General features: G+C 39.4%; 1 protein-coding gene across 1 annotated transcript; it reads right to left on the minus strand.

Moving 5' to 3' along the window:
• Positions 1–27156: 27156 nt before the first annotated feature.
• LOC129373865 (neurexophilin-1-like) lies at positions 27157–52005 on the minus strand. The gene is made up of 2 exons (XM_055051970.1): positions 51060–52005; positions 27157–32863 (listed from the first exon to the last, which is right to left on the minus strand). The coding sequence occupies exons 1-2, from the start codon at positions 51114–51116 to the stop codon at positions 32090–32092; spliced, it is 831 nt and encodes a 276-aa protein (XP_054907945.1). The 5' UTR covers positions 51117–52005; the 3' UTR covers positions 27157–32089.
• Positions 52006–72089: the final 20084 nt, after the last annotated feature.

A 72089-nucleotide genomic window follows, 5' to 3' on the forward strand; every position in this document is an offset into this window, starting at 1 on the left:
GTGAACTTAAAGCAAGTCCATTGCGGCGCCCTTTGCCCCCTGTCTGTGTGTGTGTGTGTGTTGAGCCAAGGTGTGATTGATTGGACCTCTGAGTGATTGTGCCACCGAGAGGCAGAGTAACGAACCGAAGTGCGGGCTTTTGCTGAGATTGAAGCATGCGAGGGGAGTGGGTGTGCAGCGTGACACGCTCCTTTAGATTTAATTTGATTAAATGAGAGTGCTGCCACTGTAACCAATGAGAAAAATAATCATACGCATATTTCTGCAACATTAGGCTGATAAAAAGACAGCATCACAGAGAATGCATGCTGAAAGTAACATAAAATAAAATTAAAAACTAGCTCCAGATTTCAATTTATTTAGTAGAAGCTAAAACATGCACTACTAAGCCAACATTCTGGGTTACTGGTATAGAAACATTCGCCTTTTAAAGTGACATGCTAGAAACAAAACATATTTATAATTTTTTTTTTGCACAAAATTATTATTTTGAGCTCCTTTCAGAATGAGCTGTTTTAGAGTGTCTTGTCACTTTAAATCCGAATAACCTGCAGCTGGCCACGCCCTGAACTCAACACTCTCGCACAAGAAAATGGCTGCAAACAGATGCGCAGTTATAAAAATGGACACTATTGAAAAGCATTAGTAGAGCTTCCTGCACACCCAGCAACAATGTAGCAAGTGGTTTCTGGACAAGAAGTCAACAACAAAACGGTTGTCTTTTCCAGCAGTGGTAAAACCAGCTGACCAAATGTGCTGGAATCTTGATTTGGTTGATATTCAGTGTTTTACTGGTGATCCACTTCAAACCAACCAAGACAAGTGAGGAAAAATGAACTAAAACAGATAAATGAAAAGCAACACGGAGTGTGTAGAAAGTAGATTTAGGCAGTTTGTCCTTTTAAATTTCACCAAAAACCGTTTGCATATGACTATTTGTATAGCATATTATCAGTGTTGGCTGAGAGATGCAGAAATCTGTGCTGGATCTGTTGATATTTGCTGTGGGTTTTGGTATTGTTCCAGTTGGAAAGCCACTCCACACGATTCCGGAGCGGTGTCATTAGCTTCCTGCTGCTGTAAATCTTCCTCCTTATTAGGAACGCAGAAGCTCAATACGTGGAAATACAGCCACTCACCAACACTCTATCAAACCGCCGGCTCATCGATCGGCTGCTCTGCTCTCGTTCACCTGGGCTCAGATGGATTGACCCCAGAGTGTCAGTCAGTTGCGTGAGTCAGACTCTTCGGTTTCCTCCTTCTTACAGTCACTTCCTGCGGCGAAGCCTCTGCTCAAATGTCAAAGTAAATGAGCTGGCCAGGATGTGCTGGCCACTTTCTTCCATGCGTTGCGTTTCTGCAGTTTCCAACACACAGACACGCATTTACACACACCTCCTCCATCATCTTCCCTCCCAGGGGGCTTGGAGGTCATTTGCTCGCTTTAAGGTGTAATTAAAGGCCTGTTAATTATTTAGTTTTCCCCAGGGGGTGAAGCCATTCTCGGCCTTCAGTTTGAACAGCTTCTGCCCAGAGTTGAGAGCCAAAGAAAGTTTGACGCAAATCTCCACAGACTCCACATGAAAGCAACGCTGTATGTCTGAAATTCTGTGTTCTTGGCTGTTTAGTTTTAATTACTTTCCAGTGTCATTAAGTATGGTTTTTGTAAAGTTTTCATTCCTTTGTTGAAACATCGCAGACACAAACATGTGGCGGAGAGTAAGGTCACACACAGCTTGGTGCAGCAGACAAAGTTAGTCAGTTTACTAAAACAGCTTCTGGTGGAGACTTTTTCTAAAGTAGCGATTATATTTTGATGAGATCAAGTTTGGTTGCACATTCAGCATTTTAAAGAGGCAGTGTTAAGTAAAATTGAGCTTTACATCATGTCACAATGTTTTCTGATCAAAACAGACATGGAGAGTTTCCTTTAGTGTTTAAAGTATGTTTAAGAAGTTATTTAATGTCCATGGCAACCATTCAGCTGTCCAAAACGCGTGGCTGAACCTAGCTCCGCCTGTGAGTTCCTCCTTAGAGTTCCTCCTCTCAGCTCCTTCAGACTAGCCAGAAGCAATTAGCAAACACCTGGTGTAACTGCGGTTCAGTAAAGCTCGTTATATGAGTTAACTCTGTGAAATGTTTTAGGGGAGTGGTGCCCGAAGTCGGCCCTCGAGGGCCGGCATTCTGCATGTTTTAGTTCTCTCCCAAGTGGTAGTAACAACCTTCTCAGCATGTCAATATTCTCCTTAAGCCTTCTAATGAACCATCATTGGATCCAGGAAGAGAACTAAAACATGCTGGATGCCGGCCCTCAAGAACCGACTTTGGGCACCACTGCTTAAAGGTTTAAGGCTGTAATGATTCCTCAATTGATTCAAGGATCTTGATTATTAAAATTCCTCGAGGGAACCTGCTTCGAAGCTTCATTAAATTGTGTTTTATTATTTAGCGCACCATGTTTCCCGTCCGCCTCTGAATTGCTAAGTGTTCACAGCATAACATCTGTTTCATATTTTTATATGATATTTGTCCAGATTAATTTAAAAATTCAGCCATTATTCTTAGAGAAGTAATTGCTAGGAATGCACAAATGTGAAAATTTGAGCCGATGTTGAAATCTGATAGTAACTCTGCTGTTACAGTCGAATTTACCAATATTTAATGAAATTTTTCATCTGATTACTCAATTAATCATAAGAATAATTGATGTGATACTTGATTATTAAAATAATAATTAACAACAGCCCTGAAAGGGTTAATAGAGGAGCCATGATGACTTCCTGAAAGAGCAGGAGCTTCTTAAAGAGGCAGATGCCCAATTTTATAGCGCTACATTACAAAACCAAATTTCTTTTAGGTCATATTCAACATGTTGGTCAATTGTGCTACTATTGCTGCTCCTCTAACTGAATAAATGGATATTAAATAAAACGTTTTGGCACTGGAGCAAGATAACTGGCCAAAGTTTAAGCCATGCATGCTGGAACAACATGCAGCAGGTGAGTTTGTGTGCTGCTGATCCCCAGAGATCCTAACAGAGCGACAGAAGGTCTGATGAGACTCTTGGAAGCCATTTGGTGTAAAATTCGTATCCTGTTCTATTGCACTCAGCCCCATGATCTCACCTACGTCCCCAGAGGGGACGATGACACTGATACCTGTAGAAGGTGCTCTGCTTTGCAGCCTACCTGGGCAGAGAGGCAGCAGACAACAGGCCATTTAAACCAATTCCAAGCCTGTCAATTAGGCAGGTGATTTGTGTTGGACAGAAATGTCTTTGGCACCGTTCCCTCCTTCGCTGTGCGCGCACACACACACACACACACACACACACACACACACACACACACACACACACACACACACACACACACACACACACACACACTCCACCTCTATCCTGCTATCCCTGGGTGACTCCAGGAGCCATTGATGGGTTGAGCTGTTCACCCCTCAGACAGATCGATAATCGCTGTGTTCCTGGAGCGAGCGGATGGCCAGTCGCTCGTTTACCGGTTCCCATGGGAACTGCTCTGCATCCCAGGGGACGCTGACCACCTTAAAGGCTTCGCTGGTTGTTTTACTTATTTTGTTTTTAATGGTTCGACTTTAAAAGTTAGGCTGAATGAACCTCTGGGGGCGATTCATTTGTTCTGACTGATAGAAATGGCGAAATGGTAAAACCCAAAACTCTGAGGGAGAGTTTTAGAGGTTCTTGTAATTTTTCCTCCTCATTTTTTCAGAAGAGATGAGGTGTGTGCGTGTAACAGCAGTGTAATGAATTTCTCTTGATTAAAAAATTCTCACCGACAGCCACTGCTGAAACTCTATTGATTTCCATTAAAAGTAATCAAACTTTTCATAGTGTTAGATGGGTGTGGACTTTTTTTTAGGTGAAATACTTTTGATTTCAGCTTTTAAAATGACCACCAATCTACACAGAAATATTTGTCGTCTCATTCATCAATCACAGAAAAAACTCAAAATCTTACACTAGACCACATTTACTTGGTGTTTTAATACACTTAAAATAAGACAAAACTAACTTATAATGTCATTTTCAGCCCTTTTTGGACATCAAGAGACAAATATTTTTTTTGTCTTTTTGGGAGCTTGATGTTGCTGTCAATGTGCAAAAATTAAAACAATAACTTATAAGCAGAGGATGGAAAAATACACAAAAATTGTATTAGAGTAAAAGTAGCAATACTCTTAACATATCTTTATTCAAGTAAAAGTTAAAGGTCGCCGTCCAAGAAATTGTTCAAGTAAGAGTAAAAAAGTACAATTATCAGTCATTTAATATTTAAAAATTACACAATCAGACCGAACAAAATATCAAGTTAAGTGGAAATTTTGGTATTTATGAGCCAAAATGACAATAATTTACAAAAAATAAAATCAGGCAAAAAATTTTTTTTCCAAATTAGTTTCTTTCAATATAAATCTTATGAACCTCTGTTTTTGTTAAAGTTTTTAAAAATAACTTTGTTTTGGGGATTTTTGGTTAAAACATGTTTGTTTTTCATTCAGTGCAAAATCCAGAAATATTACTCAAGTAAGAGTAGAAATACTTTGTAATACAATTACTCAAGTAAAAGTACAAGGTAGTGTAAATACTCCTGAAAGAAAGTTATTCACGTAAATGCAACCAGTTAGTACCCAACTCTGCTTATAAGTAACGTTTCAGAAATATAGAAGAGCTTGTTTCAATCAGTTTCTTAATATTGATGAAAAAGCAAAAAGTACTTTATTTCACTCATGGGAAAATATCCTTTTTTTCCCCATCAATATTAAGGAATTGTTGAAATAAAACAAGCTCCCATATCTTTCCAAAAAGTTACGTTTAAGTTAGTTTTGTCTTATTTTAAGGTATTTGCAGTGTAAACTACCCAACATTCCTTGGTGAGATTTGGTGTTTTTTGAAGCGTCTCTGATTCTTACTTTATGTGACAGTTTTTCTAATCTGAACTCTGAAACCATTGGCAGGTTATTTGTGGGAGCCCCCTGAAAAAAAAATAGAAAAAAGCCTAAAATTTAGAGCGCTGTCTACAGATTCATAAGCCACCAAACCAATAGCTTTGAGTTATCTGGAGCATGAATTTCACACTCCTACCAGCCTTGAATCGCTTGAAGCATCAATCTCCTTTCTATTAGACCTGCACTGTCTGCTTCATGGCCGTGTTTTCTCGTTGGAGTCGGGCGAATATTGGACTGCAGATGGATGGCACAGACATGCGGAGTAAGAGCGCGAGCAGAGGTTAGATGGGGCTGAAATATGCACGATGTTTAAGCTGTGATACATGATGAAGAATGGCAACCTTCCCCTCTATCTGCGCGGCCCTGTCCGTTGGTGCCGGCGCTTCGTATAAAGTCCTGTGTGGCCTAATGTTCGGGCCGTAAAGCCGAATTAAAATATTAAATCTGTCAGGGCCTGTCCTCGTAAATAAAGCCATATATCAGCCCCGCATCCATAAAAGTGAAAAAGGGTAGAGGCGTTTTATGAGGCAGATCGGAGCGGACCCATTTCAGGGTGGATCGCAAAGAGCCACTGCATCGCCGCTCACACCTGTGGAGAGAGCTAATTACCGAATATGTAGCGATCGGAAGGAGAGAGGATGAAAAGTCAAACTTACAAAGCAACCTAACAAATAGGAAAAGCTCGCAGAACCTAAAACTATTTCAGTTTTTGAATGTTCTAATCAGAGGTGTCAAACTCAGTTTTAATTTGGGCCAAATCAAAACCAAATGCTCTTAAAGGGCCGGTTGTGCCAGGATACACTGATAAAAACCTGTTCATGAACCTTTAATAATATCAATTACTAAAATAATATATTATTGCACATCTTTTCAGTCTTTCCAGGATTTTGTGATACTTTTTGTGATCATTTCAAAGTGTTTGTGGTTCTGATTTGGAAATATTTTCACCTATTTATGACGGAAAATGCAACGTCTCCTATAGATTATTGACTATACTCTGACATCAGTGAAGGCAGAGACAGCTGTTTGTGAGCAAGAAAGGTTTTGAAAATTTTTGAAAAAAATCTTCAATGAACTCCCAATTTTGAATTAGTGCAAAACAACTGCAGGGATTTGTTGATTTTATTTATTTATTTTTTTTGTGAATGTCCACAATAATTGTCAAGAAACTACAGGGACTGATTGATATAATTTGGCAGTAAACAGATAAAAGCTGCTTTGATTTGAATGATAACATAATATTTAAGCACACTCAGACTAGAATCTAGAGGGCCACATAAATAGAATAGAATAGAATAGCATTTATTGTCATTGAACAGGATTCAACAAAATTTCTATTGCAACTCCCGTGCAAAAAGTCAAAATATACAATATTAAATAAACAAACACACAATAATAATAATATACAACTAAAATTAACTAAAGGCACTCAACCACACCAAAGAAGAAGCAGCAGGTCCAATTATGGTAAAGTGCAGATGATGTGACAGTGCAAGTGCAGAACAATATGGCTGTGTGGGGGAGGGGGGTGTATGTGAGGTTATGATATGTGTGGGAGGGGGCGGCAGGGAGTAATGGCTCTGACAGTGGGGAAGAAACTGTTTCTCAGTCTGTTTGTTGTAGTCCGTATATTCCTGAACCGCTTGCCTGATGGCAGCGGCACAAACAGTCTGTGGCCCGGGTGGCTGGAATCCATGGCTATGGATCCAGCTCTCTTCTTGACCCGGCCTATGTAAATAGAGTCCAGGTCCGGGAGGGGGCATCCCACAATGCCTTGTGCTGTTCTCACCACCCGTGTCAGTTGTTTCCTCTCCAGTGCTGTGCAGCCACCATACCACACAGTCACGTTGAGGCAGAGGACGCTCTCGATCGTCGCCCTGTAAAGTTCACGAGAGCAGCCGTGAGGAAAGTCCAGCCCGTCTCAGTTTCCTGAGGAAGAAGAGCCTTTGTTGTGCTTTCTTCACCAGGTGGGAGGTGTTGGTATTCCAGGAGAGGTTAGACGTGATGTGGAGGCCCAGGAACTTGATGTTGTCCACACGCTCCACCTCTTCTCCATCTATGAGAAGGGGAGTGTGACCCGTCCTCCTGGACCTTCTGTAGTCCACAATGACCTCCTTGGTCTTCCCTGTGTTCAGCACCAAGTTATTGGCTGAACACCACTGAGTGAGCTGCTGAATTTCCTCTCTGTAGTGGGTCTCGTTGTCTGAAATGAGACCCACTACTGTTGTGTCGTCCGCGAACTTGACGACTGTGTTGGGGGGGTGGATGGCAACGCAGTCGTGTAAACAGGGTGAAGAGAGCTGGGCTGAGCACACAGCCCTGCGGTGTGCCTGTGTTGAGGACCAGTGGGGACGATGTTGAGCCACCTATTCTCACCACCTGAGGCCTGTTGGTGAGGAAGTCTCTGATCCAGTGGCACAGTGAAGCAGGCAGCCCCACCTTGAGTAGCTTCAGCACCAGCTTGTCTGGGATGACGGTGTTAAATGCTGAGCTGAAGTCTACAAATAGCATCCTGACGTAGGTGTTGGGATGCTGCAGATGGGTCAGGGCTGTGTGCAGAGTGATGGAGACAGCATCCTCTGTTGACCGGTTCGCTCTGTAGGCGAACTGAAGGCTGTCCAGGTCTGCAGGGATGAAGTGTCTGATGTACCTCAGAAGAATCCTCTCAAAGCACTTCATGATCACCGGGGTCAGAGCGACGGGCCGGTAATCGTTCAGGCTGGTGATGGTCGTCTTCTTCGGTACAGGGATGATGGTGGAAGACTTGAGACACTCAGGAACCATGGTGAACTGCAGGGACAGATTGAAAATGTCCAGAAACACTCCTGCCAGCTGGTCGGCGCACGTTTCAGCGTCTGGCCTGACACCTTGTCCGGTCCTGTAGCTTTGTGGGTGTTGATCCTCCTCAGGGTGGACGTCACCTGGTGCTGCTGCAGGACGAGAGGCTGGTACTGCTCTTCCAGTCGGGGTAGATGTACAGCTTCTCTGCTGCCCACCGTGTCAAAGCGGGCAAAGAAGCTGTTTAAGGTGTCAGGCAGGGTGGGGTCGCGGCTGGTCAGCTGAGTGCTGTGTTTGTAGTCCGTCATGGTCCTGATGCCTCTCCACATGCTACTGGGGTTGTTGTTGATGAAGTGTTCCTCAATCCGCTGTTTGTACTGGAGCTTGGCCTGCTTAATTCCTTTTTTCAGTTCCGATGGTGGGCCAGATTTGGCCCACTGGCCTCGAGTTTGTCCACTTTTTTCCACTTTTGATACAGATATGTGCGGCTGGAGGACAAAAAATGATTCTGAATTAACTGAAAATGTTCCGAAACAAAAATTTAGGGCGTGTTGCATTCAATGTCTTCACCATTAGCAGAATACTGAAAATGTTTCTCACAATATTTGTAATAGAAGTGGATATAGCTATGATTTTAGCAGTGCATTTTCCAAGATAATTTATTTTTTAAAATGTTTTTCATTCTTCAAATCTGATTGGGCTTGTTGAAATTATACAGCAGCTATCGTAAAATGTTACTAAAGGCACAAATTGTCTCAGCAGTTTGTTGGCAGCTCTGTAGTTCTCTAGAAAAAAATGATAAAGAAATGTCTAAAAACTGTTATTTTCCCCAGTAGTAGAAGAGTTTTACATCAGTGAATGTGAGGTGGGTTCAGTTGCAAACCAATTAGGAGTGAAACGTTATGCTTGAGCATGGGTACAGTGTTTTTCTCTGACTTGTCACATTAAATATGGAAGACATGAATAAAACATGACTTATTTATAACTCATAAGATTAAAGCAAAAATTAGTTCTGAAACGCAGCAGCTTTCCTAAAACGCTTTTATTCAGCTGGATTTCACTGTTGGTCAGATATGCTACTGTCTTTGTGAAAACGTTGAGCTCTTCGCCTGTCTTTTTAAAGAGAGACTGCTGCGTATTTTCCAGACGTTTATTGCCATTTCATTGCACAATCAAGTAACCGTACCTTCAGTTATAAAAACGCTTTGACTTTGTAAATTAGCGCCTTGAAATCGAGCCGCCGTCTCAGGAATATAACGTTACAAGTCACCAGGCACCGCCGTTACCTGGCAACCCCAGCAGAGCCTGGACCGTTACCTAGCAACCCCAGCAGAGCCTGGACCGTTACCTAGCAACCCCAGCAGAGCCTGGACCGTTACCTAGCAACCCCAGCAGAGCTCCACCATGTTTGGTCGGCCGGTTTCTACGCGCTGAACAATGGCTGCAGATAAACAGTAAAGTTTTGCTTGGAATTAGGAGACATAGAATAAAAAAACCAATGTTCATTTTACTCAAACGTTTACCTAAAAAGAGTAAAATAGCAGAAATTTATCAATTTAACTGCTCTTTTCATTTTTTCCAGAGATGTTTTTGTGAGGAATTTTTATAATACTTGCGTTGATGTATGATGTTAAACGTGACTTTCTATAACTCTGCATATCAACCAAATGTTTTCAGCCAATTTTAAAAAATTAAATTGTTAAAAAGAAACAAAAAAAAGTACAAATCAGTTTGCTTTGCATGGATTTTTGAGGATTTGTGGAAAAACTTGAGGGACTAATTGATGTAATTTTGAATCTAAAGGGCCACATAAAAAGCTGATCACTTTCCAGTAGCTTCTTCATTTTTTCTAGAGCTTTATCTCTTTTAAAAACGCATTTTATTTATTCGTACAGCACATACCGCTCCTTCCAGTTCTCCGGTGTCTCTGTCAGTATCCATGTCTGCCCATAGTAATTTCTTTCCACAGTTGACCTGCCTCCCCTGGCGGTCCAGTCCAGTGGTCCCTGAGATCATAGCCATTAGCATTAACAGGTGGTAGGGATGTTGGGATGGACGTCCACCTGCTACTGGGCAGCTGCTTCTGCCCGCCGAGCTAATTGGCTGGCAGGTGGCCTGGAAGACGCCAGAGTGTCTCAGCCAGGAAGGAAGTAGGAGAGCAGGGACATCACGTCCTCCTGCATCCAGGACTGAAGATGAAAAGGCTTCTGCAGAGCTAACAACACAAAAGCTCAACTTCACCGCAGGAATACAGTAAACACACAACTCTGAATCTGTTTTTAGCTAAAATAGACACGTCTATTTGAGTGTTTTTTTTTTTTTTATTTTAATTTAGTTTTCACACACATACACATTGTAAAGCACAAAATCTTACCAAATATTTGTAGTCTGGTTTCTAGATCAGAGGTGTCAAACTCATTTTTGTTTTGGGCCAAATCGAGATCCTGAATGCTCTAAAAGGGCCGATTTTGTTTTAGTACAAAAAAGTGTTGATTTTGTGTGAATTTCCACAATAATTCTCAAAAAACTGGAGGGACTGATTGATATAATTTGGCAGCATTGATGTGTTTGTTCTAAAATATTTAATCACATTTCGTGTTCAGAGTAGAATCTGGAGGGCCACATAAAAAGCTACAGCGGGCCGGATTTGGCCCACGGGCCTCGAGTTTGACACGTGTCCAAGAAATGGAGACTCATTTTAAGTGAAAAATTCTTTTATACTGATAAAAAATTAATAGTTTTATTAGCAGAAATGTTCACTTATAAGATGGGGAAAAACATCTTCCAAATGAAATAATCTTCCAGTGGCAGAACTTTATCAATATTAAATTATTTACTTAAGCTCCTATTTCTTGTTAGTGTAAGTTAGTTTTGTCTCATTTTTTGTGTGTTAGGATATTTACGGTGGAATCCAGACAGCAGTATTCTTGGTGAGGTTTTGTGTTTTTGCGATGCGTAGCGTAACCTCGTCTCCAGGGCGGTTCCTGCGTCTCTGGTCCAGTAGATAGATGTTCCTGGACGAGGCGGTTGAACTCCATAGGAGTCGGCCTTGAACTGGGGACTTCTTCCCGTTTGTTCTCTTTCTTTAACATCGGTTACTGGCTCCCAGTTTCCCCCTGTGTGTTGCTCCTCTCCCTTTTCTTTATCCTTATATGTTGTTTTCATATTGGTGTTTTGCCAATTCCTCTCCTCTCCTCCTTTCCTGGCTTAATTAGGATGTGGGGGAGCTGGGTGTCGGCGGTGTAAGCTCGGTATCAGATGATTAATTGCTTGAAAGGGGGTGCAGCAGCGATTCGGGGGGCAAGGTTACAGGATGCTGCACGCCTTTCTCTACTCTATTTCTCTTTCTGTCTCAGCAACTTTGACTCATCTGTCCTCTCTTCATCTCTGTCTCATTTACCCTAGCATCCTCACCTTTCCCCTTGTTCATTTGCTGTAAAACAAATCCCCGCGACGTTCCCTGGTCTGACCCGCGCCGGCGTACCAGAGAGCGCCGGCCTCAGAGCCGGCTGCACATATGTGTGCTGTTAATTAAGATAAAGGGCCGACGGCAGACGAACGGCAGCACAAACCAGCTGTTCATCAGCGCAATGATCATTAACTGCATGCATTCATTAGCAAGCCTGTTTTTTTATTTCATGTGGTCAACATGCGCAGCCTAAGGCTGTCTCCTGCTGTAGTTTTTAGCAAATCTCACCGGCTTGGCTGACCTTGGCGGCCAGCAGGCTGAATGTGTCAGACTGTGGCTATGATTAGTTTGCAGATAGCGGACCTTGTCCAGAGGGCAGAAAATCTATTATGTGATTGGTTTGGTGGCGCTGGGCTTTGCAGTGAAAACATCAAGCCGCAGCTCTGCGAGGACTCTAAATTTAGATTAATGGAAGTGCAGCTGAATAAGTCCGTAATTAATAGCAGCAACTTGCACAGGGTGTGTGCATTAGCAGACATCTCCCTGACCCACATTCAGGTGCATCTCCAGAAATTAACAGATCAATGAACACATCATTTACTTCAGTAATTCACACCTAAAAGAGGAATGCATGTCTGTTATATGTTCTTACACACAGATTTGGCCCATTTAAAGTAACTTTAGAAATGATTTGGACGCACTGATCCACTTTTTCACTTCTAATACCAATAAAAGGATCCGAGGTTTAGTATCAGCCAATCCTGATTTAATTAGTAGAATGTTTCCTTTTTTTAACCTTTCCAGACTGAATGTAGTGCTGACGGTCCGAACAAATTTGTTGTACCGTAATTCCTCCACACGTTGCGTTATCTGCAATATTCCAGCGGTTTCTGAAAGGGGAGACTTTGCACTTTCCAGCCAATATCGGGTTATTACGGTAATTTCACTCCTGGTGTAGCAAGGAGTGAAATTAATCTGTGGCAATTTTTTTAATTGACAGTAAATTGCGTAAATAACTAGCTAGAAATTGAAAGTTACAGTTGTTATAGAGAAATGGGCAAATGTAGTTGGAGAACTGCATACAATAAGAAAAGCAAAAATATCCGGGCGGAGATTTGAAACTTAGGACTCAAAGGGTTAAACACAGACATAAATTGTTGTGCCAGAATGTGTTGATAGAACCTGTTAGTAGTAATTCACAAAGAATTACTACTAAATAAATAAATTGCTTATTTTTGTTGCGCTGTATATAATACATAACTGGGAAGTTGAGTGGAAAGAAAAATGTCAGTAGAGTTTAGACGACCACAGCCCAGTTCAACATACTGGGAGACCCACTCTCTGTGGAACTGGAGTTGAATATTTATGGTGAATCCAAACACATTCTCACATTTATATGCACCCCTGGCATAATAATTTGACTCCTCATGCATTTTGTCATTTCTTTTTAAATGCTGTGGCTCTGCTTTATGACGGCCATTGTTTGTTTGTTTTTATGTAGAGTCGCAGTTTTTGTGTTTGTCTGAGGACGGCTCGAACAAAACGCTGCCTCAGCTCTTTTCATTCAGCACCGCTTTGTTTGTCCCCAAAGCTTTTTTTCTTGTTTTGCAGCCTCCATATTCTGGATGCTGATGTAAATTTTTTACCTGCAGTGGAGTCTTCTGACCCCTCTTCACTGTCTCCTTCCTTCTCATCTCTGTCTTTTCCACTTTCTCCCCCTCGCTCCATCATATGCAGCTGTCCGTCAGCGTGGGGCCTCACGTCTTTCCGTCTTTGATGGATGGGGAACACGTAGGAGGAGCAGCCGTCCTTAATAGACACGGCGGATTGAAACGCTGGGGAAGTAAATGTTAAGGGCCTCATAAAACATCCACTTCCCTGCCTCCGTCCTGCGCTGCCCTCCCCCACATCACCCACACACCTCCCTCAATCATCCTCCCTTTTTATTCTGTGGATCTCCTCCCACACACCGCGACCGTCTTATCAGTGAGACGCAATTTGGTTGCAGACGATCTGTCTGAGGACTCATTAGGCTGGATTTTGAGATGTCTCAGCATTCGTGGCGACTGTTTGCGTCAGCTGACCAGTCGCTGTACGATTGAGAAAAATTTGCTGTTGGATTTTTATTTTTTTGTTATCAGCTAACCGTCTTTACTGTAAACACAATTTTGGAGAAAAATCTTGTACACATCTGTGTGTGTCTGTGGGGGTGGACATAGAGCCCACTGGATAACCTCCTGGTTATCTCTGAACTCTTCCTGAGATAAAACATGAATGTTGTTGCTTCGAAATTAACATAAACTTGTTTTCTTTGCATCATTTGAAGTTTGAAAGCACTGCATCTTTTTTGATATTTTCGCCATTTCTCACTTTTTGCTTTTAAATCCAAAGTTTTTGCTGGGAATTTCAGAGACATGTTGTCAGTAGTTCATAGAATAAAACAACAATGTTCATTTTATTCAAACATATACTTATAAAAAGTAGAATCAGAGAAACTGATCATTTAAAGTGGTCTTTAAATTTTTTCCGGAGCTGTAAATAATGTAATAAAGAGTCTGAACTCTCCTGGAGTTCTAAGGGGTATTGATCCCACCTGGTTCTGGTGGGGTCACCGGTTTAACAGTGTTTTTATTTTTGTGTGTGTGTGTGGTTCCATGACCTGAAGATCTGACGGATCAACCGGTTGGCCGACCACCACATCTGCTGTACTCTTCCGGAGCGTCGCGCTAACGCTAGCAAACACGTTTCTCCTCAAAAATGCGTCTTGATGCTTCACGTGTTCACTTTCAAGTCAAAATGAGTCATTTCCAAAACCCAAGCAATGTAACGTCACAAAGCAGCAGGTCTACCTAGCTACCCCAGCAAAACCTAGGCTGTTACCGAACAACCTCAGGTGAACTCCAGCACATCTGGTTTGCTAGTTTTACTTCTGTGTTCGCACTACAATGGCTGCTGGAAAACACGAGTGTTTTGTTTTTGACTTACCTTCCAGAAACCACTTGCTGCATTTTTGTTGGTTGTGCAGGAGGCTCCACTTCTGCCATTCAAAGATGTACAGTTGTATAATTGTGCATCTATTCACAGCTATTTTCCTGTGTGAGTGTAAAACGCTGAGTTGGGGGGCGTAACCAACAGCATCTAATTTGGATTTAAAGTGACAAGACGCATCTCTGTATTTAAGGATGAATTATTGTGCAAAAAATATCATGAAAATGTTTTGTAAAGTCTATGGACCTTTTTTCTAACCTGTCACCTTTAAGGCCGGTAGAAGTCAAGTCTGGGCTAGGAAAGAAACCGGTGTCGATAAATTCAGATTCAGAAAACAGAGAGATGAACAAGCAAAGGTTAGGACACAGGCTGAAGAATATAATTTTGACCTTTTCTTGCTTAAATTAAATTGACATTGTTCATTGTTTGTAGCTTTTCTACTATGGAAAAAGACCAGATGAAATACTTTGCAATAAAATCTTATGATTTATGCAGGTGATGAGCTCAAGTATCTTTTCTGTGGATCTGTGTTGTAAATCTCTAAAGGTGGAGTGTTGTTGTGTACACACACAAGACCCAAGGAGACCCCCGACCTCAGATAACCGTCCGCTCCAATTGGATTGTAGAAATCTACAAAGAGGCATTGGCAAAGTAGATTTATTTCCTCGTGCCACAGGCGGCGGACGAAAGAACAGCGTTAAATAGCCTCCATCAATAAGCCCGCGCTCCGGCTACCGTGTTTGCAACAGCCGTTAAGGTTGGTTTCAGAAGTTATGGCTGCGGGGTGAGGGCTGCACTGCTGAATAACTCAATTCCCCTCAAGGTTTGGAGGTCAAGAGGAGTCAAGGACGGCAGCGGGCCGGGGATGGATGGAAAGTGAATTAACAGGAGAGAGGACGATGGCTGTTTCATCTGGAGCGCTGACCCTGGTCATAATTCCAATCGCCTGACTTGTTTGATGCAGAGAGAAATCCCTCAGACTGAAAGGAATTGCCTTTCTCTAAAGTCTCAATCACATCTGTCTGCGTGTGTGTGTGCGTGCGTAGGCTAGTGTGTGTGTGCGTGCATAGGCGTGTGTGTGCGTGTGCAGGTGTGTGTGTGTGAGACCATGATACCAATCTTAAAAAACTGACCCTGAATTGAAAACCTTGCAGCAGATTTTCTAAGTGTTGTAGGGATGTCCTCCAAAAAACAATGCAGAGCACGTGTCAAACTTGAGGCCCGTGGGCCAAATCCGGCCCGCCGTGGCTTTTTATGTGGCCCTGTAGATTCCAGACTAAACCCTAAGTGTGCTTAAATATTATATCAGTCAAATCAATGCCGTTTTTATCTGTTTACTGCCATTATATCAGTCAGTCCCTCTGTTTTCTTGAGAATTATTGTGGAAATTCACACAAAATCAACAACTTTATTGCACTGATACAGAATTGGGAGTTTATTCTAGATTTTTTTCAAAAATCGGCAAAAACTTTTTACGTGTGCTAAACAGCTGCTTCAGCCTTAATTGATATCAGATTATAGTGAATGATCTACATAAAAAGTTACATTTACTGCCATAAATAAGCACAAATGTTTCCAAATTAAAACTACAAACACTATTGCAAAAAAAAAACATAAAAACAATCACAAAATCCTGGAGGACCTGAAAAGAAGTTCAATAATATTTAGTTTCAGGAATGCATTGATATTTTAACAGTTTGTGAACAGGTTTTATCAACACATTCTGGCCCTTTAAGAGCTTTCAGGATCTTGATTTGGCCCAAAACGAAGATGAGTTTGACATCACTGACGAAGAGCAAATTAGAGCCGTGAAGAATCTGCCATTAATCATCATAACGTTGGAGGCATCCAGCGATGAATTAGAATCCTTTGGCCCATGAAGCCTCAATAATCCAATTACCTAAAACCTCAGAATAGAATGGTAACATGTTTAAAATCTGAAGGTTACTTAGTTCTCTTTAAGTCAAATAAATTTACCAAGTTTCAGATTTTGAACCTAAATGTGTGAGTTTGTGAAAGTTACAGCAGCAAGTTGTTTAACTTTTAATTAGAGTTGAATAAAGTTGAATTTTTAGGTTAGCACTTTAAAAACTGAAAGAAGAAAAAGACAGGAGTGGGAACTATTTCCCAGAATGCTTAGCGGCATGGCAGTGCGGTACATTGATCTGACTCTTGTGTTTTATTAAGGCAAATGTTCATTTTAATGTCCTGTTCACAATAAATGTTTCTGAGCTGATAATAAATTTATCAGACCAGAAATGTTGTTCATGCAATTTAAAACAATAATTTAAATTGATCTAAAGTAAAATAAGTCATTATTCCATCTTGATAATGTGCGTTAAAAAATAATTTTCTTGTTAACTTTCATTTTGAAGTTAAACAACCTTCAAATGTTTTACAGTGTTGACATTTTGCTGAAAACTCAGGGAACTCCAGCATTTCATTTCACATCCTGGGAAGCCCGGTTCGTTCTTAACTCACCCGATTAGGCTCCCCTATGCACCCTGCAAACTCTATTAATAGTCTGAACGCCTTTCAGCATCTCAGCTTTAATACTGCATGAAGACGCTTAAAAATCCTAAAAGAATAAAGTTTTTTCTTCAAATAATTATGTTAAAAAGGTATTCAGACTAAAAAGACAAAGAACAAATATTCAGTTTCTTTTCAAGTACGGCTCAGTATGGAAAGCTGTACAGTTTATTAATAACGTCCGACTCCAGCTAGGACGGAAAAGCTCAGAATCCAGTGTATGATGATTATCTCAGCTTGCATCCTTCACAGTCACACTAATTGTTTTAAAAAATCTCCCTCAGAGATGATATTGTCTGCAGACTCAAAGAGAACTGAGGACAATCTGCTGACTTCTCATTTTAGTGATAGATATCTCTATTCAGCAATTATTTTCCTGCTCATTACCTGTGGAATAATGTGGGCTCTATCGTTGGAGACTTCTGCTCGAAGCAAAAACCAGAACACCACAGCTGGTTTTCAGGAGAATTAGAAACACATGGAGCCGATTTTCAGACACAGCGTAAAACATCTGAATATGGTTCACCTTGAAAATGAAAGTCCACCTGCTGCCTTGAACATCCAATTCAAGTCAACAAGAAAATTGTTTTGGTTTTAACTCAGAAATTAAAGTTCATGGAGTTGATTTAACAACAAGAGACAAGTTGTCTAAATGTTGTTTTTTAATCTTGAATTGTGAGTTTTAACTTAATGCTGCAATTTTGACCAAATAATTATTTAACAATATGGAAGAAAAACTAATTTAAGAGCACACATTTCTCTATTATTTCACTTACATTAACTTTAAAATAACTACTTATTATGCTTTAGAATAATTTAAATTCTAGTTTGGAGAAATTTTATCAAACATGACAATGAATTCAGCTCAAAAACATTTAGTGCGAACAGGACATTATCCTCAAGTTACTTTGTATTATCAAGAAATTATTTACTCAAAACAAGCATCTATATCTTGATAAAAAGTTACTTTAAGTTGGTTTTGTTTATTTCAAGTGTAATAAGATATCTACACTTCAAACCAGACCAAAATTACTTGTAAGATTTTGTATTTTTGCTAGAGTGTCAGATTTTAGTGGTTCCAGGATTTTTTTTGTTCCTTTTTTTGTCTTTGGAAAAAGACTATGAGCTATTTGTCGCTCTAGCGTGTTTGTTTTGATTGTATTTACCCAGAATACCCTGTATCCTGGGTTAATACAGGACATTCTGTATTTTCCCAGAATGCCCTGCGCTGTAGACAACTTCCTGCTTTTGGAGCGGCCTCTGGACCGCTTGGTGTTCACACATGCATTCAAGTTCACTTCAAGTGAACCGAGATCTGTAGTTGTTAGGGAGACCGGACTTTGATTGTGCATTCACACCTCCAGAAACAAACCGGACTTTCTCAACAAACAAACTAAAGTTGGATGAAACAATTCTGCCTTACTTTAAAATGTTTGGTGTATGTTTAGTTCACGTTGACTGGCAAGAGGATTTGTCTCTAAATCTCTAAACTTTCAAAATTACCTTTTCATTTTAGATGTTGCTGCTAAAACACAAAGAGGCCCAGTTTTTCCCTTGTGCTGTTTATCTGGAGACTGCCTGGTTTGTTAAAAAGTTTGGAAGATCTGTGGATTAAACTTTCTCTCTAATCTCCTGAAAGTAAAAATGAGAGAGGATCTCTGCTCGTCTCCTATTAAAACCCAGACCTATGTGTCTGACCTTTCCAAACGCAGCTGAGCAGAAAAAGGATTTGAAATGGCAAGATAAAAATAATAATAATAAAAAAAGAACAGCATCCATTTTTTACGCAGTAAAGCCTTCTTATAAACAAGTTAAGACAAATGAGATATTATCGCCTGCCCAGACAGGCTTATGCTGCTGTATAATTACTGAAAGTTATTTGGGACATTTTAAGTTTTCAACATTGATTTATGGGATTTAAGACAAGAGAGAACTATTGGTTTTCTGCATTTAGCTTACAGATAAACATTAAAATTAAAGTTTTTAAATTAATCTGGCTGCATATTAAGTTTCAGCAGGCGATGAAACAGGCTGCTAACTTTCCAGCTGAGCTGTCCAATCATTAGAATAAATTATTAATGTTGTCCCCTATAAGTTTGCATATTAACGACTGGTTTTCACGGTTGCATTGCACACGGTCCTTAAAGTTGCTGTTGGATGTTTCTTGAAGTGTGTGTCAGTGAAAGAGGCTAGCAGCATCTTGCATTTTTGCCTGTTTTTGTTTAGCGTTAGCACCGACTCAGAAGTACTCTGAAGTAAAGCCGACGCCGCAGCCGGCAGGAAGTCATGTGTTTCCGTGAAAGGATGATTTCTGTCTCTTAGTGGATCATACCAGGGCCGTCTGCAGGATGTTGTCGGACGGTATGCATGAAACTATCGCTGCACCCGACCCACAAGAACACGATCACATCTCAAAAACAAAACAAACCACACAAATACAGGCCACGCTTATGCAATGTGCATGCTCATTAAAAACAGCAGACTTATTCCGCTGTGTTTTATTGTTTACAAATCATACCAAATAATAAAGATGGGAAAGCAAAGCCTATGTTTCGCCTACATTTAACTGTTTAACCGGCAGTCGTAGAGCGACACTCATGCAGAGTGCAGCAGATTTCACGGTCAGCCAACCCGTCAGCTCTTCAGTTAACAAAATTACAAAAAAGAAAATTCGCATGAACTGGCGACCCCGCTACAACCGATCAAAACTATTGGGGGATTCAAACTCCACTCAATCTTTTCTAAATAAACAAAATTAAACTGACCGATAACATTTAGGCTTTGGCGTTTCCACCCTCACAGCCTCCCACAGATGTGCGCTACGTACAAGATGTTTTTCTGAAGTTACTTGTAAAACCTTTACTTTCTTGTTTGCAAGACTGAATAAAACTACTTTTGCAAATAAAATGTTGACAAACAAATAAAATGTTTTTAACTTAACTAAATGAAATAAAAATAAGAAAAATGAGTTTCCTTCAGAGAAAATACTTTAAATTTTACGTTTATTACACTGAGCGGTAAAAAATATTCATAAAAAGTGCAGATATTTTATGGAGCCTTACTGTTTCACCTGTAATTCCCATGGTCAACTGTTTGCACAACAGCAGCAGCAGCAGCAAGTTAGTGTGATGCAGCTGAACTTTACTTACAGAGCATATTTGCATGTGGCTGCTGCAGTGAGCATCTGTAGGTGGATATTCTGCTGTCAGGTTGCAGATTTCTCCACCTCCTGCAGCTCAGGTTCGTCCTGAGGCAGACATTGTTCTCAAACATGTGTTTTTAAGGAGGTTTAACAAGTTTACAAAGCAGAAAAGAGGAATTTTCAGTTGTAAATATGAGGACAAGTTCTGATTTAGTGTTGGAAAAAGCAGGAAGCAAATGAGGCTTGATTAGTGCTTGCGTCAAACTCAAGACCTAAACACTAATTGTACTAATAAATATTATTTTCATCAGTCAAACTGATGCAGTTTTTATCTGTTGCATTTATGGTCATGAATGATGGCAAATATTTCCAAATTAGTACCACAAACACTTTGATTTTTATTGCAAAACTCACAAAATATGTTCAGTATTATTATTTAATTTTAAGATTTCATTGATATTTTAACAGTTTGTGAACAGGTTTTATAATACATTCTGGCGCAACTGGCCCTTTAAGAGCATTCATGATCTTGATTTGGCCCAAAACAAAAATTATTTTGACACCGCTGGATTACGGCGGTCTGTATTGTCTGCTGCTGAGTCGGCACATCCTTACGTTGAACCCGAGCAGCAGAGCCGATAATGACGAGAGGCCGATGCTCCGGAACGGCAGAGGAGAGATGTGAGGAAGGATAACAGGAGCGTTGGAGCCGCTGGCTGTGTGTTCGACTTCTCAAGCTCCAGCCCTGCAGTATGTGGACTGGACTGTCAGCAGAAACAATCCTGCAGAAACATGTATGACTTGGAGCTTGGAGGAGGCAGAGAGGAGTGCAGCACAGAAGCAAAATCAGCACAAGAAAGAAGAAGAAGAAACCCGACCGGCTGTGTTTCTGAGAGACGGTTTGTCATCATCCAATCAGCCCTGTGGCTGAGCTGCTCTCTCAAAGAAATCACAGCCTCTGATCGAAGGCGATAAACACTAAAAATTAAGTTGATGTAAGGAGACAGGCTGAGGCGGTGATGGAGCGGCGGAAGCCTAACCTTTCTCATCTTTTGTTTTCCATCCTCACAGCCTCACTGAACATCTTTGCTCTCCTCCGAAGACTTTGGCACGTTTACTTCTCAGTTACACGAACGCAGAGAAAAAAGTGTAGCATTTCACACCTCCTGCTCAGCCTCCCGTTCTCTCTCTCTCGCACACGCGTGCGACGCCGATGCGGTCCTGGCAAACAAGCTCGTGCACGGCCACACGTCTGCACCTGATCGTCTTCTGACGCAGTGAATAATTACTTTGCCAAAGGGCACAACTGTGATCCCTGGCTGGTATTTAAAGTCTTGTCAAAGAGTTTAAATCATCGCCCCTCTCCATCAGCTAGATAAGGCCAATACAGAGATTGCAGCCCTTATGTCTGCATAATCTCTATCATGGCCTCCAGCTAGAACCGTAGCTTGAATTTCCAGGTCAACATTCACTGCTATGCCAACCTGTTCAGCCACCATCTACAATCTAACTACTGTGCTCCAGAAGGAAAAATGCTAAACTTTAGCCACGCTATCTACCTCTTCAAGGGAATATACTATGCATAAAATCACATTTTACATGTTTTATACTTCTATTTGGGTTTCTTTTTGTCAGGACAGTTGGGTTTTGGCAATAACTTCATGTTTTTTTGTGTCTGGAAAATGAGCCATTTCAAAAACGTCAGGAATGTAACGTCACAAATCAACAGGTGCTGCCCGTTACCTAGAAACCCAATGTATGCCATGTACAATGGCTGCTGGAAAAGGCAACAGTCTTGCTGATGACTTTCCATCCAGAAACCACTTTCTGCATTCTTGTTGGTCGTGAATGATGATCATTTAACTTGAAAATAAAAGTCCACCTGCTTCCTATAAAGGCAATTAAAGTCAACAAGAAAATTGTTTTGGTTTAAACTCAGAAACTAAAGTTAATGAAGCTAATTTAACAAGAGACAAGTTATCTAAACGTTTTTTTTTAAGTACGTTAATAATGAGTTTTAACTTAATGCTGGAATTTATACCAAATAATTATTTCATATGCACGAAAAGACTGCAATGAACTAGTTAAAGAGCCACATTTTTCTATTATTTTTACTCATAATATCAATTTAAAATAACTACTGATCTAAAAGATCTAATAGTGAATTTTATTAAACATCACAATGAATTCAGCTCAAAAGCATTTCATGTAAAAAGAACCTAAAAATTAAAAATGGCCTTTTTTTTTGAGTCACATCAATGAAATTCACTTCCTTACAAAAACATGCCGCTAAGCATTCTGGGAAATAGTTCCCACTCCTGTCTTTTTCTTCTTTCAGCTTTTTAAAGTGCTAACCTAAAAAGTCTTGTTTATTCAAGATAGTACTTAAACTCAACGTGGCTGAAATGTTTTTACAGTGAGGTACTTTTCAAAGATTGTATAATTGCGCATCTGTTTGTGGCCATTTAAATGTTGAGTCGGCCAGCCGCAGCTAATTTGGACTTAAAGTGACAAGACGTCCTAAAACACAAATGACTTTGTGTAAAGAAAAAACGTTTTGTTTTTATCGCCTTTAGATGTTTCCTGATCTGTTCTAGGAACCTTTAAAGCCTCCCGTTCTCCACACGATAATGATTTATGCTTTCCAAGAGTTTGTGTTGGCCTACTGGAGGTGAAATTCTGCCTTTCTAATTAGTTTATTCAGCTATTTCTTCCTCTCTCCAACATGTTGTAGCCTAAAGCCATCTGTGCTATTTTCCCCACAGATTGTTTCCTGAGCCTCTTCAGTGAACAGTAATTTTTCCATCTTCTTTCCGGGTTTCTGTCAATGATTTGTATTCGTTTCGCGCTGAGAATCACAGATCTGGGTTGTAGTTCTCCGCCGTGGAGGTCTGCGTGTGGCAGCACAGATCCGGCCCAGGCGCTCGTCCACTCCGGTCCACTCTGGGCCCGGTTCAGGGAAAAGCGTGTGAGCATGAGGATGCTGGAGCATGAAAGTGCTTCAGGTGAGAGTGTGCGTTTCTTTTCATGTGTGCATTTGCATTTATATTTATGAAAGCATGAACTCAACGTGCTGCATAATGTCCAGGAACACGGCTTGAATGCACTGAAATAATAAACTGGATCAGGATGAAAGCAGCCGAAAAAATCAGTTTCTAAAACAGCTGCATTGTCCAACACTAATGGTTTTCATCACACACAAAACTGAAGCAGATCCTTTACAAAGCTGGAGATGCATTTTGTTCATTTCTCTTTCATTCCTGTTAAGCAACTGAGAAAATAAAATGGATTTAAAATACTAGAGTGCTGCCTTAGTGGAATTTAAACACCAGACACAGCCAATCAAATGCATTGATTAGCTGATTATTGGCAGCATGACCACCTCGCTAATAACGGCTCTACACTCACTGGACAATTTATGAGGTACACCTGTCCAAATGCTTTTAATAAAAGTCAAATCAGCCGATCATATGGCAGCAACACGATGCATTTAGACATGTAGACATGGCCAAGACGATTTACTGCAATTAAAACTGAGCATCAGAACAACAAAGAAATGGGATTTAAGTGACTTTGAATGTGACGTGGTTATTGGTACCGGACAGGGTGGCCACAATATTTAAGAAACTGCTGCTCTACTGGGATCTTTACACACAAAGATCTCTGGGGTTTACAGAGAATGGTCCGAAAGCAAGAAAATATCCAGCAAGTGGCAGTTCTGTGGGGCAAATGCGTTGTTGATGCCAGAGGTCAGAGAATGGCCAGAGTAGTTGATAGAACGGCAACAGCAACTCAAATCATTACAACCGAGGTCTGCAGAAGAGCATCTCTGAACACACAACATGTTGGACCTTGAGGATGGGCTACAGCAGCAGAAGACCAGACCAGGTGCTGCTCCTGGCAGCTAAGAACAGGAAACTGAGGCTACAGTTCACACAGGCTCACCAAAGCTGGACAAAAGAAGATTGGAAAAACGTTGCCTGGTCTGATGAGTCTCTATTTCTGCAGCAACCTTCGGACGGTCGGATCCGAATTTGGCGTCAACAACAGGAAAGCATGGATCCATCCTGCCTGGTATGAACATTCAGACTGGTGGGGATATTTTCCTGGCACACTTTGGGAACATTGGTACCAACTGACCATGGTGTCAGCGCCACAGCCTACCTGAGCTTTGTTGCGGACCATGTCCATCCCTTCATGACCATTTTCTGATGGCCACTTCCAGCAGCATAACGTGAACATGAATCCCTTGTGAGCGACGTTGATTCTCTCAACAGATCCGATTTAGCTTCCTCCGATCATAGAAGTTATCCTGCCATTGTTTTGTTTCTTCTGAAATCTTCAGTTTTTCTTTTGTGTGACACATTTTAAGCCCGTTATTCAATACTATTTTTAACAACAACCCTTTGGTAAGCTAGCTTAGCGGCTTCAGCAAATAAACAGTTGTTCACATGCAGTACCTTCATGAACACTAGAGGGCGCCTGCGGGGTTTAAGAGAAAAACGGCATAAAATTAAAAATGTAGTCAGGGTGTTATGGTTTAGTCAAAGTTTAAGGCATAACTTGAAGCAATAATGAAAAAGGAAATCGGCTATGATTTCAGCTGCTATTCTATTCTTCTGTATTTAAATAACCGTTTTGGCTTCATTGGAAACAGTTTTCTGCACACTTGAGGTTTAAATCTAACAAGATACATTTTAGATAAAAACAGTAGAACTGAAAGAGGGTTAACTTCTTTCCAAGATTTCAGTCTACTGGTGCTAATCCTCCATTTCCACAATACAGTCATCAAAATTTCTAAAACCTTTTCAAAGGCATTTCCATTTAGATCTCGCACAGCTACACCACATAAACGGAGATTTAAGGACATGTTAAGAAATAATTTGCAAAAGGCAGATTTAAAAACAAACAGATGTCGAGAAGATTAGCCTGATTCTCTGCTTTGTGAAGCAGAGACCCAGTTCATGCCAGGTAATGAAACCAGACTTTTAATAGAACCTCAGTTGTGTATCAACAAACAGATCCAAGAACCTAATCCCCACTGATGAGTTCAAAGTGTGAAGAAATGAGAGCGCCCTGCTTTTTGCTTTGTCTTTGTCAACACTGTCAGAGTGGGATGATGGTGAAGAGTGCAACAAGCTAGAAAACACTCCTCTGTGTGGCGTAGCATGTCATAAAGGAAAACGGCTGATGATTATTACCCTGCAGGAGAGAAACTCATAATCCTGATGTCCAAAACAAAGAGGCGACAAGGATTTTCTGTCTTCAACTCCCGTTTCTCATTAAGCACGGATAAAACCAGATATTTATTCATAGACTAAACACTGAGTGCGATTAAATATAGTGTTATCCATCAAATCTATGCAGGTTTTATCTGTTTATTGCCAAATTACACCAATCAGTCCTTCCAGTTTCTTGAGAATTAGCATGGAAATTTATGTAAAGTCAACAAATCCCTTCACTTTTTTGCATTAATATGCAACAGGGAGTTTATTGCACATTTTTTTCAAAAATTGTCAAATTCTTTCTTGTACTAAACAGCTGCTTCAGCCTTAATTGAGGTCATTTTATAGTCCGTGATTTGTATAAAAAGTCACATTTACCGCCATAAATAAGTGAAAATATTGCAAATACTTCCAAATTACTGCCACAAACACTTTGACTTTTATTGCAAAAAAATAACACAAAGTATCACAAAATTGTGGAGAAACTGAAAAGATGTTCAATAGTATTTAATTTTCAGAATTCATTGTATATTTTAACAGTTAGTGAACAAGTTTTATCGATTCATTCTGGCACAACCGGCCCTTTAGGAGCCTTCAGGATTTTGTATTGGTTCAAAACGAAAATTAGTTTGGCGCCACTGGATTGAGCAAATTTATTTCCAAAATGTGAAATTGTATCAGTGGACACGCAGCAAACATCTGGGCACTTTCAGAGTGACGACATGTTGCACATGCTTGTTTAAAATGTCTGTCTATGAATCCAAAAGAGTTTCACTTTTACTCCAGACTCAACTTCTCCAGTCTAAGGTCTGCTGGGGTTAAAGAGCTGCTATTATGTGCTTTCCAGACACAAAGCGCTAAATTTTTATTCTACTGAAATTACAGCCATTATAGGAAAAAACTCTTAGCACTCATCACTCAAAAGGACACGTCTTTAAAATTTAAAGCCTTGTTCCTAAGTTAATTTGCAGACTGTAATGGGGATTTTCATGTAAAACTTTCTTCCTTGCTGAGTGACCTTTCAGGTCACATTGGGACTTGACTCATTTCACAGAGAGATGATGATGATGCCCTCTTAAAGCTTCAGATTTCTTGATTTTACGTGAATTTCTACAATAATTCTCAAGAAACTGGAGGGACTGATTGATATAATTTGGAGGTAAACAGATAAAAACTGCATTGATTTGATTGATAACAGGATATTTAAGCACATTTAGTGTTAAGTCTAGAATCCACAGGGCCACATTAAAAAGCTACGGCGGGCCTCGAGTTTGACACGCGGCTCAAGAAAATTCTCAATTTTAGTAAAATATTTTGGCCCAACTTTGAAAATACTGATTGTCGTAACTTTTCTCATACAAAAATTATTTTCCTGCTTGTTTATTTCAACCTTTGCACCCAAATAAGTTAATTTTATCACCTTTTTTTTCTTAAAAAAACCACACTAACATATTTTCTCGTCTCTGTGTGTGACCCGACACGTTGCTCCCACATTTTATTTTAACCTCAATTCTCCTTTCTTCTAAATAAAGTTCCATGTCTTTCCCCATTTTGACTCATTTGCTTCCCTTTCATCATCCCAGGCAAGGTTATCCCGAGGCAGGCAAAGCTTTTACGGGAACAAAGCGCGGGTGGAGGTGATGGGGTGGAGGCCCCGGCTTTGCCGCTAGCCATGCCTTAATCGATCGCCTTTAAAGGGAATGTTGTGAGCTGAATGTTTGAACTCATTGCCCCACCTTAGCAGTTGTCTGGGATTTAATTAAAACATAAAATTAATTTATTGCCAGTTGCATTTGAGAAATAAAAGGCGCTGAGAAGTAGCACAACAAAGAGGGGGGGAGAAAAAGGAGGCTAATTAGCATCACTCCACTTGAAACGTTTTCTGTTTCTCTTTCTTTCTCAGCCGTGTTTTCTTCCTCTCTCTCCTCACGTATATCTGCAGCAGCCCTAAGCTAAATTTCCGTCACATCTTTTCTTTGCCACCGGCGCCTGGCACACAGCATAGCTATGCAAATACCAGAAAACAGAGACTGCAGTGTTGTTGACACACTTCACCTGCACAGGGAGTGAAGCCAGATAGAAGACGGCGGCCCGTTTCTCCGTAGTTTAAGTCTTGTAAGTAGCTCTGCGTACTTTATTGGTTTGTTTTAAATCCATCATTTCATCCGTACAGTTTATCATTCACAGAAAAGCAAAACTATAAGGAACAAAAACGTAAAACAGACAACCTTCACAGCATGACCCACATTTAAATACAACTTTATTCAGATCTCAGGACTCGTAGCTTTTATATATATATATATATTATTTATATATGTATATTTATGTTTAAACAGTCTTATTTTTGTAATTTTTCTGTTCTGAATGGACCACTGCTGCTTGCAGCCTTTAAGGCCAAATGTTCACATGTCTGTTGGCACCAGATGGGTAAATAGTAAGGCTGCTGCTCTAACAACACCTTCCGTCCCACAGCAACATGTTCGCCTGCTAACCGCAGTTCAGCAGCCTTTTCTGTTCCCCAGAGAGGCAAGGAGGGTGGCGTCTCGCTGAGAGTATTGCTCTATACTTGAGAGGATCAGTAAGGAGAAGAGGACGGAGCTTCATGTCGACTTTTGTCCTTTTTGTCTTTTGTTTTTCTCCATTGTCAGAGTTGCCGAGGGCTTGTTGTTTCCAAGCTTTGATTCCGTGGTGTGTGAGTTTCCGGACGCCCTGCGGGACGAGGATCTGCGGGATGGGTGGTGGTTTTAAGGGGCGCGTTAGCATGCTCTCCGGGACGGCGAACGTCCTCCCGATCCGGGAGCTTACGCAAGACGGTTGAACAGGAGGGAGGAAGAAACTAAACAAATACATCTTAAGACTGTGTGTGAACATGATGTTTTATAAAAATAAAGATGTAGAAATTAATTATTCGCCAGCTGTAATCAGGAATGTGTGCTGAGGAGGGGGCAACACTGCAAAAACACAATTACCAAAGGTTTTTTTTGTCTGATAGAGAAATAAGACAAAACTAACTTACAAGTAGCTTTTTAGTACAACGGAAAAGCTTGTTTTGAAGCTGCAATATAAAACTTTTATCAAAAACTATCTTTTTTAAACCGATCATTTTGGTGGCTCTTAGCGCTGTCAATCATGCCTGTGTCAGTCATAAATGCTAAAGCTACTTAATGTAGCCACCTATGACGGCGGGTACATTTTTTTCTGCAAATGTGAGTTGTTCCTCTGTCATTAGCACATTTAGCAGCACATTTACGAGGATGATTGGCAGTGTTTAGACCCTCCTCCTGGCTCTGATTGGTTGTTTTTGACCGGGAGCGACACATTTGTTCAGACTGTGATTGTAAACCAGGGAGGAGGTGAAGATTGATCTTTTTACAGTTTATCTTTCTCATGGCCAATATGTAAGAAGTTTTTTTAAAAATAAAATTTACATACTGCACCTTTATATAGGTGTCAGTGATTTCTTATTATTGATAAAAAATTAAGAATTTTACTGACAGGTTTTTTCACTTATAACAAAACAAAACACACCCCGCCTGTGGAACGAGGTTTTTTAAAGAATTATTGGCTTTAAACAAGCTCCTGTATCTGGCTGAAAAGTTACTTATAAGTCTTATTTAACTAAGAAACTAGACCAAAATCATTTTATGACGTTTTGTATTTTTGCAGTGAAGCGGATGGAGGTAGAGCGAGTCAAACGTAAACACCAGCCTAATATACAGAAAGAGGTGAAATAAGCCAGAGGACGAGGTTACTAAAATAAAGAAGAAAGATGCGGCTCAGTCATGCTGGTTGATGCATTTGAAACACGTTAAAACTTTGTATTCAATCCAGCAGTTCAGGAAAAGATCCTTCAAACAGGCGTCAGAGATTCAGTTTGAGCTGCTGCCTAACGTGTAATGTTTGCTCAAAGGAGACTCAGTGTTTATTTATTATTTGTGAGAGGTGAAGCCAGCCAATATGGTGTTTTCAGATTCCTGTCGCTAATATTAGCTTGGTAGAAGAAGAGGCAGACAGATTCACGTGTCAGCAAATGATTAAAATATTGTTGAATAAAATCAGCGCCCAGCTAAGAGAGGACAGAAAAACAACATTCATGATGTCTGTAGGCGAATTTGCCGCCTTGTTCCCTGCTGACATCTTTGTGAACTGCTCATATTTGCTGGAGGGACGAAAATGAGCTTTTTTCAATTTTAAAAAACTTTGATGAACAGATTGTCACATCTTTATAGTTTAAAACTATTCATACCTAATGAGCATTCACACATTCTGTCTTGTTAGAACTTAAATCTGATTCATTTGGCTTTTGTTTGTTGTTTGCATGTGACGTCACGCTCTTCGAGACTCCGCCCACTCCGCCATTATTCGCTCCCGTAAAGCCCTTCAGAAACACACATCTGGTAGTTTAATGTTGCTTTTATTAGGTTGATTTCGCAGTAAAAATGGTCACAGGCTGCTGTGCTGTCGGCTGCACAAACAGACAAGGCTGGAAACCAAACTTGTCATTTTATTTTATAACCTAATGAGGAAAGTTGTGGATAGCAGCTGTTAATCACAATGACTGGCAGCCCTCAGTGTGACTTTAATATGCGTAGTAGGTATGATTACAAACAAATCAAACGTGTCACTAATGGAGCGTCTAAGGATTGGTAATCATGGAGACAGTGCTGCGCTGTCATCCAGCCTAGCATGTAAGGAACAAACTGATTAGCATCTCGTCTTTTGGACGTTTTTAATCCTGCCTCGGTTTAAGGAGAAGCGCTGTTTATGACATATTGATATGAATCATGTGTAAAGTCATTAATTTGATCAACACGTCAGGAGGGAGGAGGTTCGGGTCAGTTTCTTAGCTGATTCAAACTTCTGTAAATACCAGCGACTCTGAGCCACAACCAGGTATTTAACGCTCACAGACAAATTAGCTCGACTGGAACAAGTAGATTTGAATAAACTGGCAAAAACAACTTTGGAAAACAATTTCAGTCGCTCTCTTCCCGCCCCCCACTTCCGACTGTCCGTAACGGCGCCTCGATTAAGTGACGTAGTTGCAAAGGGTCAATATTTTGTCCTGATGTTGGTATTTGTGCAACGCAGCCCCTAAAGGACATGGAGGATTTGTTTTTCCTTTGCAATAATGTACCTGTCAGTTCATCAGTTCAGTTTTGCACCACAGAGTTAAGTATATATAAAGATGTTTTCACTTTAAATGTACGTATATTTGCATTTTTAACCCTTTCATGCATGAATTATGAATCCTTATGTCAGAATTTTTTCCAAAGTGTGTTTGATTTTCTGATTTCTAGGATTATTTTTTATGTGATAAGTTGTAAGTTATTTGGAACATCATTAGTATTGGTCTTTACTTGGCTCTACAGTATTAGGAGGGATTGGAGGCATGTTTTTTTCTGCCATCTTGGATTTATTTGCAGTTGCAGTGGATGGCCAGTAGTTGGCGGTGTATTGTACAACAGCTGACCACTGCACTGACTGTTATGCATGAACGGGTTGAATTAAATTTTTTGTCTTAATTTTGTTTTATGTGCTGACGCTTTGTAAGTAAAGTGGTACAAAAGAAGCGGCTAAATCTCGGGCCCCAAACGGACGGCTTTACGTCACATCTGAACTTTGTCACCGATGCCTCATCACATTGGCATCAAACTGGATACCTGATCTGCTCATTGGCTCCTCAAACCTGTCTTATGAATGCTCCTTGTTAATTAACCAAAAAGTCGTCATGTCCTCATAAAGATTTAAGCAACGTGATTTATTTCTTGGCTGTGCTCTGATATTGTTTGTGTGTGTAACATGAGAAGGGCCAGCTACTAGCCGTTTATCTTAATGAGAGCAGTTAACTCAGGGCTAAACTGTGGCGGCTGGCGCCATCCAAATACAATCCTCACTGTATTTTCTCTTATCCTCCTTCCCACTGACTCGATTTTTAGGAACACATTTTGCGCTCTCATTGAAGCCTTAATTACATCTGAAAGAGATTAAATTATATGTAATTATTATGATAATATTTTCATTTATTCAAGATAACTGGGTTTACTTTGGTGAATGCAGTATTTGTCAGGAGAGAGAGCAAGAGAGCAATCTCCTGCACACAGTCAAAGTTATCAAGGCGTGAAATCAGGAATCCTGACGGCAACAAAATGTAATCTTTTTCATACAGAAGGGACAATAGACGCCGCCGCATACCCCACGTCTCCTTCCCCACTTTAATTAAAAGAGCTCTGAATCTCTGCATCTCTCACCCTGCTACCTTGTACTCGCTCTCATCAGTGTGGAGGTTCCAATTCTGCACCGCCGTACAATCTCGTTATTGCCTTCACACCGAGCTCGTCCTAAACCCTGGACCTGAAACTCTGCAAATCAATTTCTTTTTATTTATACATTATTTTTGGAGGGGATTTAATTGAGGGATACATTGGCAGTCGCTGATGTTTGTGTCAGAAGTTTTGGCATTGTTTTGGCACCGAGTTCCCATAAACGTCTGCCCTTTGAAAGGTCTGAGCGTCACTTTAATGACGCTGCGGTTGGTTACACTCCACATTCATCTGCACTTTTGTGAGCAAATGGATACTTTATGTTCCCCGTGGTCTGTTTAAATCATCTTTAAAGAGCACAATGTTAAACACGACATGATAATTATCATAAACGCTGAATCTGTCTGCAGCTCTCTTGTGAATTACCACACCATTTAAAAGCCCACTTTCAATTCTTGCGACTTTGCAAAGGGCGATTAAAAAGGACACTCAGATAAGATTCAGAAACGACTAAATTGGTTGGAGGAATGCTGCGCAGATGTTCGAGTTTCGAAACAGGACTGAGGTAAAATGTGTTGGTGGTAGAGTTTCACTGCCAGTCCCGGGTGTTTCCTAAATGCATACTGGAGTTTGCATATATGTTTTTACATATTACAATAGTCAGGCTACATGTTTTGTTTTGTTTTAAGGTGTCTTGCTGACATTTTCCGCCCTCGTTTCCTCCTCGCATGTTCAGTCACCCCACTTTTCCTCTCTCCTACCCCTCATGCTTCCTCTAGCCTGAAGGAAGGTAGGGCATCTCATTGTGGTAGTTGTAGTCCGGGCAAACCTTCTGCACTAGACGGTAGTCCGTACTGTAGAAGGAAATGTAGATACAGATGACTTTGAAAGGCTTGGAGCAAATCCAGGACACGTGGCTCTGGATCTGCTCCTGAAAGCAGGTCTTGGATGGATCGTAGTTGCACAACGAGGTGCGCTTGCTCCGATCCACCTTCTCGTAGTCCACGCGGCAGTTAAATATCTTGGAGTCTTTTGGGTAGACGACGCTCTGGCGCTCCAGGTCGAACTCCACGGCCTTGACGGGCGGGACCAGGCTGACAGAGATGTTGCCCTGACCCGTCGAGTTGTGCCGAAAGTATACGCTAAAAGTGCCGTTGCCGTGATCCACAATCTTGCCGGTGATGAGCAAGTTGAGCCTCACCGTTTTGATGTTGGAGTAGAAGTCTCCCCAGCCGAACATCTTCTTGAACTTACCGGTCTTAACGATCGGCCGGCGCTTGACCCTGGAGCTGGAGGCGTCTGGTTTGAGCAGGTCACTGCCCAACATCTCCCAGAACTCTTGTTTGGAAAACTCCTGCTTGGAGAAAGGGACTGGGGAGCGGTAAGGCAGCTCCAGGGAGGTGGAGTTAGCAGCTCTGCTTTTACTGTGCTGCATCCATCGGCTCAGGGGCGAGTGAGAGGCTTGTCCGTTCAGAAGGCCCACCGTCTTGGAGGAGGCGTCCGAGGAGCTCTTGGCGTTGGAGGAGTCATCTTCTTGACCTATCACCACCTTGAGGTCGTTGGTGAAGATGGGGAGAAATACAGAAGCCATTAGTGATTTTAAAAGGTATATAAAAGACTCCAAATTAAGAAACATCAATTAAATTACTGTAATTAAAGGGTCAGTATTGTGTTTGTACTGCAATGACTTTGTAATTTGACACCCTGAAATTGGGTTCTGTTTCTTTAACAACTTTGCTTTCAAAAGGTCATCACAACATGGCTCCTCTATTAACCCTTTAACAACATTTTTACCAGCGTTTCACAGAAAGATATTCAGCTCAGTGGAAACAAGAAAATCCTCAGGTTTTTAAGAAACATTAGATTAATTAATTGAATTACTTGATAACTTGCCATACAGTCAAAAACATAAAATCTGACTAAGTGTGTTTGGTCTATTATTTTAGTGCAAGTATCTTGAAATAATTGACTTGAAATAAGACAAGCTAACTAAGAAGTAACCTTTAAGCAAGATATAACAGCTTGTTTTAAATAAATAATTTCTTAATATTGATGAAAAAGTTTTAGTTCCACTAGCAGATTGTTTCACTTTTAACTAGATTTCCTTTCCCATATTAAAAGTTAATTTATCTGCCAATTGAACGTGTATTTTTCATCAATATGAAGAATTACTTACTTAAAACAAGTTATTATGTCTTGCTAAAAAGTTAATTTTATTTCAAGTCTACTGAGATATCTGAGAGTTTGTTTTTACAGTGCACAATGCAGAGGTGTGTAACTTTGTGCACTTACCCAGAACACATTATCTTTTTTTAAACTATTTTTCTACCCCCTATTGTTTTGCTTAGTCACACAAACTGTTGTGTACATTTCAGTCTCTTTTTATGTCAAACCCTCAAATTTCGCCATGTACTCTGGAGAGTTTCTTCTGCGTCTCGCGCTCTGCGCTCGGGGAATCAGAGAGTTGGAGGAAGGGGAGTAGGGCTGGCAGGAGGGCCCGAGAATAAAGTGCAATGTCCAATTATGACTTCCAGTGTTCTAATTAAAGGAAAAAAAACTTATCGGCGCACAAACAAAGCTGTCAGACATCAACTTCAGCTGAGGGGGGGAGCAGAGGAGATGGTGCTGCTGCACTCAGCAATAGCTTTGTGAAGAATGTGTAAATGTGTGAGCGACATAATGGATAATTATTCAGTGGTAATGATCTATTAGCAGGTAGCTTCTGTCTAATGTCGCAGGGAAGTTCTCAGCATTGTGTCAGCCTTTTGATTTGGCGAACACACACACACACACACATACGTTGTGACTTCTGATTTGTGTAAATGCAAACAATAAGTGATGCAAATGTAATATGTGTGTGCGCTTCACTTGAGTGGATTTTACAGAGATACATAATGCATGCATCGCTGTCTGCTCTGATCCAGTGACTGTCTTGACTGCCAGGGCTTCCTTATACAGGCTTAGTCAGGATTATTATGTCTGACTCATTTCTATTCCATTTTCTGCAGCTTTTTCAGCCCCAGTCGTATTTGTTAACTTGCAGCACAGTCAGTCAGTAGTATTGATTTTCTGTCGCTGTAAAAACATGTATTTCCTTTCATAACGATAGGCATCGCATTTCAAGTTCCACAAAAGGATTCCCAGTGATGTGGTCGTGGTCTCATGTTTGGACTCAGTTGAGAGGATTTCCGTTTTTTTTGTTTGTTTTGTTTCCTTAATCTGGCTTTATTCCTGATGGAGCTCAGCAGGCCAGACAGTCTCTGCTCTGGCTTCCTGCCTGCCGCTGCTGCGCTACACGGCCGCTGGGCTCCTTCAGATTCCCCACAGGAACCCGTAACAACCCCTACAACGACTACTTCCTGGTCGGTCAGGGTTTGGTGTTTTATTTGAGGAATTGTTATTATTTGAGAATTATTTCAACAGAAAAAGGAGAAAAACTAATACTTTAATGAAGCATCATTGCCACTTACAGAAGAGGATTAGGGCCACTGGAAAAAAATAAAACATTTATTTCTTCCACTAAAAGTTTAACTTTTTTCCTCAAAATTCTGACTTTAATCTTCTGAGATCAAACTCAGACTTTTCAGAAACAATTCAGAATTTAGAAAGTCAAAATTCTGCAAAAAATTTGACTTTTCCCCAAAATTCTGACTTTTTTCACAATATTCAGACATTAATATTACATAAAATTCTTAAAATTCTGACTTTTATACCAAATTTTTGACTTTGTTCTTCTGAGATCAAAACTCAGAATTTTGAAAAAAAAATTCTGAACTTAGTCTAACAGTGCAGATAAAAACTGAATTCTGAAAAAAGCCAGGATTCAGAAAAAAAGGTGAGAATTCTGAGAACAGTTTGACTTTTTCCAAAATTCAGAATTTTTTTTCCACAATTTTAACTTTATTCTTCTGAGATCAAAACTCAAAGTTCTGAGAAAAAAATGACTTTTTTTCTGCAAAATACTGACTTTAATTTCAAAATCTTTTTTTTTTCCAGTGCCGCTAATCTTTTACAGCTACAACTTCCATTGATGCACTCCTTTAAGTTTGATTTGTTGTCTGCAATAACTGCACTGAACTCCTACTGTTTCCAACAAAATCTCCCTCTGCAATTGAAGAAGCTGCTTGATTTCTCTCAAACTGGCCACCATGTTTTGGGCCATTTTGTAATTATTTTGTCGGCCTGCGCCGTCGCTTTCCCTTTAAGCAGTCCTCAGCGTGGAGCCGGAGGAGCAGAGGACGAGGAGCGATGCAGCGAGTGTTTTGTTGTTGCTGAACAGAAGAGACTTAAGTGTCTGCCACCACTGGAGGTGTCAGATTCAGAACGCAGCATCTTCGTAAAAGACAAATGTTAGCCTGAGCTTATTACGGCTGATAGAAAACCCTGAGCTGCTGCAGTAACAACTCTTTCAGGAAAAAAAAAAAAAAACCATTTGTTTCTGCAGTCAAATTGGATTTCATGTTTCATCTGTATATTTGCAATGTTTATGATGAAAGATGTGTGTGGGATTATGTGCCATTTCTGTGCAAAAACTGTTAATATTTTAACAAGCTCTGCTGCTTTTACTCCACTCAGGGAAAACTGCATACTGCTACAACTCTTTTGCCTCCCTGCATTTAACTAGTAAAGTATATGAGCTGTGGTATCACTATCAGCAGTCCTCCAACTTCTGCACTGTAAGCAAATTGAGATGGTAAAGAATAACCTCAGAGTTTAGTCTTTTTTTATTAGGGCAAAAGATTAATGCATTTCTTCACTTTAACAGAATGTTTTAAAGTGCATGCGCACACATTATTTTAATCATCAAACCTTAAAGTTGTCTGATTTGCAGGGCCGGCCCAAACCTTTTTGGGGCCCCAAGCGGCCCCCTCCAGACCAGCATGGTTTATCATTCCTATGTTGTTATTAGCATTTTACTAAAACATAAACCTATAAAAAGTCAAATCAGAGAAACTGATCATTTGAAGTGGTCTCTTATTGTTTTCCAGGGCTGTATATATAAAATCAAGCTACTGAGACTAGCTTGGTGTTCTTGGGGACCCCATTGTGGTGTGAAGGGCTAACTCACACATGCCTTGGGCCGGCCCTGTTGATTTGGGTATTTATATCAGTCAAACAGGGTGCAGCAAGTCATCCTTCAATGACAAATCAGCCAGACTCATCGTGGTACGGCACTTTGGAAATGCCGAAGTAAATTCCTGTCAGTTTCATAGTTGTTGCTGGTGAGAATTATCCGGGCTTTAAGTACTGCAGGCGAAGTGTGGGCGACGGGCAGTCGGGCTCAGAGAGGAGGCGGAGGTTCGGGGCGATTCTGTCATTTGCCATGTGCGCTAAGTGAGTCAGGGAACGGCTGGAGAGGAGGGGAGGCGACTGTGGCTCCGTCGCTGTGGTAATTGTGAGTCACTCAGGCTCAGTGAGCGCGGGCCGCAGGCCTCTCTCCCAGCAGGAAGTTCAGGAGGGGAGCCGTCCTCATAAGCCTTCCTGCTCCACTGGCAATAATCTGCCTGTTGAAATGACAGGTACCCGGTTTTAACGCTTTTTCCCTCGGCAACTGATGCACACTGTTGATATAACGCAGAAATCAGAGGTTGAATTAACCAAAATATGTGAGGTTAGTCCAGTGCTTCTCAAATAGTGGGGCGGGCCCCCTTTGGGGGGCGCGGTGCGATACCTGGGGGGGCGTGTGATCCTGGGGAACAGGCTTTTTTTTGGCCGTACTAGTATAAAGTGTAATTGCGCACAGTAGGCGGCAGTGGCGCTCTCATTGTTACTTCTGTCACGTTTGCGACAGTGCAACATTTTATGACTTACAAGACAACAGGTTTGCCTTGGTTAGCAGTGTTAAGTCAACAAAAAGCTCTGACTGCGTTCTGTCTATGGCCTCCGTTATTCAACAACCCCCAACATGAAAAAGTTTTTCACAGGGATGAAAAGAAAAGCGGAGAGAGACAAAGATAATGAGACAACAGAAAGTCAACCGAAAGCTAAGAAGAGGAAATACGACGAAGCGTATTTAGCGCTTGGCTTCACTGTGGCTACAGTTGGAGAAGAGGAAAGACCGGTGTGTTTGCTGTGTCTAAAAATGCTCGCAGCGGACAGCATGAAGCCAAATAAATTAGCGCGTCACTTAAATACGTTACATCCCAATCACGCCGATAAGCCGCTAGAGTTTTTTCAGCGAAAAAAATGTTAATAAGAAAAAAATGTTATGCAGAGATGGATAGTCACGGTGGGGAACGGGGGGCGCGAATAGTTTTCTTCTTGCTAAGGGGGGCGTAACGGAAGATAATTGAGAAGCACTGGGTTAGTCTAACAGAGTCTGGTGACAGACAGATATAAAACATCTTTTTTTAGCTTCTTAAAAATCTTTTTTTTGTAATTTTCTATGTTGTAGATTGTTGGACTCCAGACAGTTTTATTTTTATTATTTTATTTTATCAGACTTTCAAGTTCTTTCAAGTTTTACAAACTTTTCAAACCCTTTCAAGTTGAATTTTGCAAATCATGCATTGCTAATGTAATAGCTTGATCAAACTACTGATCCTGTTTAAAGGGGTGGTATCATGTATTTTCCAGGCTCTTTGTGCCATTTTGTAATGCAATTATCGAGTAATTATGTTTTATTCAATCATCAAAGCTCTTTATATAAAACATTTAGAGACTGAAGCTCTACCTTTTGTGAAATTTGGTTTCCTGCTTTGTGAGAGGAAGCGTTTATGAACAGCTGAATTTAAGGATCTATCGAACATGCATGAAAGGATCAAAACAACGATGAGGGAGTATCATAAAATGACATAAAGCTCAAATAAATCGATTTCACACAATACCCACACTTTGTTTCTTTACAATATATATGTATTCTCTGTGTTTCCCTGGAGTAAAGAAAGATTCCTGAGAAGTCTCACATATTTATCCCAGTGGGCAAACCCAGACCATGCAGAGTTTCCTCCAGTCTGAGTTGGATGCACACGATGTTTACCCAGCGTGTCTTGACACATCACATGTGAAGCTAGCACAGTTTGGCACTGCAAAAACACAAAATCTTACACAGTATCTTTGGTCTGTTTTCTTGTATAGATACCTCAGTGTGCTTGAAGTAAGACAAAACTAACTTACAAGCAACTTTTAAGCAAGATAAAGGAATTTGTTTTAAATCTGTAATTCATTTATATGGAAGAAAAAGTCAGAATTCCACTTCTAAAATGAGAAACAAGTTTTGCCACAAGTGAAATAATCTGCCAATGGAACTAGTACTTTTTAATTGTTTTTTTTTTGTTTGTTTTTTTTAAGTTTGGCAACTTTTTCTATTTATGTCAGAGATTGTTTTCTCATAAACCACTTAACCACTGTGAATCATTTAGACAAACAAAGCCTCAGAAACTCAGCTGATGTACAATAAATGCGACAAATCAAAGCTTAGCAAAAGGGTTAGAGTTAACCTTTGTAACGGTGTGAGGAAACGTTTTCTTCTTACACTTCCTACCCACTAAAACCAGTTGACCATCATTAAATTCCTACAGCTTTTCTGAATATTGATGGGAACCACATCTGTCCCTTTAGGGCAGCGGTGTTAAACTCATCTTCGCTTTGTGCCCAATCAAGATCACAAATTCTCTTAAAGGGCCAGTTGTGGCAGAATGTACTCATAAAATCAATTCACAAACTCTTAAGATATCAATAAATTCTTAAAATTAAATATTATTGGACATCTTTTCGGTCCCTCCAGCACTTTGTTTTTTTTTTTTGTTTGTTTGTTTGTTTTTTTTGCAGTAAAAATCAAAGGTTTTGTGGCATTAATTTGGAAATATTTGCACTTATTTATGATGGCAAATGCAACTTTTTATATAGATCATGGACTAAAGTCTGACATTAAGTAAGGCTGAGGCAGCTGTTTAGTACAAATAAGAAGATTTATTGTCACTTTTTGAAAAAAATCTGCAATAAACTCCCAATAATATATTAGTGCAAAAAAGTACAGGGATTTGCTGATATTTTTTGTGTGAATTTCCACAATATTTCTCACGAAAATGGAGGGACTGATTGATATATTTATCAGTAAATAGATACCAGTAAAATAATATTTAAGCACACTTAGTGTGTAGTCTAGAATTTAGCGGCCACATGAAAAACTGTGGCGGGCGGGATTTGGCCCACTGGCCTTAAGTTTGACACAAGTGTTTCTTTGTGTTTTTTGTGGCTATTTTTTCAGAGTCGAAACAAAATTGGAATTTTGCATACTCTCTTTAAAAGATATGAATAATTATCCAAAATCTGATTTTATGTTCCATATTTTTATTTATTGGACATCAAGCTGATAACTGATCAATGAAAGTTTTGTTGATCATTACTGATTTGTAAAAGCAATAAAAACAGTAAACCATCCAGGCTGGAGAATATTTAGCAGTGTAACGTGTTTGATGGCGGCAGGTTGCTGTCTCATCCTGTCTGCTGAGCACCAAGTGACAGACAGACAGACAGACGAAGCTGCTGATCAAAGTGCAGCGTTTACATGCAGCAGTTCAAGAGCACGACGCCTCCCTGCATCTCCACTACTGGAATCAAAGCCAGAGCTGCAGGAAAAAAGGGAATGTTTGACATCATGGCACCATGTTTTAAAAATGTATTATAGTAAAATGAAACATGATAGTCTGACGGTTTACCACCCACTGTAAAACATTTGAGTCGCATTTAGTTGTGTTCACTGTCTTCTGACTTTTAAGGCAAATAAATTGAGCCAGTTCTGCATTTTGTGAGTTTGTGAAAAATAAACTAGCAGTAGGAAATAGTGTTAACTTTCTGTTAAGAGTTGAATAATCTCTTTCAACTCTTTCAAACTCCAGTCCTGCAACTCTTAGACGTGCCTCTGCTGCACCACCTGAATAGAATAATTAGTCATTAGCGCACAAGGAATTATCTCCACAAGGATAAGAAAAAGAAAAAGACAACGGTGGGAACTATTTCCCAGAATGCATTGCGGCATGTTTTTTATGCCGAGGTGAAAGTGCGTTACATTGATCTGACTCTTGTGTTTCATCAAGGAAAATGTTTATTTCACTGTCCTGTTCACACCAAATGTTTTTGAATTCATTGTGACGTTTAATAAATTTCATTATTAGATCAGAAATTTTGTTCATGCTATTATTCTAAAGTAAAATAAGATGTTAGTTTAACTTGATAATAGAGGAATGTGGGATCTCTAACTAGTTTTTTTCTTACATTTTGTGAAATAATTATTTGGTTTAAATTGCAGCATTAAGTTAAAACTCAATTCAAGATTGATGAATGTGAAAAAATAACGTTTAGACAACTTGTTCAACTTCTGAGTTAAAACCAAAACGATTTTCTTGTGGACTTAAATTGCATTTTTAAGGCAGCAGGTGGATTTTCATTTTCAAGTTGAACCACCTTCAGATGTTTTACAGTGTGGTTGTGATGTGTGTCAGTGGTTCTTGTTATTGTTTCGTCTTTTTCTCTCATTCAAAAACACTTGGAGTCAGGTTAAATGATTTATGAACGCTCAGCGAATGCCTGGGCTGTGTACCGACACCTTCAATAACCGCTCCACTTTCCTCCTAAAGGCTTCATCTTTTAAATGACATTAATTTTTTATTAAAACACAAGCAGCTAAGGTTTTTGTGTCCATCGCTGCCTCGTTCTTTACACCTCTCACCCCCTCCAGACATAATATGCTCACTGCAGGAGGTTTCTCTGTTACATAATTAAAGTCTGAAAGTGGCAGTGGCCTAATTATTCCGCCGGCTTGTGTAGATCTAAGAAGAGGTTATTGAGAGAAAGGTAATTTCTCCAGAAACAAGCCATTTGACTCTCGATGAATAATTTACTCTCGCTTCTTGAGGTCGCGGGAGCTTAAGGTCTGCTGTGGGTGATTTGAGTCGTTTTATTTGAAACTCTGCCCCCACCCCGGTCCATCCAGTCTTTATGCATCCTCAAACCTTTTGCCCGGCTCATTCTGCACACGCTCAGTCGGTGTGCGGCTCCCCGGGGAGCTGAGCTCATTTCGTATGTTCAGAATGAAGCCAGGCTTTGAATTGCCTATCAAATTTTTACATTATATGATATCGACAAGTTGGCGGTGTGAGGAGGAAGGAGAGTGGCGGCGGCAGGGGACGCTTTCGCCCCGACTCTTTACTGCGAAGTGCAGGGCGAAGCAGAGTCTGATTGAACTCACTTGATTAAAGACATTAATGTAATATTAACACCGGTAATATATCCAGAAATTAAACTTAAAAAAAAAAACTTTAACGTACATTCCTTCTTAATAAAAAGAGGTGCAACAAGACATTCAGCTCAGAATGTCTTTTTAGTACAATTAGTACAATAGAAATAAGACAAAACTGACTCATAAGTAACTTCTTAGCAAGATGGAGATGCTTGTTTTAAGTTAATAATTGCTTAATATTTCACTTAGATGATTGGAAAAATGTCTTGTTGGTGAAATAATCTGAAAGATGCTCAGAGAAGGTGAATTTCTCAAATATTGTTTATCAAAATCTTACCAAGTCATTTTCGTCTAGTTTCTTGTGTAAATATCTTAGTACAGTTGAAATAAGAAAAAACTTACAAAAGTATTTTAAGAAAGATATAAAAACTTGTTTTAAGTCAATAATTCCTTATCGTTAGTGCCGATTTCACAGACGTATTTCCTGCATGTTGCAAGTGAAACTTGTATTTTTTAAATCAAAATTAAGAAATTATTTACCTGAAACAAGCTCATAAGTTATTCTTAATGTACTAAGATATTCGAAATAGAAACTAGACCAAAATCCTTGGTAAGATTTCTTGTTTTTGCAGTGAAGAGAAAAACAGGAACGCGAACCCAAACCCTCTGGATGCTGGGTCACCAAAAAATATGGCTGCAGGTAAACATTTTAAAGATGAACATTTTTCCTGGCTACTGCAGAATTAAGTATTTTGCTTTGTTTTTCCTTTCATGTCATAGTCTCAAAGAAAACATGAAAGACAATGATCAGTGCTTTTCTGTGTCTGATGCAACTAAAAACCTTTCTTTGCTTTAAAACTCCTCATACTTACAATCTGTCTTTTAATGTCACATTCTGATTTATTCGTCCTGACAGGAGAAGCAAATTAACAATTGTCTAATATTTCTGAATGGCTTAAAGCTTAATCAACTGTCTCAATACTTAAAAACTAATTTTAGGATTTTTAGTACAAAAAACAAAAGATTTATGCTCATATTGATGGCATTAAAATGTTAAAATCAATGAATATTTGATGTAGAGTTTATTTTAACTGTTCTTGTATGTAATATATTGCAATCATGTTTGTGATTCTACATGTCAAGCCATAAGATTTTATTATTTCAAAAGAAATGTCTAGGAATAATGATTTTTTCAAATTGGCTCTTCATTTGATCTTTTTTTATATTTGTGAACTTTTATTGTACATCTTTATTTGTAAGTTGTGACTTATTTACACTTATATGTATAATTTACAGAATTATTATTATTATTCACTGAGCTTAACATGATTGTCCATAGTTACAAAAAGGTGAAGTTAAACATATTTAAGCGCAAACCATGCTTTATTTTGGAGAGAGGAAGTCTTTTATTTTGAAGAACGCTTAACAGGATGTGGATTTGTTTTCCTGCCTTCGGTGGAATTCGGTTGCTAGGTAACGAGCAGCCGTTGCTGTTAGCGGCGTTCGCCATTTGAAAATATTCAGCGAAAACTCCTGAGCCTCCGTTACGACTGAAGAAACTTTCACTCGGTGAAAATCTTGATTATATTTATATTTAATGTGAACTTTTATGTCTCTCTTTGTATATTTAGATATATACATTCAGTGAATTTAATTTTTCAAAGATTTTTTTGCTAATTATTCTGATATCGACACTTACTCAACAAGTTGCTGTTGAGACTTTTATTTACAATTACGCAGAACAATTAAGCAAAACGCTCTCAAATATCGAGGCGATTCACTTAAGAAAACATTTCAAAATTATGCTAATTTTAAAAGGTATGAGGTTTTGATGGATTTGGAAAAAATTGTGTTGTATTCGACTTTCTTATTCTGCCTTAATATTAATTATTTTATTTCATAGGGGATGTGGGCTGATTTCTTCATCTGCAAAGCTGCTCGTTTTTTTTGTTTTTTTGCATTGTTGGTATGCAAGGTTGTGTAGTAACTACTTACATTTACTCAATTACCATTTATTTGAGTAAATGTACTTTTAGGAGTATCTTTACTGTACCGTACTTTGAGTAATTTTATGAAGTGTTTTTGCTCTCACTTGAGTAAAATTTCCCGATTTTCTACTACCAAACATGTTTGAACCAAAAATGTACCACACCTGCAGTTTTAGTTAAAGTTTCATAAGTTAAAAAAAAAACTGATTTGGGAAAATTTTTATTTTGGTCCTTATACAAAAATTTTCAATTAACTTTATATTTTGGTCCATCTGATGATGCAATTCTTAAATATTAAGTGATTGGTTAATTTATTATTTAGTAATTTTTACCAAATGCTTTTTACTCTTGCTTGAGTACAATTTCTGGGTACTCTACCTTACTCTGTTTGCACAAATTAAATATTATGTTCTAAAATATTTTAAGTTATAGCTTCAACTTGCTGTGAAGTGGGGATCTTGGTGTAAACCGAAGTTTTTTGGTTCTTTTGATTTTGGGATAATTGCTCCTCTTCACTCTGCAGTGGTTCATTCTCAGCTCAGTTAAGAAATCAATGTTAAAATTTGTGCACTCAGCCAAAATCCTCACGCTCTGCCTGTGCTCTGCTTTTTTAATTGAAAACCCCTGGATGTTCCCTCTGTAGGTCAGTTCTTGACATCTACACCGCTCTGACCCCGAAAACCAGTGTAGCGTCGCCGGCCGGCCAGCCGCCGTGCTGGTGAACAGCACGCTCTGAGTCCATCCATGCAGAACTGACTGTTTACAGATTGTCAGAGAATTGAGAATATAAATGGGCTCTCGCTCGCCGCTCGAGCTATGGTGTGGTATCAAACGGTTGTGGTCACACTGAGAGGAGGCTGACGTGTGACTGGGAGCCTGCGGCATCAGGAAAGCTTCGGTTTCCCTCCCTGCCGTCCACTGACAGCCCGGCGTTCCCCCTTCAATAAACCCACATCCCCTGATCCCAAAGCGCTGTTTCTAATATCGTCAAGTTGCCAAAACATCTTGAAACAATGAAAAGTTCATTTAATATCGACTCCCTCTGAATCTTCACGAAACATTTACACAATTTCTGCTCTTCTCAGCTGCAGCTGAAGCGCTCTGAAATTAAAATGAGGATTTTCCTGTTTGTTCTTCTTCATCTCCGTGTGAAAGTCAAACGCATGTTTATTCGGATCCCCTGGGAGTCCCACCTACTCGTTCCAGCGCTTTCCTTTAAGCTGCGCACTGTAACCGCCAACCTACGGATATCCTTCCTCTGCTTTGTCTCCCAGGGAGCATTGCCACAATAAATCGTGAACATTTTCTATCTGAGGTCGGCTTGCTGCTTCCAGCTGTCAGAGTTTTCTGCAGCTGGAGGGCTGCAAGCCGGAGGGAGGGTCCGACTTGGCGGTCCAGGAGGGACAAAGTGACCCTCTGGGGTCACACCTGCTGACCCCAGAGGGTCCCTGCCTGGGAGGGTAAAACAGCCCAGCTGTTTTACCCTCCCAGGCAGATGGTTCAACCACTTCTTCAGGTTAATATATTGTTTCTGGGAGTGCTTAGTTTGTGTAAATTAAAGAAAAAGACAAGAAAATGTTCAAGAACTATATATTGTGACCAAGATGTCAACAAACCTCCTTGTTTAGGGGTAATACATTAAATTTTATAATTATTTTTTTTATTTTTTAGGGTGTTGTTAATCTAAAATCATGCCTTTTTTGGAAATTATGTGGATAAAATTAACAATTGTAATCAAATGTATGTACAGAAGAGGATCAGGGCCATGGAAATAAAAAAATCAGATTTTTTTCTCAGAAGAGAAGGAGTACATTTCTGTCAAATAACTCAGAAATTTTGAGATTAATCACAGAAATTGTCTAAAAAAATACATAAAAAATGACAATTTCTGAGTTTTAAAGTAAAAAATTTTAAACTTTTAAATTCCAACTTTTTCCACAAATTTCTCAGATTTTCTTTCAAGCGAATGTTTGATCTCACAAACAGAAATTCTTTTGTAATTTTTTATAGAAAATTTCTGAGATTAAACTCAAACTTACTCCTCCTTTTCCTTCTTTCTATCAACAAAGGAACTCATGCCATTTAATACATAAAATTGAATGCCTTCAAAATTAGACTCACAATTGTTTATGCATAATCAAGCAAATCTAGTATTAAATCTAAAATCTGATTTGCTTTACTTTCTAAGAACTGTAGTAGACTTAGGAGAAGAAAACTTGTATGTCCTGTTTTAAGTATATAAGGGAAAATACTTTCTTTTTCATCTACAGTTTCAGTTTGCAATTAAAACAATCGGAGATGAGACTAATGCAGATGAATTTGTTTTAACAATAAAAATAATTTCCAATTTGTGTCCTAATTTGTGCACAATCTGCATTAGTAAATCCAAAAGCTCTTCAGCAGGGAATTACAGACTACTGCAAATGTTGATTATACTTTTGGCCTGTTCTGACAGGTAAAAAGTTCAGCTTAAATCCAACATTTAAACATTTACCATAAAAATGACCCAAACACCCGTTGTTTAATTATAGCTGTGATAAGGTAGCATGAAAATAAAAGAACTACAAAATAATCTCTAAATATGCATCAAAGTTTGTGGTCAAACTTTGTTTTTCTACTAAAGTCAATACATTTAAAGGCAGGAAAGAACTGGAAATGTTAGTTTTGATTATTTTATTTAACCTCAACTGATAACCTGATTACAGCCAATGAAGGGAATATTGATTATTGCATTGCTTTTTTGAAAGGAAGTTTTTACATTTGTTTTTTTGAGTACTTTTTAACCCGAACAAGAATCCTCACTGCAAAAACGCAAAGTCTTACCAAGAACTTTTAGTCTAGTGCAAATATCTTAGTACACTTGAAATAAGAGAAAACTAACTTAAGTAACTTATATTTAAGAAATAAGTCCTTAATATTGCTATCAGTGAAATAATATACCAATGGAATCAGAACTTTTTCATCAATATCAAGAAATATGTTCTTAAAACAAGCCTCTATCCTTTTCATGAGTTACGTAACTTAGTTTTGTCTAAACTGTGTATTGTTTTTGATAGCCCTTGTTGATTCCTTCATGTCGTTTTGTAAACAAATCTGGTTCATATGTGATCATTATCTGGTTGTGAGTTGTGTGTTTAAAACCGGACCGTGAATGCTGTAAGATTTCTAAATATTTTTCTTCTGCTACATTAATCTAAAATGTGTCAAATCCGGGCCAAATACGGCTTGCCATATCTCTTTATGTGGCCCTCTAGATTCCAGACTAAACACTGAGTGTGCTTAAATGTTATGTAATCAGTCAAATCAATGCAGTTTTTATTTGTTCATTGCCAAATTATATCAATCAGTCCCTCCAGTTTCTTGAGAATTATCAGACATTCACACAAAATTAAAAACTTTTTTGCGCTAAAATCTAATTGGGAGTTTATTGAAGGATTTTTATTCATATTTTAACAGTTTGTGAACAGTTTTTATCAATACATTCTGGCACAATCGGCCCTTTAAGAGCCTTCAGGATCTTGATTTGGCCCAAAACCAAAATGAGTTTGAGACCACTTCTCTAAAACAAAGGGTGAGCCACATCAGTGCATCTCGTCGTTTATTTTAGAGTTGACTCACGTCAGATGGTTTTCTGCCAGATAAATGTTTCATTGTGCAGCAGCATGTCCAGAATCTGTGAGCGGAAATGCCTCCTGAACAATTGTTGTTTCCCTTTGAGCATCTGTGTGGGACATACGGCAGAGGCAAGGAGGTTCATGAGCTTTGACAGCAGAGAGGTCCGGAGCAGCGACCCGGCGCAGGATTAGCGTTAACGGAGACGGTTTGGTTTTCTCTGGATTGGGATGATTTTTCTGCTTAGTGTGGGACGTATCTGTAAGGACAAGGTGGCTGACCCCGCCAGGAGGACGGGCGTGAGTCTGAGAGTTTGTGACAGTTCAGAACGGAGAGGCGAGTCCGATGTGGTTAGAGTCATCGTCCGTCTGCTTCTGCGTTTTAACCTCACACACAAATCTGGAAGTACACTCAATGTGTAGCTCTATCTGTATGCAAGCTGTCATCAATTAATCACTAAACACTCACTGTAAACGAGTGAAAAAGAAACAGGAAGAAAAATCTGCCACTTTCTCAGTAATTACAACATAAACTTTCATGGCTGGATGCATTAAATTAACAATATCATTTTCAAACATTATTAACTCAAAACTGCATCAAACTTTTTTTTTTGGTCTTGTATTTTTCAGCTGCACCAACATGCTTTTGTTTTAAAGCAGTTTCACTTTTGAAATCCTCCTGTCATTTCTGCCTCTAAACATTACTGATGACATTTCTGAAACAACCAAATCTCATAGTTTCAAGATATTTGATTAAATTAACTTCATTCAATTCTAGCTCCACAGAAGGTTCAGTATCTGAACATTACTTATTCAATGATGCATTATGATACATTAAACAGTTTTAGTGAAAGTTTCTAAAAGTCTTATGTGTTATCTGGATACCAAACACCTGCTTATACAGAGACACTTGAAATGATCAGTTTCTCTAATTTTACTCTTTATGTTTGAGTAAAATTAACATTGTTCTTTTATTCTATGAACTACTGATAACATGTTTCTGACGTTCCAAGTATAAATTCAGTGTTTATTTTCAGAAAATAAGAAATGGTGACAATAACGAAGAAGACCCAAATAAACCAAATTCATATTTGTTTAGAAACAATGTTTTTACTGAGGAAAAGTTCAGAGATCAATATTAGGTGGGATAACAGGAGGTTTTCAGTGCAGTGGGCTTTGCGTTTCTCCAGAGCTGGAAATAAAAATGTTGCATTGTGACCTTCAGGTTTGTTGAAATCCAGATTCTGCCTTTATCAGGATGAAATCTGGCAAACAAAGCAGACGCAGAACGAAGCAGCTCTGACTCTCACGGCCACAGCGAGGCAACCTGACGATGCTCCTTTCCACAACATTTTATTCCTCATTGTGCTCAACATGAACACGCAGAAGGAGCCGCCGGGTCTGAAGGTCATGTTCCTCTGCTGCAGGGTCTCTACTCCTGCTAACGTGTTTGATTAAAAACATTTCAAACTGCCGGGCTGAATGGGAGGAGGACTGCATCTCAAGGCAAAGAGGAGCAATCTTGAATTAATTGCAGGCAGAAACGTCCTGTTTTCCCCGGCAGAGTTCAATGTCCTGTTTGAGGGCACTTCATCCTGTTATTGGTAGATGCTCATTTTGTTGAGAAAGAGAGGCGCATTCAATTAACCTCATCCGTCCCAAATCCCATGAACCGCTCTGCACTCTGCTGCGCATGCAGCAGTCGGCTACACGCCGTTTCCCAGGAGCTTTTCCACAGGTTTAGATTTAGAAACCTTCCTGTTTTCACCCCTTCTCCTGCTCTTTCTGCTCATCTCTACATCTGTCTGTACCTGTTTACAGGTACAGACAGATTTCATGTGGAACAGTTTTAACTCCACAGCTGCTTAATGGGCAAACCAGAAGTTTTTTAAATTCTTTTAAGATGCACCGATCAATCGGATCAGATAGTTTGGATAACCAATTTCTTTTAATAATTAACTTGATATATCTCTCTAATCTTACCAAACATGAGGAATTAACATTAATTTTATCAGAACAAGAATCCAGAGAAACTAGTTTAGAAATTATAAACATGGGGATGCAGTTTTATACTGTTATCCAGAGAAACTCCTATTAGTTTATAAACTGTGGAGTACTTTTTGTTTTTCTTTTATTTTGTTTGTATTTCCTCTAATTCATGTAAAGCACTTTGAATTACCTTGTTGCTGAAAATGTGCTACATAAATAAAATGACTAACTGTGAACTGAACTGCAGGTCAAAGATGTTATGATTTCTGCTCATTGCAAAACAGCTGCAAATATTTTCTACTTTAAAAAAATATGGATGAAAAATAATTTCCTTTATTGTCTGTTGGATTCAAAACAACAAATAATAAAAAAACAAAGGTCAAAAATCAGAGTAAACTGAAAACAAGGCCTGGTAAAGCTCTTGATCAAGTGTTTAATCACTATTTATGTACAACCCCTGCATTATGTGATATGAACAGAAAGTGTAAATTAAGCTGAAAACTTTTCATAGTAAATGTGAAATGCTTGCTTTGTGTTTGGAGCTGCTAAACATCCAACTATCATCCCAAATCCTCCGCAGATTATCATCTTCCTATATGCACATCGGCGCTCCAAATCCAGAGCTCACCGATGAAGAATAACACAAACCGCTGCCAAAAATAAACAATTTCTCAAGTAGTCAATTATACAACTCAGATGGTTTGGATTATTCATAACCCTCCATTCAAACAGGAAGAATTAGCATTTGAAACACATCATTAATCATATAAACAACAAGCGGAGTGGCACCTTGTATTAATAGACGTCGCTCGCAAAGGATCCCTGGAGAACGAGCCTGTCTGGGAATTACTACAGAAAATAATCCAAATCAGAATTTTTAATGCAGAGTGGGCTTATGTGATTATATTATTAAGTGCTCCTCTGCTGCATAAAAAAGGGAGTTACTTAATATATTAATTCCTTCCTAATTTGTCAATGTCACAGCTAATGAATTAGTGCAGATCTCCTGCTGAGCGATGTCATGTTTTCAGTCAGAGACGCGGTCTGGCAGGGAGGAGAGGAAAAAAGCCCTCAAGCGCACAAAGATCGTCACTTGACTGGGAGAAAGGCAGCAGGAAAAGGGAAATACTTCCCAGATTATCGAGGAGCGGGAAAAACTTTCTTACTGCTGCAAGTGTGAAGAATCTCAATCACAAGGTCACAATGAGCGAGGGGAGCAGATCCTTCATCAGCTCCTCGGCTCCCTGGGCTCCAGGATGACTGAGCTGCAGGCAGCCCAGGGGTTTCCCAACACAACCATGTTTTTCAAGTTTCCTCCAGTGGATCCAGAACTGTGGTCTCATTAGAAAGCTGCGTTTGAACCCCTCTGCATGAAAGAGGAGTGGGCGGTTTAAATCTGACTGCAGGTTATGTAAGGATGGCAGCATTTGCTCTGAGGTCAGCAGTCTGGTTTTTGCCTTTTTGGATTCACCAGTCAGGCAGTTTGGGTCTTTGTTCAACAGTCACACTGACTAATATCTGCAATTAGTTTGAATTAAAATGTTTTTTTTTTTTTTTCTTTACAAAGAAATAAGTTGATCGTCTTGGCAACACTTTGGTAAATAAAACCTGCGTCTTTGTAATCTGTATTTTCAAATAAAGTTTTGCATTTTGACCCTCGTTTTGCACTTTATTTGACTACATTAACATGAGAAGGAGCGACGGGTTGGGACCGTCATCCTCCTGGGAACAATGTCAGCCAGCTGCCCGTCCGGACCCGAACTCAGCCTGTTCTCTGCCTGATTAGAGAAACATCATGACAATCAGCGTCCAGCTAAACAAACGGCGACTCCGCTTGCATTCTGGCGCAAAGAAACAGCTGCGCGTTTCACGCAAATCGTCATATTCGAATAAGTTGTGAAGTTTTCGTGGATTCGAATCGAATCGGTGCGTGGAAAGCAAAGTGCGACTTTCTGCCCACTCCCACTCTTTTCTTACCAAACAAGCGGTTCCGTTGAGGAGGAGCAGGATGAAGCCGCGGTTGGGACGCATCATTCCGGCGCGTAAATCTCAAAGCCGCCCCTCCCTCCACAGAATAATTAGAATCAAAGAAGAAGAGGAAAACCCAGCAGAGGGTCTTTTTCCTGCTTCAGGAGGACGCTCTTCCCACGGCACCGGATCCGGATCCCGCTGGGCTGACGCACGGTCCCATATCCAAGGCACAATGAAGTGCTGCGCCCGCAAACCAGCAACACGAGAGGCGGACTTGGAGCGCCCTGTTCTGTCTGATCTCTCCAGATCCCGTGTTTGAACTCAAATTAGTTCAGCTGCGAGAAATCCATTTATATACGGCTGGCTGTTGTCATCCATTCACCAGGAAAAGAAAAAGAAAAGGAAGGAAAGAAAGAAAGAAAAGGGGAAATCATGAAGTGATCCCAGCTGAGAGTGAGGAGACTTCAGATCTGCTCAGTGATGCTGGTAGAGATCCTGGAGGGAAGGAGCTGCAGCCTCCTGCACAAACTGAGCGAAGCTGAGACTGGCAACAGCGAACAGACGCTTTAACAGTTTCTTTTCTCCCTCTCTCCCTGTGTGTGTGTGTGTGTGTGTTTGTGCATATCCCCCTCTTCATCAGATGCCTTTTCTCCCTCCCTTTCTCCCTCACATGTCTCAATTACTCTCCTCCCATCTCAGTCTTCATCTTTTCCAGGTACTTCTTTCCATCTCTTACTTATTCCAGTCAATAGTGAAAGAATTTGCTCTCCTTTCTGAACTGCTTCTGTATTCCAGCATTTTTTAACCCAAAGGTGCCCTCTTCTGTAGTTCCCAGCATACATTTCCGTCAGTGAATAGATTACGCTTCGCAAAAGTATAAGTAGCGTTCAGCACATGAATAAACATTGAAGTAAACAATTTAATTTCAGCTCTGTGGGGTGAAAGGTGAGAATGCTCTTGTCTCTGGAGTCTTGCAGACATATTTTATTGCATTTAGCTCCTTTCATCAACTTCTCTGTCTCTGCTAAATCCCCACAGCATGATTCCATCGCCACCATGCCGAGGAGCGTGTTTCTGCCAGATGTGGAAGTGTTAATCATTTGCTTCTTGCACATGTTCCCTCTTTAAAGGTGAAACAGAACAATCTAATAAAAATCATTGCAAAGAAGTGATGTGGCATTGGTGGGTATATTTCTTTTGTCTGTGATAGTCTGATGATTTTTTCTTTTTGTGTGAATAAGGAGCAGATATTATTAACCCTTTGCACGTGACGTCACTCTCTTCGAAACTCCGCCACAATGGACGGCAAAAGAACCGCACGTCTGATGGCATAAAGTCCCTTTTATTAGGTTGATTTCGCATTAAAAAACCTTGACAAGGATGGAAACCAAACTTCCTCATTTTATTGCGTAACTAAGGAAAGATGGATGTCAGCCGTCTGTGTCATGGCAGATTAGCAGCAAACACTTTTTGTGTGTGAATGAAATAAAAAATAAAATGAAAGTGATTGTTTATTCTGCTAATCCTGATGTCGGTTTAGGCGTACGCCGATATCTTGGCAGGTTTTGCCTCAGATTTTTGACAGAATTTTGAGTTGTTAAAAGCTTGAGGTGTGATTTTATAAACGTACTTTGAGTCAAACTTCTTACTAACCTTCTTGTTTCTTGGTCTTTGTGATCCATTGGGGTTGAGGATACATTACAGACACTGTTGCTTTCATTAGATTATATTCACTTTTCAGATTTTTATCAACATAAAATTGAATAGCATCCGTTTCCTTTGTGTTGAGTCGGTCCACAAGATCCCAATAAAACTCTTGCACATGCAAAATAAAATCCATAGAAATCACAAAGTCTTGAGTATTTTCTTCCTCATCAACCTCCAGCCTGTGATTTCCACACATTGTCACAACGTACGTATCACAATCAACCTGTGCGCCGTCGTTTCAGTGCAGCCATTGATCCAGAGCTCTGCTGAAGAGGATATTGACTCAGATGAGCCGCTGTCCGCCGCCTCGGTCAGGCGTGATTAATAAAGACTTTCTTCTGTAGTTCATTAGGGATATTTAATGAACTGAAATGTGAGATGACAGTCTGGACGAAACATTGAGAGGCATTTTTGCTTTTTACTTTGTCATTTTTGTAAACATTTTTGTCCAAATCAGTTTTCTTGTCTCTCAACAGTTGAATTTCTGTTTTTACACTTTGTTGTCAGGAAGAGCTGCATGCTTCAACTTGTTTGTGCTCTTCATTGATGCTATCCTGTTGAGGTGCAGAGCATGGGTTAATTGATCTCAGATCAGGGGTTAATTGGTTCCTCAGGGGTCAAACCAGGGGACCCGACCTCTGAGGCTGCAGACGGCCGCCCTGCCAGTCCAGACTGACCAAGACATCAAAGGTTTTGAAACAGGAAGCTTCCAGAGACTCGTCTGTTTCGCATCAACCTGCAGCTCATCGGCATGCAGGAGATGTTGATGAAATATGAGGCTCAGAAGCTTTCTTAATCCCCACCCCTCGTTTTGTTTCTGATTTGATGATTTTCCTTTTGCTAAACGTGTCTTTGTATAATTCGAATCAGCCTCTTCAGCCAGCGCGGGTGTGGAGGAAACGGCAGCCCATAAAGGGAGATCAAGTCCCAAATCCACAATCTGAGGAAACAGCAACCCTAGTGAAACTCCTTTTAAAACAGATCACGTTCATTTATACACACACACTTTCACTCCTGCACATAATTATAGGGCAATAACTCAGTCTGGATGCTCTCTGGGGATCAACCAGACAAGGAACTGCTATTTCTTTCTCTTTTTATTTTTTCCTTTGGTTAAAAAAAAGAAATGTTTATAAAAGCAGGAAGAAGTGTGGATGGTAAGATGCCCATCATTTGACACCAAGGATCGACTTATCTTAATGTGGCTTCACAGACGACTCACATCAGCGTGACAAACAGGAAATCCACGTTTGTGTCTTTCCTTTTTATTCCTTGATGCTGCCAAAGCACAACAATTGTGCTCAATCATTGCTTTGCTTGACACGTAATCCTATTTCACAGTGTGATTCTGTTTGGATGAAGGGCTGCAGGCGACAGACAGCTTGGTGAAATGATGCCGGCTGCGGATACAGTTAGTAGACGAGAGTTGGCTGCCCTCTAGTGTCCACTCAACTCTATGGGAGAAAATCATGTAAGAGGAGATAAAACGCCTCTGAATATGGAAAAATACTCGCGTTTTTATATTGCTACAGCTCAAAGTTTAGCACAGTTTTAGAATACTCTGCCTTCAATTTGTTGATCAGCTCAATTTGTTGATCATGGAAAAGTACTAATTCTACTGGCAGGTTATTTCACTTATAACGTGTCAAACTCGAGGCATGGGGGCCAAATGTGGCACGCTGTAGCTTTTTATGTGGCCCTTCAGACTCCAAATTACATCAATTAGACATTCCAGTTTTCCACCAATCTGCAAAATTCACACAAAACCAGCAGATCCCCACATTTTTTACTGCAATTCTTTCTAAAAATTGGCCAAAAACATTTGGTTTTAAGTGACTTTTGCCTCAGCTTCACCTGATGTGAAGCCATACTCTGTGATCGATACAGGGAGTAATAAAAAGTCACGTCTAGCATCGTACATTAGCGCAAATATCTTAAAAATTCTACATTTTTCTAAATTTAGCAACACAAAATCTCTAATTTTGACTGAAAAATCTGAGATGAAAATGTTAATATTATCAATATTATTCAATTTTAATTTTAAGAAATGCTTACTGAATGCTGGAATAAAAGGCAACTCATTTATATTTTAACAGTTTAGTGGGTTTTATCAATGCATTCTGGCACAACTGGCCCTTTAAGAACATTTTATAACAGCAAATGGAATAAATACCTTTTAAAAATCAATATGAAGAAATTATTGATTTAAAACCAGCTCTTATGTCTTGCTGAAAAGTTACCTGTGAGTTAGTAATGTCTTATTTCAAGCGTTCTGGGATATTTGCACAAGAAACTGGAGAAAAATATAAAATACAAAAATCTAGACCAGGAACTGATAAAAGGTTCCCAGGACTCCGGGGAAGGTTTTTGCCTGCGCACACCTGCTGGGAGAGGTGAGTGTTCACAGCAACGACCTGAACTGTCGTATTTTACTTGCTTAATATGTTTTAAGAAAAACATTAACATAAATACTTAAAAGTTAAGTTAATAATTGTATCTTTTTACAGAAAAATCCCTGATGAGGCCTGTTAGAAAAGCAAACCTGCGTTAATTTAACCTAAATTAAATTAATTGTAACCTCAGCTGCTGTTTTACTAACAATTACATCCATTAAATATAAGTCGTTTTTTTATTTATTTTACATTCGCTGTGATTTAGTCCTGATAAATCCCCAAAAGTGTTGAGGTTTTATTTTTGTCTACATTCAAATATCCTGTCATTAACAGTGGATGTAAATTTATCTGTAGTGGTTGATTGTATATTGATCCCAATTCTATAAAATAAAATAAAACTTTTACGTTGAACTGTCTGTCATTCTTTTTTTCTTATGAGATATAAAAAGTCGAAACATTCCCCAAAGTAAAAATGTTTTATTTTACACCAGTTGGTGAAAAACCATATCAGTTTATAATTTTATATTTTTTTATTAGTATTTCTGTTGTGATCCTTAGCATTTATTTGTATGCTTCTGACTGCTGTGTGTTTTATTTTTGACATTATTTTGCACTTACTGCTGGATTTGCCACTTTTTGGTGTGATAGTTTGAGATATTCTTTGGACTTTTGTCCTGCTTTGCATTTGTTGCATTCAGAAACTTCTTAAATGAAGTCCAGTTCTCCCACCTGATTCTGATTTATGCATCTCACTTCCTCATTCACTGTTAGTTTCTCTGCTGTTTTTAGCTCTTTATCTTTTGCTTCTGTTTGTTCCAGACCTTTGGGGTTTTCTCATTCCTTCATTGCAGTTTTTGCCACTCTGATGTTTTGGTTATTATTTTATATTTGGCCTCCACTCTTACAGTTTGAGCTCCTGCCACAAATGCTAAAATAAAGATGAAATTTGATTAAAAAAGAAAAAAAAGAACATGTTGAGTAATTGATCATATTACAAAATAACATACAAGGATAAGAAAATAAAGAGGGTTAATTTCAGGAGAATTAAGATTTTAAACAATGATAGGTTGCAATCTGACACTACACCACTAGATGGCAGCATAACATTCACAATGCTGAGTGGCAACTTCTTTTTTCTCTCTCTAAAAACAGAAGTGAAATTGTTTATTTGTCCTGGATTTTTCAGTTTACTGTTCATGCAGCTTCCACTTCACATATTTTAACTATCTTGTAAAAAATATCGCTTTTATTCAGAATTTGAAAAGCGAACTGAACAGATATTAAGGCAAAATGACAAAACTTTCATGTAAGAAAAGTTTTCAGTCCATTTCAAGCTTGTAAAGCGTCTTAGACATTTAGTGGATATTTCATATTTTAACCATATTTCACCAAAAAACAAAACTAACTTCAATAAGAATTATGTACTAATGATATTAAGTTATATCCATCAATATTTATATGTTTATGTAATAATTTTAACAGTTTTATGCTTTTTCAAGTTCAATATTCTGTTTTCTCCAGTTTTCTATGTGTATTCAGTTTGTATATTTTAAATTTAACTCCCCTATTAACTTATAAATGTTCTTAGTTTTAAACAATATTTGAATGTTTTCCAGTAATTATCTATTTTTGTCTTTGTAAAGAATTACAAACTTAAATCATTTGGATTTTACAAAACAAGCATGTTTTGTTTTAATTATCAGGCCTTATGGATAATTTTTATTGCTCTTTCTTGTAGTCTTGTATTGTTTTTAGGGTAGTTTTGTAATTATTTTTCCAGATTTCTGCACAATAACTCAGAAACGATCAGATTAGTGATTAGTCGAGTAAATGTAATGTTTAGGCAAAAACATTTACATAATTTTGTCTAAACTAAGAAACACAATTTATAAAATTTTATGATGTTTGTAATGTAAAAATATAAATATCTTGGTGAGATTTAGAGGCGAGCAGCACCGTCAGCCACTGGGAGGCGCTGTAGCCAAACCTAACATCTCATAACCATTAAGCTGCTGTTGCTCTATTGATTTAATTTTTCTTAAAATCAGCAAATATTTGTTTCAGTCCATCGTGGCTGTTTGAGGAGCTTTTAATGTGAAACATAATGTGAAAATCCAGAATCATTTCCTGCTTTTCCCTCTTCTTGCTCAGCTCTTCCTGCTCCATTTTCCAGCCCAGCTGTGAACTTGAAGCTGCAGAGATATAAATATATGAGGCACTTGAAGCTAACAATAGACTGATTGATCCTCCTGCTAATCCACGACTTTCTGGAGCCACCCGAAAACAGAAACCAATAAACTGCAACAAATAAAAATATCCTACATGTAGATAAAGAGAAGTTTAAAATTTAGCATCTTTCAGGACTCAGGTCCCCGTTTTCTTTCGATTTCATTTCCTTTTACAAAAATTGTCTTTTATTTTTTGCATTTCAAAGCTTCGATATGTTTCTAGTTCCCCAAGATAAAGGTTGTTCCTCCATCTTTATGGGTTAATTGGGGAAGGAAGTGCAACACATTTATAATTTTGCTTTTCTGTTTTCTTGCTGTCTCGTTAAAGAAAAGTGGATCATTTCTTGAGCTGACAGGGAGACCCGTGTGGACGGAGGTCTGCTCCACCCAAACCGTTTTAGCCTCGCTTGTGACGCAGCTGCAGGGAAGGTTTTCTGACTCTGTCCATCAGCTTCACTGTCTAAACTACCGTAGTTTACATAGTTTTATCTAAACTATGAGATTTAGAAAAAACAACGCGTCTAAAATATGTTTATTCTGATGCTAACTTTCTGTTAGCATCTGGCGATGGATTAAAACTATTTTTGAATATTAAAAGGAATTTATGGAGCCACTGAAACATTTTATGAGAAATCTGACATTGTGGAATTTTTACTTTCTATGATTTATGACTTTTATCTCAGAATTATAAATTTAATCTGAGAATTCTGGCTTTAATTTGAGAATTCTCATGTTTTTCTCAGATTTCTGACTGTGGTCACACGACTTTGATTTCTCATAATTCTGACTTTAATCTCACAAGCACGACTTTAATCTGAGAATTCTCACTTTTCTCAGTTTTGACTTTAATCCAAGAATTCTCACATTTTTTTCACTTTTTTCTCAATTTTTTCTCAGAATTCACTTTAATCTTCTGAGATCAAAAGTCATAATTCTGAGAAAAGCTATAATTATTTTTTTTCCAGAGTCCCTATGATCTTCTTAGATCATAGGGACTCTAAATAAATGAATATACATTCAAGCTAAGTGCTGGTCACATCAACCCCCAAGCTAAGTGCTGCACATCAACCCCCAGGTTGATGTGCACCTGGGGGTGCACATCAACGACAACCTCAGCTGGTCTCCCCACATCTCCTCACTGGTGAAGAAGGGCCAGCAGCGCAAGCACTTCCTGCGTCGGATGAAGAGAGCATCCTCCCTCCCCCCATCCTTCAGACCTTCTACAGAGGGACCATCGAGAGCCAACTGACCAGCTACATCTCCATCTGGTCTGGGAGCTGCAGGGCCTCTGACTGGAAGTCTCTACAGAGGGTGGTGAGGACAGGGGAGAAGATCACGGGGGCTCTGCTCCCCTGCATCAAGGACATCGCAGAGAGGCGCTGCCTATCTCGCGCTCACCAGATCCTCTCCGACCCCACCCACCCCAACCATGGACTGTTTCCCCCCTGGCGTCTGGAAGGTTCTGCAGCATCTGTGCACAACAACAGTTTTCCCCTGGGCATAACGGCACATAACACACCTCCACACACTCTCAAACCAAATCACCCCCCCATGGACACGGTCAATACATGCACTTTAGTTTAGTTCTTTTCACAACACTGAACCTGTGTATTCTATGGCACTTGTATTTATTTATTGTGTAGTATAAGGTTTTAGCTCTGCTACACTGGTAGCCAAGTAACGACATTTCGTCGTCAAGATTCACCTTGTGTTTTTTTTTGTACAATGACAATAAAGGAAGTCTAAGTCTAAGTCTTTACACAACCAAACCATTAGACTGGATTATTTGCATATCTTTTGATGTCATTGGGAATTGTGCGAGTTTGTGACAGAGGTAGTAAATTTAGATGACATCTAATCTGTTATTTTTTCTCAGTTTCTGCTCCGGTTCTTCGTCATAATCAGATCATCTGCTTCTGATCAGTCGCGTCGTGCCAGCTGACCTCTGCTCAACCTTTGGCTTGCGTCCAAAGGTGTTATTCGCCAAGTTGTTGCATTCCTGTTTATTTGGGTTTGACGAGCCGATCGGTGGGGGATCCGGTTGATTTTAACACCTCTGCATTTACACTCTAATACCAATAATAAACATCTCAGGGTTTCCCACTGAGAGCCATGACATTCACCCTTTAGTCTTTGTCGAAGTGCGTGGCTTAAACTGGAGTGACTTTTTGTGTAACCTTTGACCTCAGGCGGGCTGGTTGGTCCGCTGTCAAACATTTCCTGGGCCGTTGCAGCTGGAGGCCTCGTGGGGCTGAGCCTGAATGCATTTGTACTTTTGTCAAAGGTCCTTCTGGCTGGAATCTGTCACGACTGCAGTTCATCCAATCAGCATGAGCGATGAGCATCAGAGCATCGGTAAAGAAAGCGAAGTGGTGTCAAAAGGTCACGCTCCACCGTTTGCTAATGACGGTGTTTTCTGGTGGCTTGGGTTGTTTTTCGAATCCGTCTCCTGGAAAGTGAGAGTTTAACAGGGAAGGTTTATTGGTATTTAGGGCTTTGGGTAATTAACCTGCTGGTCTGGTCTTTATCCAGTCAACACTACAGGAAGAAAAATCTAATTTTTATGCATAATGGAGGTGAGGAACTGCTTTTTCTTCTGATTTAGGAAAGTACCTCCACTTTAGCCAACTAGAAAATCAATAAACACATTAAAAAACACAAATAATCCATAGGTCATCACTATACGTCGTCACATAATGGAAGTCATTCAATTTGCCTTTTAGAGGATCATTCACCAGATGCTTTCAATTGCAGAACGGTGACCCAGGGAACAAGACCCACTTTGTTGCCTCCATTTTTGGTCCTCTAAGCTGATAACAGACAACGTGTCCATATGCGTTTTGAAGGCCGGGCCCACAGCAGGTTGTTCCATATGGTTTATACGGCTGGGCTGAAGGAAGTGTCGTGGTTCTGATGTGGTTTTCTCGGGTTGCACTTCAAAGTGGGGCTGCCATCAGCTGGGATGCTCTGAGGGTCAGGGACACAGGAAAGGCCATCAGCGCGGTCTGCTGGGAAGGTGTCGGACTTCAAGGCCTTTCAGGCGGGCCTGCGTCACAAACCGCTGTGATGCCGACCCGTTGGTGGCAGCGCCGGGGGCTGCGAACAGCAGGACCCCCCAGGGATGAGACTGACAGAGACTCTTTGAAGTGGGGAGGGTTGCGGCTCCGCAGAGCCCCGCCCGGCCGCTCCACATCACATATGGACGTGTATGAAAAGGCCGGGGCGGCGTAACCCGAGAGCGGCGTTAGCAGCATGTCGGACCCCCGATGGAGTCCCCCTATTGGTCCAAACAGGAAGCCAGCACGACCCCCAGAAACCCAGGGGTCAAACGCGTCTTTCTGAACAGTGACAATTAGATTAGGGTCTCATGTAGGCCAGACGGCGCTGGCATCCCATACCTGCATGACGCATTTATGCCGGGGGGCGTTTCAACCTCTACATGTGTAAACACCAGAGGTGTGAACGAAAGTCAGACTGAGGTCACACATTTAGACTTGACTTTGACTTTAACGGTGACCTGTTATGCTTCCTGGAACAGGTTAGGATTCGGTCTGTGGGTCAAAACATGTTGATAAACTCATTCTGATTAGATTTTAGGTCAGTTCTCCTTTCAGAATGAGCCTCTTTACTTTAAATCCAGATAAGCTGCTGGCTGTGATTTGGAGGGAACTCGATATTATAACTCGCACGTGAAAATAACAGCAAACAGATGCGCAATTATATAGACGTACGTCTTTGAAAAGCAGAAGTGGAGTCTCCTGCACAACCAACAGAAATGCAGGAAGTGATTTCTGGATTGTATGTCAACAAAAAACACTTGACTTCTCCAGCAGCCATTGTACAGCTCATGCAAAACAAGCTGACCAATCGTGGTGGAGCTCAGTTTGGCTTGCTAGGTTATAACGGGGCTTTACCGAGGTTGCTCGGTAATGGGCGAAGCTTGATTTGTGACTTTACATTCTGGAGTTTTTTGGTTATTTTCCAGCCACCAACAAACATTTTATTTCCGAAAACCGATTGTGTGTGTGTGTTTTTATTTTTATTTAGCATTTCAGCTGATTTTTAGAAGCAGTTGAAACCAAACAGAAGTACAAAAACATACAAAATGTGAAATTTTTACCAGGTACGAGATGTGACATAAATGTTTCTGACTTTTGAAGCTAAGAAATTTGTAAGTTTATTTCAAGAACATTTCTGAGCCAATTTACAACTTTTCAAACTTAAAATGTTCAAGTTTTTTCTTTGAACATTTCTGAAATTGATGTCAGAAATTGACTCCTCCTGTTTCTCCCCCGACCACAATGGCCCCAATACTCTGCTGTAGTTGTTCCTACAGGTTATTCTGTTGGAAAATAACACTTTTTAAGTCATATTATCTCCCACAAACGTAATTTATCTGATTACTTTACAAATGGGATATTTAAGACTCGGTTAAAAGTGAATGACTTTGGATTTGACTTGTGACTGGATCCCACCTCTGCTGAATCCATTTTACTTTAACAACGTGGCTTTTATGCGGCCAGACTCTCTCCTGATTTCCTTGTGACTGTTTTTATGACAGCGAATCAACACTTTAAAACATACTTATCTGTTTTTACCAACGGAGGCATCCATCCTGCCGGTTAGCCTCTCTATATTTAGCCTCACTTCTTCGGGTTTTGATGAGAACAATCTAGCAGCAGACACACACCTCGGCCTGCATGGAAACAGTGTTTTATTGCTTTGCTCGTCGCTGCCCTTTATCTCCCTCCGTCTTCTGCTCTCCTTCGTCTTCTTTCCTCTCTTCCCGGCTCTGTTCTTGCAGCTCCTCCACCTAAATGACACCAGACTTTGGAAAACGCGATTAAAAAGATTTAATGCCACTGGAGCCAGTTTGGTTGTCTGGTTGGGGCATTTAGGACCGAACGCTATCTCATGTGATTGCATTTGTGTGTACTCTGCATGCATGTGTGCCTGCGGTTGCATAAATGCATGTAAGCCAGCATGTGGCTGGCTCATAGGGGCAGATACTCTAAGAGCCAGCCCTGCTTTAATGGCTGCCGTAATTAAAAAAGCTTTTAAAGGAGGGCGGACCACTGAAGAGGCTGGAGAAGAAGAGATATTGTGTGTGTGTGTGTGGGGGGGGGGTGTGTGTGTGTGTGTTTGCGTGGGCGCGCGCAGGTTTATCCTTTTGACAAATACGACTATATTTTTAAAAATGAAAACACACATGAACGATAATAAACGGGAACTTTACTCACATTGATGCCAAGATTTTACACAAAACTTTTACTTTTTCTGAGGAAAACAAATGCAGAGCTTTAATTTGATAGATTTAATAGTAAAAAGTTCAAATTCAATTTACTGCAAATTTATAAAAGTTGATAAAAAATAAATAAACATCAACAGTTCATAACTCAAAAACAAGACCCAACATCACTGATCCATTTATTTAGAAATGAAAAAAAAATTAATTTACAAAAAATTCAACTGCAGGATTTCTGACTTTCGACATCAAACTCATTTTAATTTTGGGCCAAATCAAGTCCATGAAAGCTCTTAAAGGGCCGGTTGTGCCAGAAAGTATTGATAAAACCTGATCACAAACTGTTAAAATATCAATAAATTCCTTAAACTAATTATCATCAAACATCTTTTGAGTCCCTCCAGGATTTTGTAATACTTTTGGCAATTAAAGTGTTTGTTGTACTAATTTGGAAATATTTGCACTTATTTATGACAGAAAATGTAATTTTTTTTCATCTATAGATTATGAACATCAATCTGACATCAATTACTGCATAATTTGTACTAATTACGCATTAGTACAAAAAACTGATTTTGTCTGAATTTCCTCAATAATTCTCAAGAAACTGGATGGACTGATTGATGTAATCCGGCAGAAAACGAATAAAAACAGCATTGACTTGATTGAAAACATTACATTTAGCACATTTAGAATCTAGAGGGCCACATAAAAAGCTAAGGCGGGCCTGATTTGGCCCACGGGCCTCGAGTTTGAGACAGAGGAAGCGTAAAAGCATCAGTTTAATGTCAGGGGTTTTTTCTATGAGAAAGAAAAACTAAATCGATGTGCAAAGTAAGAAGCAGTAATAGTTTCAACAATGGTTTTGTCCAGAAAAGCGACACGTCGAAACACTTAAACAGAGAAAACGATTAATGTGAGCAAAAACGACACGCGATACCTGGAAGACGGAGAAACATGTTGGTGAAGAAAAGTGTTGACTGACGGAGAACGTCAGCTTTTTATTTCCTTCCATTTAATTTTAAATAGTCTGGAAAATAAAACTTTTTTTTAAAATTTATGCCACTGTTGGGTTTTCATTTCCCATGCAAGCGGCTCCTCTCTGTTGCCAGCAGTAATAGGCCTATAATTCCAGCTGAGAAAGAGCTGAAACAGTTTTTGGGTTCAGCGACGAAGTGCAAATCCTTATAATCACAGCAACACGCTGAAACTCAAAGGCATTCATTTTCACAGTGTTTGCAAACATGGTTATTTAAAAACAACACAAAGATCATGGGAATTAGAAAATGTGCTTTCGACTTCCAACAGTTTGGCTTCAAAACTGCAAATGCCTGAAAAAAAACATCAATGACTCCAGTTTTTTGTTTTTGTTTGTTTGTTTGGTGTAAAAAACAATAAAAACATCTTGAATTGATAAGAGGTTATCAATTTGTTTTTGGTAAAATAATTGCATTTTTAAGAGCTTAGAAGAGCCGCTTTGAAAACCAAATACATAACTTCATAATTTAAAGTTTAAAATAATAATTTACAGCCTGAAGACACAGAATTATAAACAGCTTAAAAAGGACAGCAGTAGAAAGAAGTGGGGAAATCATTTTTGCATGGGTCTGTTCTCACTTAGTTTTATTTTTCTAACATAAAATGCTTGGGGACAGTCAGGAAATGCATTCCTATACTGTATATAAGTGCAATGAAAAAAAGAGCATTTACAGAAACGCCTCCAGCTGTCCACATGTGAGTTACTCATGTGAAAACTGTAACTGGTGGCATAATTAAGTTAGCGCTGACCCTGCTGCTTATTGTCCACATCTTTACGATACTTTATTGGTTCTTATTGACAGCTTCTAATGCAATGAAGCTGTCAATATTGATGGAAACGTTCACATCTGCCAGAGGTGTCAATCAGAACGGTGTATATGTAACCCGCTTTTATTTTAACATTATAGATGTGAAATTTGCCAAAAATGTGTTCAGTTATTCTTTCTCCTGACTTTTGTTGGTGTATGGGTTTAAATCTGTGACGTTGCTCTTGGTGGGTGACTATATTTTAACATGTATTTCAGACATATGCAGTTCTATTGGTAATTTTGCTACCTTTTTGTGTGTTTTTAGCCGTTATCATTAAAAGTGTTGTGCATTTTCACTGTATTTAATTTTTACTGCTTGATTTAGGATGTCCAAAATGCTGTGGAGCTTTGCAGAAAAGCTATCAAGGTTTAATGTGATGAAATCAGTTTTCAGTTTTAGACAGTCTGTGTTTCTCATTCCTTTAAGTTGTGAAAACGTTCAAAAAGACGTTGTTTTTTTTGTCTTTTTTCTGGGAATAAAGCTGATCCAGGTGTTCAGCCTCTCAGTGGTTTCTACGAAGGTAAGTGTTGGTGCTGAGCCTTAGTGGAGTCCAGCAGAGCAGGCCTGTGTTGCTGTGCCCTCTGGGGTCATATTAGAAAGGTCACGGAGTTAAACAGCTCTGAGCCGGCTGCACAACTACTGTCTCCCACAGTCCATCTCCTCTGCAGCGATTGAATATCACAGAGGAGAGGGAATATCCATTTGTTTACAGATTTACCCGGGGATGAGCTCGGCTTCATGGGAGGAAAGACGCAGGTTCAGAAAAGAAAGTTAACGGTGAAAGTTTGATTGTTCTGGAATTACAGCCTAATTTTTTATTTAAATTTATAGCTTACCTTCTCAAAGTTTTTTGGTGCTTTCTGAGAAAATTCTTTCATGTTCAATAATTTAAATGTTGCTATCCGAGCGATGACGCCAGTGTGTTTTATGGCATTTGTTGAGCATTGTTTGTTGAGCATTGTTTTGATTTTATGCGGTCTGCTGTGTGTATTAAAGTTTTCTGTGTGGTTACGAATTACAAATGTAATATCTATTGCTCTAAAAGTTTTTCTCCCTGCCAATTATCACGTCGTTTATTTTGCTCAGTCTGATTTGCTTCAGCTTGTTTAACTTTAAACTTATCGGCAGTAAAAGTTCAAACTCACTTACTGCTCTGCTGCTGCACAAAGTTTTGCTTATTTTCTCTCTCATTATCGCCGCTGCAGCCTCCATGATTCCCAGTGGAGATCATTAAATATTCATTTGAACTGATGTTACAAAGTGTTTGGCATGGAGCTGAACCAGAGAAGCATCGTTGTGTCCAAACGGAGTTTTCTGGACTTGCAGCTGTGCATTATGGAGACGTGATGGAGCTTATTTGTTCTGCAGGACAAGCAGCATAACAGGGAAAGAGTTTTTAAAGTTTTTCAAAGGTCATAACTTTAAATTGTGTTCTTGCATGCTGTGAGTGAGGCGGACAGGAGGCAGACAGGACGTGTCCTCCATCTGGATCCAACATACTACTGGCAGCCGACCAGTGGAGGGATGAGTGACTTTAGCTCCCAGTTTACCTTTAAAAATGAAGCATAGATTGAATAAACGCTGGTTAAAGTTAACTTATTGCCACCATTAAAATGCAAAACGATATATTGTATTTTCAGCTTTCATTTCTTGTTGTTTTGATGATTATTGTTTATATCTAAATGAAATTAGAATATCACATTTTCTAAGTTTCAATTTTAGAATGAAGTGCTCCAAAATTTACAGGTCGATTTCTGCGCTAACAGATTGGAAACAACATTTCTCCTGTTTTCCTCCAGACTCAAAATAATATGACAGGAGGAGCAGCAGACCAGTTCTTCTTTTTTAGTTCAGACGCTTCTGTTTTTGCTTAATCCAATAATTTAATCCGATATCTTGGATAAAGCTTTGTGTTGTGGTTCCCTAATAATCTTTTTCCTTCTGCAAGCAAAGTTGTATAATCTGAAATGACCTAAAATGTAAATGTTAGCTTGCTTACATGCCATTACTATGACTCCATATGCACTATTTAATTTCCCTTTTGGATCAATAAAGTATTTTTTTATTAAATTTTCTTCATCTGAAACATTAGTGAATAAGTTAAAATTAGCTTCAATACCAGTAGCATGATGGGCATCACTATTGTGCAAGCAATATCATATATCAATCAAGTTTATTTTTAAAGCATATTTTAGCACATTTTAAAGTGCTTTACATCATAAAAAGAGAAAAATACAAAGTCATAGAACAAACGGCCAACAATTAAAGCATTACATTTTATCAGTTGCTGTAGTTACACATCCAAATGTTGAGTCATTTATAAAAGCAACTCTTAAACAGGTGGGATTTTAGTTGAGATTTATAAAGTAACTCATTTGTGGTGCACAGACAAGGTTTCCCTCAGTGCATTTTAAGCCTGGCGGGCCACCAGGCTTTACTTGACCCCCACCAGGCTTTGCATAGCTTGTTTTTTAATGTTTGCATGTTTTAAGACTTTATAGTTGGCGTTCAGGAATTAATCTTCCAGTCTTTCAATAACATATGATTATCAAGTGAAACTTTCAAAATTCTTGTCAACGTCAAACATTTTTTATCTCAGACATGGCGGTTCGCCACAACCACCAGGCTTAGCAAGATAGAAGCTGAGTGTTGCTTCTCCACATGTCGGCTAAAATGAACTGAAATCTAAATGTTAGCTTAAATGCTGTCAGTAGCATGTGAGGTAGCACTAGCATGTTTTATCTCCCGGTGACTTACTCCATAAATTTTAATAATATTCTATTAGAGTTTAGGACGTTTTTACCAAAAAAGCAAAAGCGGTTCTAAATAAACACTTTTCAGTATTGTACTGCAACATGGTTGTTAAAAATCAAAACAAAATGAAGCACAAAGCTAATTCAGTGCTATCTTCAGCATGGTCATAGTTCCCCCAGAATGCAAATGATTTGCGTTTCTGGCAGCTACTTTAAAGTCTAAACTCCATTAATCTAGTCGTCACGCTGCTGCAGAGGACACAGAATCAATCCAGCCAAGTGCAGGAGTCTCCCCACCCCAACATTACGAGGTGTTCATGATTTCCACCATTCACAGGATTGTCACAGGGAAACTGTATCTTCCTCTGACAACAAGTCAGGGATGAGAAAAGCAAAGCTTGATGCCACATCCTGCAGAGATGCACTGGTGAAGGTGTCCAGTACTAGATTACAGCTGGAGTACCTGCGGTGCAGCATGACAGGTTATGAAATGCCTCACTTTTTAATCACATCATGGTGTCATTCCAATGATATCGATGTGTCTTTTGATTGCTCTGATAGTGAAAAATCAGGCCTTCTCCATGGGGAATAAGACGCTTTAATGCATTTACACTGCAGCATTTCTCACTAAACCATTCTTATGTGGCGACTAATGAAAACGTTGAATGTGATTCGCTGTGTAATTGCAGCTGAAGTTGTTATCAAGGCACTTTGTCACGCTGAAGCTCATTAGGTTCTTATGACGTGATGGTGACTCACAAGGATGATTGATTAATCCTCATAGAAAAAAGAAAAAAAAATGAACTGCAGTGTGTTCAAAGAGCATGAAGAGTCTGGAGACTCTGATTGCTTTCGGGATTCGGGGGCGGCTTGTTGCTGCAGGACGGCCTTATCAACGAAACGCTCTCGCTTTGGCAGGATTTGTGTCACATGGACCACAGTTTGCCAGTTTCTGTCGCAACTTTTAATCTTCTCAGCAAATTTACATCATTTTACTCAGTGCATGATATTCTAAAGAAGAGATGGGAACAAACAGCAAAACTTGTACACCTGATTGTGTTAAATAAAAGGTAATGGATGATTTATGCTATAGTCTTTATAATATTATTGATTAAACACAATTTATGACTCACAATTTTTGTGTGTTTTAAACATTGGGGTCACTGCCAGGTTTTACGCATCTTACCAAATGCCATGTTAAACATAACATATGTTTTAACTAGACAATTCCTTAACATTACAAAAGATTATTTCACTTTTGGGGAAAATGTCTTGTAATAAGAAAAATAATTTGCCGCACTGCAAGTAATTTATTTGAGTTACTGGTGCAAATAAGAAAAAACTGACTTCATAGTAACTTGTTTGTAGTAAATAGTTAATTAATTTTGATTAAAAAGTACCAGTTCTATTGGCCAATAAATGAACTTGTAACATGGGAACAAAATCTTGTTAGAAGTGAAATAATCTGCCTGTAAAACTCAAACTTTTTCATCAATATGAATGAATTATTTACTTAAAACAACACTGTGCATCTTGAAAAGGTACTTTAAAGTAATTTGTGTCTTATTTCAAGTGCACTAAGCTATTTGCATTGGAAACTAGACTAAAGATACTCGTAGATGTTTTGTGTGTAAACCTTTGTCCAGCGGTTTCTTCACGGTGATTCATCATGACCAGGATTTGCCTTATCAGTTGTTATTGTGGTCGAGGTCTTTGCTCGGCTCGAGCAGCTGTGATGGATCGTCCAGAGGTGCAGAGGCTGTGATCCACAGAAACCTTTCTGAAGGAAACCTCCTGCTCCTCCGGCGCCACAGATCTGCAGCAGCGGCAGCCATGTTGGCTCCCGTCGGTCGAGATGTGAAGGAACACAAGCTCTCGCTGCTTTATTTAGATTCCTTATTTCAGATGGAAAGGAGAATGGCCTGGAGCTTTCAATTTGTCTCTGCCACATCTGTAATGTCTTAGAGCACCTGTGTCAAACTCGAGGCCCGTGGGCCAAATCCGGCCCGCCGTGGCTTTTCATGTGGCCCTCTATATTCTAGACTAAACACTAAGTGTGTTTAAATTTCATGTTATCAATCAAATCAATGCAGTTTTTATCTTTTTTTGCCAAATTATATCAATCAATCCCTCCAGTTTCTTTAGAATTATTGTGAAAATTCACATAAAATCCTAATATATAACAGAGTTTATTGAAGATTTTCTTCAAAAATTGTCAAAAACTTTCTTACTTGTACTAAACAACTGCTTCAGTTTAGTTGATGTCAGATTATAGTACTCTAATAATAGAAAGTTGCATTTATGTCATAAATATTTAAAAATTGGAACCACAAAAACCTTTTGCGAAAAACATCATGAAATCTTGAATGTTCAATAATTTAATTTTAAGAATTCGTTGATATTTTAACAGTTTGTGAACAGGTATTATCAATACATTCTGGAACAACCGGCCCTTTAAGAGCACTAAGGATTTGGATTTGGCCCAAAACGAAAGTCACTTTTTACACCCCTAATTTAGAGTTTTTAAGATTTTACTCTGTGAAATAAGAGCAAGGATCTCCCAATTACATGGCTACCATCAATGTTCAGTTGGATTGCGATTGATTATTTTCACATTCTGATTTATAAGCTCGGCTGTTTGTTTTTCCTTCATTTAAACAGGTTTGCACAGCCTTGACACAAAGCCTCCGAGCCGAGGAGGATCGGCACCAAGCTTTGTTTACTGAAGTCAGGAACAGAGTTTCTTAGGTTTGTGAAAGTGCAGAGGCTGTAATGTGTCTGCATGATGCTGCTAATCCTGCTGCTGCAGATCATCTGAGGGCTGTAATGCCTTCCAGGCTCCCGTCAGCAGCAGGACAAAATTATTTTTATTAATCTGTTTTTAAAACCTCACAAGTTTATGCAGCAGAGTGAGCGACGATCAGGCAGAAACAATAGGTTTAAGATGTGCATCGGAGGCGTGGCTAATGGCCCGCTCCATCTCTGTAGGAAACACACACACACACACACACACACACACACACACACACACACACACACACACACACCACACACACACACACACACACCCACACACCCACACACCCCCACACACACACACACACACACACACATGCACACACACACACACACACACACACACACCACACACCCCCACACACACACACACACACACACACACACACATGCACACACACACACACACACACACACACACACACACACACACACACACACATGCACTGGCTCCGTTTCTCTCAGCCACGTGGGAAAGATTTTCTGTCGGCGTTAGATTGCAGATGATTAAAAAAAGACGAGTCAGAAAAGGACATTAGATGATTTTCATTTCAAACGTCTTTATCTGAAAGCAGCCGGGTTCAGTTACAGACTCCCGTTTCCGTCTTGACCTTAACGCAACACGGAGAGAAAGAAGAAAGGAACGAAAAGCAAAGAAAGAGAGGAAGAAAAACAAAACAGACTTGGAAAAGTATTTAAACCTCAACACACAGGTTTCTGTCTTTATTTTATTTCATTTTCAAAGACAAATAAAATGTAGTCTGCAGTTTAATCCTCACAGCATGATGCTGCCACCGCCATGTTTTCCAATGGACTTGCAGTGTTCGTAATGTTTTGCCACATAGAGGTCAGAACATTCTGCTTTCTTATCTGAACAAAACACATTTTCCCATCTGTTCTTCCCTTGAGGGAAAATGAAAATGCTCTCTAACCAGAACAGGATTCATACCATGATTAAATTATTCAGCTCTGAAAAAAGAGATCAGTTTCTCTGATTTTACTTCTTACAAGTATATGTTAGAGTAAAATGAACATTTTTTATTTCATGAACTACTGACATGTCTCTGAAATTACAAGTGAAAATGTATTTAATTTGCAGAAAATGAGAAAAAGATGCAAGAAAACAAGTTCATATTGATTTACAAACAACAATATTAATGTTTTCACTCAGGAACAGTTCAGAAATCAATATAACAGGAGGTTTTCAGTTGAGTTCAGTGCAGTGGGATCTTAGTTTTAGTTTTCCAGAATCTATTAACAGAGCTTAGAAATTTAAAACTTTACACTGTGAGCTAACAATTAGCTCTGTAGCTAATGAGCTTAATATTGATGATCCTGACATGAAAAACCCATCAGGTCCAATTAGATTTCCTGCTGATTTGCACCAAAGAAAACAATAAACCGACTAAACTAACAAAATAAAATGTAGAAAAATCTGATTCAAAGACTTGACAAGGCATTTTAAAGAGCCGTTTCTACGCCATACCAAGTTCTGTTCAGGAATGTTGCGTTTGGGATTGATATAGGTCCATTTTTTACACAATAACATATTTAACGACTCTCTGTTTTAATTTCCTGGGTTTTTTTTTCATTTATTGGAGCAGCTTTGTTTTTTTATGGTCGTCCAGACACTGAGGATTGAGAAGATTCTGATTGGCCGATTATCTCGTCTTGTTTCTGCATATTTAACCAAACTGTTTGTTTTCCTCACAGAGCAAGTTTGTTAAAGGGAATAATCAGAAGGTGGCTTTGATTCGCCCAAGTCTCCGCCCACCTGTCGCCTCTCCTCCGTTCCCCTTATGCTTTCACTTTCCCCTCATAACGTGAGGAGTGATTTACGGTCCAACACATTCCTACCACCACTGATCTATCCCAACACATGTGTTTTATTTCTCAATTTTCTTGCATTCTTTCTTTTGTTTGCCTCGGCAGAACATTAAATCTTTAATTTCTTTTGTTTTTTTGTGCAAACCTCTCCATTGGGGTGTGTGTCGTTACGAGCAATTGTTACTTCCTGCAAATTACATCTGTGGGAAATTTATGAATCTTCAGAACAAAGACGACTT

The sequence above is a fragment of the Poeciliopsis prolifica genome, unplaced genomic scaffold (assembly GCF_027474105.1).
Source record: "Poeciliopsis prolifica strain line A6 unplaced genomic scaffold, Auburn_PproV2 SCAFFOLD034, whole genome shotgun sequence".
Lineage (NCBI taxonomy): Eukaryota > Metazoa > Chordata > Actinopteri > Cyprinodontiformes > Poeciliidae > Poeciliopsis > Poeciliopsis prolifica.

Coding starts and splice junctions, on each gene's coding strand:
- LOC129373865 (XM_055051970.1), bottom strand. CDS start 51,116: ATGATGCGTCCCAACCGCGGCTTCATCCTGCTCCTCCTCAACGGAACC. Junction 32,864..51,059: donor TCAACGGAACCGCTTGTTTG/GTAAGAAAAGAG, acceptor AACGACCTCAAG/GTGGTGATAGGTCAAGAAGA.